The sequence below is a fragment of the Gymnodraco acuticeps genome, unplaced genomic scaffold (assembly GCF_902827175.1).
Source record: "Gymnodraco acuticeps unplaced genomic scaffold, fGymAcu1.1, whole genome shotgun sequence".
NCBI lineage: Eukaryota > Metazoa > Chordata > Actinopteri > Perciformes > Bathydraconidae > Gymnodraco > Gymnodraco acuticeps.
Genome location: NW_022991289.1, coordinates 256,253 through 327,896, shown reverse-complemented (window position 1 = coordinate 327,896; position 71,644 = coordinate 256,253). Strand labels below are relative to the sequence as shown.

Genomic DNA, 71,644 nt, shown 5'->3' with positions numbered 1-71,644 from the left:
GATACAGAGGCACTGACTGCCTGTCTAATTTGCATTATTTTGTCAGTGAAGAAGGAGGCAAATTCATTGCAGGACCTGGTGGATAGAAATTCTGAGGCTATCGACACTGGGGGGGTTGTTAGTCTGTTGACCGTAGCAAACAAGGCACGTGAGTTGTTTTTATTTTTGGTAATGATGTCAGAGAAGAAAGACTGTCGTGCCTTTTTTATTTCCTGATTATAGAAACCGAGTTTCTCTTTATATATTTCCAAGTGAACCTGGAGATTTGTTTTTCTGCACTCAGTTTTTGCTGTTCTCACAGTCATGGCTTTTCTCCATGGAGATATTTTCTTGCCACATACTTCCTTTATTTTAATGGGAGCAATGGTATCCATGATATTTGTTATTTTAGAATTCAAATAATCAACTAGCTCATTTAATGAGAAGTTAGGATGGGCAAGTGAGGGAGAAAAAATCTGAGCAAACATTTCCTGTGCATTTTCAGTGACGTCTAGTGGTTACCTCTTTCTTAACAATTGTATGGACGGGAATAGAGCTCTCAAAGAAAACACAGGAACGATCGGAGAGCGCTACATCAGTCAACACAAGCTTAGAGATGTTCAGACCCTTTGATACAATTAAGTCCAGAGTGTGCCCCTTATTGTGCGTCGGACCCTTGACATGCTGAGTCAGTCCAAAATGATCGATAACACAAAACAGTTCTTTAGCCCCTCTGTCCTGGGGATTGTCAACATGGATATTGAAATCACCAACGAAGTCAATACACACTATAGACAACAACTCGGTAAAATCATCAAAAAAGCTTGCACAGTATTTGGGTGGTCTATAGATGTTTAGGAAAAGAGCTCGAGAGGAGCATTTCAGCTGAAGGGCCACATATTAAAAAGAAGCAAAGTTTCCATACGTAGTCTGCTTGCATTGAAATAAATCATTGTACAAAATAGCTACTCCACCAAGGGGGTGGAGTAGCTACGTAGTAGCTGTTCTTATGTAGTCTTGCCTGACTCATAACACTAAAGTTGGGAGGGGTTGATTCGATAAGAACAGCTGTGCTGTTGTTTTGGTCTAACCAAGTTTCACTTAAAAACATAAAATCCAGATTGTGCTGGGCAGAGTTCCCGTTAGCCGGTAATTACCGGACTACGACCGGTAAAATATGCTGAAGACCGGCAAATCTAAATCTCTCCGGTCAAAGTGTCCGTTCAAAATAATTTCCCTTTTGCGCAATACCATATCAGTTGCACAACTTGCACCATTTATGTGACAGACAAGAAGAGTATGTGACAAGAATAGTCAATTCTAATGTCTAACACTTAATGTGGAGAAAGAGATGTCCTGTATGGGTTGATTGTGCGTTGATCTGTTGGTAATGCCTCGGGATTCCGGTGGGCATGTAAACAAATGCATAATGCTGCGCTATACTTTGTGGCCTCACCGGTTGCAGAGCGACGCTTATTGTTTAGGTGTCTTTTAATAAGCAGGTAGTCCTATCATTAGCTAGAACTAGCAAGATCTAATCGACATGGACATAAACGCGAGTAAAGTCTAATCTGGCGGGAGCATACTTGCCAACCCAACACACTCTCACTCCATAATCGTCCAGGAGCGACGTTTGGTCAGTGTCCGTGGCGTGCAGTTGTGACGCTCATAGGCTCCTTCAGCTTCATAAAGGGACGCAAATAGCTTTCAACTGATTGCAATGTATTCCCATCTGCGGCGGGATTTGACGCTCATGGAAGCACGGCATTTGTTTGTGTCGGCTGCCCTTAAAGGCAATGTGAGCGTCCATTCTCATTGGATAACAGAGAATTGTACACCCGGAAGTAAGTATTCCCCTTACTGTCGATTGATTTTACTGTGATATCTGCACTACTCATCGACTAAAAAACACCAGATTATCCTTGTTAATTACACAACATTGATTGGTTTAAATTGTGTGCAATGCTTTTGTATTTTTCCCCTTCGATTCGGAGAAACAAATATTTTTTCGGAGTAAAGGATGGCAGAAGACACTACACTACCCAGAATCCCCAGCTATCGTTTGGACTACACCATGTGCTCTGTTTGACAAACCCCGTTTTTTTTAACCATTCCAATGGCTGGCGTCTATGTCACGTGATCTTCAAATGTCCCACATATGCTCCATCAAGGATGGTGCTACATGCCGCAAGGCAGTGCACTTATACAACTACAATAAGCATGTTAATGTTAATCTAATACAGCTCCGGCGATCCCCCACCCGCGGTGGTTTTGAAATGATCCCGATTTCTGAGGTCTCAAGGTTGGCCAGTATGGACGGGAGAGAGAGATCAGCTGCTGCTGACGAGTCGACACGCAGCTCTGCATAATCACATGCAGCGGTGAGCGGACAAAACACACACTTCAGGTTAGAATATCACACGTAGCTATTTTAATTACCTCTCAAACTACCGTAACTAGTTATAGATATGTTTAGTTTCACTGTCGGGTCACTCATTACTGGATCCGTGAGCTGCATGATACTGACGGGCTGTCAGGAGAGGGAAAGCGCTCCGTTTATTATTCCCGTGTTATTGTAAGTTACTGAAAACGTTTGAATAATGTAGTTAATCTACTATAATTAGTTTGTTTAATATCGAATCATATCAATTTGTTTTAAAGCACAATAAATAACAAACAATACCTTTGACCGGCACTTTTCTCATTTTGTCCGGAAGATTTGAACTTTAACGGACATTTTGACCGGCGAAAAAATATTCTACCGGGAACTCTGGTGTTGGGTGATAAAATCATTGATTAAAAATGATTAACCTGCTAAAGACCTGACATTTAAAGGTGGGGTAAGTTTCAGAAACCGGCTCGAGATACACTTTTTGTTATATTCCATGGAATGCTCTTAACATCTCGATAGCAATGAATATCTTAAGTGCTTTGACAAAAAATCCATTAAAAAAAATTAATCTCTGGAACCCGTAATACTGTAAAAAGTACAACCAATCCGTTTAGCCGCCCTGTCTGTCAGCCTTCCATCTCGTGCACGCACAAATGTATCTCGTGCCCTCATTGGGCGTGCATTGCGCGTTCATGTGTGTTGGAGGAGGTGCTCTGTAAGGAAGTCTGAAGGAAGGGGCGGATTCTTTTCGGCTGTGTACTTTCAAATGTTAGTGCACTCGAGCCGGTTTCTGAAATGTACCTACCCCACCTTTAATAGAGCCAGTTTAAATGTGTTAACTCTGACCGCCCGTGATAGACCGTGGAGCACGCAGAACTTCTGTTAAATTCGACAAACTCAAACAGATCTTTTTGGACTTTCTTTTTCCAACCTGAGTCACCAACCTTCTGTGTATGTTGATTATAACAGAAATGGGTCGCTGCACTGGCATAGAAGCCTCTGGTCGTTGGGTGGCGCCAGAGAGCGAGATGGCAGGCGTCAGCCAATCAAATCCCGCGGCGTGCGTTACCGCTTGGCGGTGGGCGTGTCTGAAGCTTGGGGATTTTTTACGAACAACGCGACCAACAACCAATCACATGAATGTCCCGCCCCGGACATACAAAGCAAAGCATTCATGCTACATCCATGCTGGCTAAATATACTGTCTATGCTTGCTAGCTGTCCATTCAAACGAAGTTCACTGGATATAAACTCCCCAAAAAGGCGAAAACCTACCAGTGTCACCCACTGTCTCTGCCACCTCCCCCCATGCCTGGCTCCTCCGGTTTGTATCCCTGTATGTAAAGAGGGACTGGTCATATAGTACCGCCACGATCTTTTTCTCCTCCATTTTTTTACATATGGGAAATAACTGCGGCCTGGCTCTGCCAACATACACGCGGTTTGATTGGCTAGCGCTTGTAATGTCAGATTTGCATACGCGGGATTTGATTGGCTGACGCCTCCGTCGAGGCGGCAAAAGTAGAACATTGCTCTACTTTTGCAGCGAGCACCGCGAGAGAAGCTACGCTTTGCTCCCACAATGCAGTTCGGCGAATCGTGATGTCACCCCATTCAAAGTGAATGGGCAGAAGCGTTGAAGCGGCAACGCACGCCGCCGTGTGTAGGCTCCGTTACTCCGAGCACTACTTCTGGTCCTCCGTCGCTTCACACTTGCAGAGGGCGATTTCTCAACTGGCCGAACTGGTGTCCTGGTCGGTGATGACACCAGAAAGACCGATGGTATTGCATCTCCATTAAGTAATGGTTGTTCAATAAATCCCATGTTATGTTTTATCATACTCTCAGAGTAGTCGTCCGGAAACTTGAAATGTTCGCTGCATACATGCGCCTGTGGATCTTTCGGTTCGGGCCGAGCACATTTCGCTAGCCACTGCCTCCGAACGTACTTCCTACGCTTACCTTTTGGCAACAGATGGAACCGAGCATTCCGTGGATTGTTCCTATCAAAATTGTGGCAATGTTTCGCGATACAATGAGGCATATTTGAAGAGAGTAACTACAGTAAATAACATGAACATCAACGTGTCCTCGAAACCAAACGCATGGTTTACGTCACGTCCGGTAAAATGGCGCCGCCCACAGTGTTGATGTTATTTCGGTAATTAATCAGTTTAAAATCACTGATAATGTCATCGGATTAAAAAAAAAAAAAAAAAGACTGGCAGAGACTGGTCTGTTTTATCGGATGATAATTATTTAAAAATGAGTGTCATGAGCATACCATTCCTTTAAGGATGGCAGCTTCCTCATCGCTGCACTCGGAGAGAAATAGAGACGGAGACGATGAGCTGTTTAGCCCGCCTTGGGCATGGTTTATTTTCCTATGCACTGCACTCGGACATGCTGTGGAGTGAACCGTGGTCACCTCTGAGAGGGAGTTGGTTGACAGCTAAAAAAGCTATAATATCAACAACAGCTGACACGTAATAACGGCTCTGTGCCAGCTGATCTGAACCAAAGTACTTATTTCCTTATTTGTTTCCTTGCGTATCTGTCTCTCTCTCTCCGCAAACTCTCACATGAAATGTGTTCTTTTGATGCGGCATGTCTTAGCAGTCCTTTATCAGTCTGTAATGCGTGTTTCCAGTCGCAAAAACATTTGACAGTAAAAGCCACATCAGATGAAGACGTATTTACTTTAAACTGTCTACAGGGGAAACAAAAGGCTGCGTCTGCTTAACGAATATTCAAGCCATGGTCTGTTGTTGTACCATGCAGCGGCAAAAGTGCGCTTCTTTCCTGAAAACAATCTCCCTGATAACGATCCAGTTTCACCTGGTTGGGTTTATTAACCCCAAGATCATCTGGGGCTGTTGATCTTTGAGCGGTTGCTGGCCCAATAGTACCTGTTGATGTGCTGCAAGGTAGCGTCTGTAGTGGAGGCACCGGCACAGAGGAGGAGGATGCTGGCGGGTGTGGTGCAGGGTGTGGCAACGCAGGTGGTGATGGTAGGGGCACAATGAGCTGTGCCTCAGAGGACAGCGTTGGTGGCGGCCGCCTTGATGAGTCAAGGCTTGGGCTCGCTAACTCAGCCCCGGGGTTTGCCGAGGCAAGGCGTGCTGCTGCAACGGCAGGTGCAGGGTCGCCAGCAGCACCATCGGCTGAAGTTCTTTCATCGCTATTTCGTTTTAATAAATCCTTAGACCTTTTGAGCCAATTTCTGATGTCCATTTTGTAATTACCAAGCTAGTACCACTACATGTTTTTAAAGCTCGGTTGGATGCTACAAAATCAGATGCTGTTGGTACCTGTACTTGTGGTTAAATATGTAAATTGTAATCCCTGTACATTTTGCTGTATGATGTCCTTTTGTTGTTATGTTGTTTATGTCTTCTTGTGGAATCTACTGCTGCAGGTCTCCCTTGAAAAAGAGATCATTGATCTCAATGGGATTTTACCTGGATAAATAAAGGTTTTGAGTTGAATTGAATTGTAATTCAAACAGAAATGGGAGTCTACAGAATGCACAATAAACAAATCCAGAATAGGCGGCAGAGTGTGACGCTGTGATTGCTCTAAATGTGGACGAATCACAAATCACAACAGACACATGCCTTTATTTGACGTAGCCTGCGATTTTTTGTTTTAGTAGCCTACTATCTGACATCACATACATCGTAGCATAAAAGTTCACAGTTTATTTATTAATTTGTATAAATAATAAAATCGTGTTTATTGGGGGAGGGCAGGAATGTCAAATGGGAGGGCCTGGCCCTCCCAAGGCGCCGGGCATGCAAAATCCCCAGGGTGTTTTGATGGCATTCTTGAGTGTAAAAGGTTAGGGCAATTTCTGTTCCATGCACCAATGCCAAACTGCGTCAAGATGTATACATATAAGCAAGGTAGTTAAATGTTTGTAAGCAGGAGAGCTAGATGCTAACAGGTAGTGGGAGCCTGTAAAAAATGTGACTGACTGCGAAAATAAGACTTTTTTTTAGGGTAATTCCCACCTGATTCAGCCTTCCCACCTGTTTCAGCTGTTTCATCAACACATATTTCAATTATTTCAGACTTCCTTTCTGCCTCGGTTGACAGTTGATCACCATTGCCAGAAACACTAAGAATGTAGTCTTGTCCTTACACTATAATCCTCATGACTCCTACCTATTTTCTCGACCTTTTATTTGGCTCCTCTTCGTCATGCATTGTTTTCTTGGATCTATTGTTGATATTTTAAATCTCACGTTTTCTCTTTGGACAATCAGATCTCCATGCTTCGTAATTCCCCCCAAACTAACAACACTTTGGTTCATTCTCACAGTTTCTACCGCTGCACAACTCATCACATTTTCCACAAATCCCCAAGGCATTTCTACAGACCAAAGAACTGTGACCAAACTTCCAACATCGTCTGTATTGGCTTGGCTACAAACATCCTCACTGGGTAATTGATGTGATCCAGGAGTACTTTGTCCAGCAGGAACTCAGTATTAACCATAGACTGTATATATAAATGGACGTAGGGTCCGTGACGTCACCCATAGGATTCTGCAGAGTTGCCGTGAAGCCCTTAGTAGCGGAGTCGGCCACTAACGGCTCGACAGTGACGCCAGAGTTCAACTCCCGCCTTCTCCAGCCTGCTCCAAATAAGGGCAAAGAGGCGGAGCCGAGGCGGGACCTGCTGCCACCGAGCTGGAAGTTCCAGAGCTAGCTGAAGCTACCAAGCTAAACTGACATGCTCCCCATCTGCACGCTGCCGTCGCATATTACGTTTCTAAGGTAAGCGGACATGAAACTATTCAGCAAAACTATAAATAATAATCTAAGTTATTGAGCTTTTAGCATAATACTTCAGAATCTTAAAACCCCTTAACGTTTGTATGCAATTGTGCTAAATTCAACACTGGAATCAAGCAAATATTAATATGTTTGCATGACATTAGTTATTTATATTTTGATATCACTTAACTATACGTTTAATACATTTAAGTCAAGCTAAGGTACATGTGATGGTAGCTAGTTAGCGCTCTTACCTGCGAGGCCTCCTCCAAACAGCATAATAACCAGACTGTATCATTCAAACTAAGTACCAGTTCTAGATCTTTAGACAAACAATTCAAAAGACAAAATGTATTTAAAGACCAATCTTTATTTGAATGTGCCTCTTAACCTGAGATATTAGTTATACAGTAATAGTATTGACAATCTAAAAAAACTGAGCAACTCAACAGTCAACTTTATGTTTCTTATTGTCTAAAGCATTTATTATTTTCATTTTCCCCCTCTCATATTCAGTGTGGACGGATTGAGACAGCGTGGTGTCCAGAGAGCTGCAGAGACTTCAGGGAGAAACCTCCGTGTGATGGACGTCCTGTCTGTTGGTTTGGAGAGGACTGAGGGTCTTTCCTCTGCGAGGAGGACCAGGGCTGATGAAGGAGCCCATGCTGGGCAAAGCTGATACCAACTGCACAGGCCTAGTCGGTCACTTTATTTGACTAAATGTGTTTAATACATTTAATAGGTTTACACCTTCTGTCCATATGTGCTTTATATTTAAAACATTTGATTAACTTTTGGTTCACATTTCAATAAATTGTATTTGTATTTGCACTCCTTTTGTCCATTATTCTTACTGAAAATGTTAGATTACACATTCACATCTGACTGAAGATTGGCCCCATTTATTTGTGACGTTGCAAAACAAGGTACATGTTGTGAAGCTCAAAGTGAGGCAAATAGAAATAATCAGCTGATGGAGTGTAGATGTGGAAATAGCTGCATTCGATCAGCTGACTGTTTTTACAATAAAAGTAGTTTCATCTCATAACATTAAAAATCATCATTAAAATCTCATAACATCAGCTTTTAATGTTCCTCTTGGATGTTCTTCTTGACCCTCAGAGAAGGAGAACATGTTGTGTCTTTCAGGCATGTCCTTTCCTAACAAAAATGACAGGAAACATAAAACATATTATTGCAGAACAAGTGTGTTTTTTATGAAAGCGGTGTGTTTGTGTGTTTAGGGGCTGTCGATATAATTATTTTGTAATTGTAATGTTTTTTTTTTATTTCAACAATGAGCTACAAAGACAATTAGATTATGAATGAACAGTATGAAGTTCATCAACATTGAAATATATGTTATTATCAAAATAATATTTAACTGTTATCAAAACGTAGTGCAACTGTAGAAGCTTGCTCTGTTGTCTCACTGAAAGAATAACTTTTACCACGTTTTTTACAGACACTATTGAGAGATAAATAGTAGCAGTTCTCACTATGTGTTAAATATCTTTGCCTTTAATACATTAAATTAGAAAGCTGACAAAGTCATATTGCTTGTTATCATCTAAATGTAACTTTTTGCATGGAAAAAACCCTCAACTTCACTGATGTGTAGGTGATCTAGTATTTAGTATTGTTTAATGGAATGTATATCAGTGTATTCAAGTCAATACTTCATTCATTTAAACCAATATCTTTCTTGATTATTTGTACAGTATGAAAAAAGAGTCTTTGTACCTGTGCTGAAGTTCACTGCTGTGAGGAGTCCAGTTCTGTCTCTCACTCTCTGGTCCAGCCTGTCTGCATCACCTGGACACCTTAAACAAACAGATAGATATATATATATATATATATATAGTGGGATTCTGTTTATTTTACCTTACTTTAATGACCATCCGTTCGCCGTTATTGACCATTGTGAAGAGGCAGATGTTTTCCTGTTGTTTTGTATTATTGCAGCTATCGGATGGAATCAATGGGCTACATGTGGCCATCACAAGTAAAATCATAACGAAAACTACGCCGGTAAAATTTGCCGGCTTATGCCACAATATGATAACAAGTAGTCAATATAGTCTGATTAGCTTCGGTTGCTATGCTAACATCACCTGTAGAATGCCAGAGAAACTTTCATAACAGCGTTGTGATGCCAAACAGCGTCAATTCAGACTGACACACATTCACTGATGGGGAATATTTATCAGCTGCTTGTGTGACAGTCAGACAGTGAACACTTTCCAGCGGCCGCTGCTGGGAGTTAACGGGAGAATAATCTCCGGTGGACGAGCCGCGCTCCAGCGGGCGGTAATGCCACTGAAACACATTAATAAACAATGCACCACGGCACTCTGGAGAAAGGTATACGGCTGGAGAAGTAGTTATTTAATTTAATCTGGCTTCGTAGGATTAAAAACAACCCAACGCAGTCCTCTATTGATGTTATGAGCGGTGTTGCGGAGAAAATCAACCACGTAAAATGCAGTGTGGGTCTTAAGAACTTCGAAGGCACGTTATGTCATGACGCAAACGATGACGCAATAATTCACCTTTGAACCTAATTCACATTTGAACCTGCATTTAACAATGAGTGGACCAAAGAAAAGAAAAGTCGATAATGAGTGCCGAGTGTTTAAAGAGGAGTGGACAGCGAAATATTTTTTCACCGAAGTTCGATCAAAGGCTGTATGTCTTATTTGCCAAGAAACCGTTGCGGTATTCAAAGAATACAACATCAGCCGCCACTTTTCCACCAAGCATGCTAACTATGCTAGCAAACAGTCAACGCAAGAACGGGCGGCTACTGCTCAGAGGTTGGCAGCCAATTTAAAGACTCAGCAAAATATTTTTCTCCAACAAACTTCTATTCAAGAGTCAAGCACCAAGGCAAGTTATTTGCTAGCATTCAAATTAGCAAAGGCCAGCAAACCTTTCTCCGAAGGGGAGTTTTTGAAAGAATGCATGGTAGAGACAGCAGGTCTCTTGTGTCCAGAGAGCAAAAACTAATTTGAAAAAATGACTTTATCACGCAGGACAGTGACTCGCCGTGTAGAACTAATTGACGAAGATTTGGCCAGCGAGTTAAACAAAACAGCTGAGTCATTTAAGTTATATTCGTTAGCACTGGACGAAAGTACCGACGTAAAAGACACCGCTCAGCTCTTAATTTTTATCAGAGGGATTAATGACAATTTTGAGATAACGGAGGAGTTTTTGACCATGGAATCTCTAAAGGGGACAACACGAGGAGAGGACTTGTATGGCAGTGTGTGTGGTGTCATCGAGAGGCTGAAGCTACCTTGGTGTAAACTTGCCAATGTCACCACAGATGGATCGCCAAACTTAACAGGTAAAAAAGTCGGGCTGCTGAAAAGAATCCAGGATAAGGTGAAAGAGGAAAACCCTGAGCTGGATGTCATTTTCCTGCACTGCATAATCCATCAGGAAGCCCTGTGTAAATCTGTATTGCAACTTGATCATGTTGTGGAGCCAGTCATAAAACTCGTTAACTGTATACGAGCGAGGGGACTTCAGCATCGTCAATTTATTAAGTTCCTTGAGGAAATGGATGCTGATCACCAGGACTTGCTTTATCACTCTCATGTCCGCTGGTTAAGTTTGGGGAAAGTATGTCGACGAGTGTGGGAGCTCAAAGGGGAGATTAGCTCATTTTTGGAGTTAATCGGGAAAGCTGACGATTTTCCAGAGCTGAGCGACGCAGATTGGCTTTGTGATTTTGCTTTTGCTGTGGACATACTGACACACATGAATGAGCTGAACACGAAGCTACAAGGGAAAGATCAATTTGTGCACGAAATGTACACAAATGTGAGAGCCTTCAAAGCCAAGTTGACTTTATTCTCAAGACAAATGTCAAACAAATCATTCGCTCATTTCCCCACACTAGCAACACTGAAAGAGGCCCCTCGACGTGTGAAGAAATACAGCAAATCGCTGGACGACCTGCACGGAGAATTCTGCCGTCGCTTTTCTGATTTTGAAAAAATCGAAAAGTCACTTCAGCTGGTGTCATGTCCCCTGTCACAAGACTGTGAAACAGCGCCGCAGGAGTTGCAATTGGAACTGATTAATCTTCAATGTGACTCCGTCTTAAAGGAGAAGTTCAACTCCCTCAAACTGGAGGAGTTTTATGCATCACTAAGCGAAGCCAAGTTTCCAAACATTAGGAGGATGGCACAGAGGATGCTGGTGTTGTTTGGCTCTACCTACGTGTGTGAGCAGACGTTCAGCGTGATGAACATCAACAAATCACGCCACAGATCCCAGTTAACTGATGAACACCTCAGATCTGTCCTGAGAATTGCCACAACCAAACTGACACCAAACTTTGATGCACTGGCAAAAAAGGGTGACCAACAACACTGTTCCCACTGAAATGAAATGTAAGTTTTCTTAACTTTTTCAGGTAATGGCTTTTACTTGTAATTTGTATTTGTTCACACAAACACTCTCCATCCATCTGCTACTTGCCCGGCCCGTCTGTCAATTTGAAAACTCATAGTGGCCCCCGAGCCTAAAAGTTTGCCCACCCCTGGTGTAGAATGACCGACCTTGTTTGTGACCTTTGTCCATCACTCATCCGGTACATTCTGTGGCTGTCTACTCTGTCACACATTTTGAATCTACTGGCATCAAGTGAGTATAGTACTCTGTCGACAACACCTCGGAGGTCTTTTAGATAGTTTGATGCTCAACACTTGGTATTCCTACAATGTTGTTAATCTCAACGCTTTCTTGATCTGTGATTGTGACAAACTCTCCACACCCATGGCCGTATCCACCATTGAGGTCACCGAGGTCCGGTATTTTTCGAGCTGTGTATATAACAAAACTTGTGAAATAATTGCACTAAACGGGGTTCTTTGTAGTACTTCCATTTACTGACGATGGGGGCGCTGCATAACTACGTAGCCTCGATTAAAGCAAACAGAAGAAGACGACATGTTTCAACAAACCACCGCAGCCCGGACTTGAACCGGAGCAGCGGAGGAGTGATGAGGTATCTAGAGATCTGAGTCCAACGGGCTGCTTGTGTTTCTGTTCATCAGGACATCATATGACCAGCAGATCCTGTGTGAACGCTCTACGTTAGTCAGTGGACGTCCGACAACATGCACACTAACTTTTATTGCAGCTATAGGCTATACTTTGGTTTAAATAGCGTGAATAAACTAGTTAGAGAGCTAAAGTTAATTACATCCATCCAATGTCAGAAGGATTACGTTTTAACAAACGTTGTAATGCCTTTCTTTCATTTCAATTTGAGTAAAACATTGAAGATATAACATTGTATTGTTTTCTTTTTACACTGACTCAGATATAATGAAAAGACTACGTCAGTCGAAGCTCAGCTTTGGTAATGAAGAGACAGGACAGGCAGAGAGAAAGAGAGAGAGAGAAAGTGATGGAAGTCAGGGAGGAACTGCAGGTACAGTCACACAAAAGAATTAAGGCTTAATAAGCCCATCTATGTATCTATCTATGTATCTATCTATAACAATAATCTTCATTTACAATAGGCATATTTTTTAAACAACATACATCTATTGCAGTTATGATGTCATAATAACATACAATTGTATAAAACACCATTTGCTTACATCTTTGTTCTCTTTTGAGAATCAAACAAAACAGATTTAAATAAAAAAAGAATGCAAACAAACGAGTTAAATGAACTAAATTGCTGAATTTCTTTTAATTCACTGGCTGGAGCGACAAGTGAGGAGGAGCAACAAGTGAACAACGAGGGAGAGGTTGAACAAAGAGAAAGGGTAGAGGACAGAGAGAGTAATGAACAGGAAGAAGACAGAGAGACTCAAGAAGATGGAAGAGAGGCTGCAGGTTATGGAAAGGAGAGAGACATGGAAAATGAATGTTGACAATGTTGAGTGATCATATTAGCCTCTTCTGCATGTCCAGATCATTAATAGTAACAATCAACTGATTCTTATGTATTACACTTTCAAAAATAATTGATGCTGCAGCCCACTGACATGGTTTGAAATCAATATATTATCCAATTTGTGACCCCCCACAGGACTTGAAAAGCACCTAACTAGATCATAAAAATCCCAAAAATTGGGCAGGGCGGCAGATCGGGTAGTGACAGTGACAACACGGCCTACCCATGGATGTATAACAGTGGCGAGCCGTGACTTTTCTACCTAGGCCCTCTGACCCCCCTTCCCTCGAGAAAAAAAGAAGAATTATTACGTCTCAGCGTATACTTCAGCGGAATATCAAAAAAGCCCACCCATTTAGAGGGAAGATATGATAGGTCAATTGTACTGTCATTTGACATTACTCTCTCGTTCAGTTACTACAGCGGGCCCTCTGTGAATGTACAGATGGACCAACAAGCTCTCCCGTCTTCAGAGACGGCATTTAACCCTTCACATTCCAACAGAAACTGAACAGGCAGATTCGAAGGATTTATTTCTTTGGAAATATTATTTTAAATACAATTACATTTGAATTTTTTTTTTTTAATGTTTTCAAATATTATTTTTTAGAATATCTTAGGCCCTCACAGAGGGCCTAGAGGGCCCTGACGGCTCGCCACTGATGTATAATAAGAACTGGATACAGCGTGGGAGGCGGGGCCTCATTAATTCCTATGAGAGTTGCTCATTAGCGCATGATGACAAAATGGCCCAACTTTTGAGAGAGCGAAACGTCACAGATTACCTGGCATGCCTGAGAAGTACCCGTATGTGCACTCATAGAGCATGCGCACCTTTAACCACGCCGCCCAAAAGGCTCGTTCACATTAAGCACGTGAATTTGCGTACACGTAACAGCACCGCGCGTTCATGACAGCATGGTACTGGATTTATATTAACGAGGCGGCAGCTAGCGGCTAGCTAGTAAATTATGCTAAATTACACATCAATCGTTATGTACTTTTATATTACGCTGACATCAGGATCTAGTGATATCCAAGCAACAGAGCTTCATTTAGCATGATACTTGTGTGGGTTGTACATGAAACCACTTGGTAATAAATGTATATGTTGAAGCCTGTTATGATCAATTGTGAGTTAAAACTTTATCTAAAAAGTAAAGCTGATGATGGATTACTGTGGTGGAGTTAAAATAACAATAGCCTATTTCTTTTTGAAATGTGATGGAGTAAAAGGATAGTAACTGATTATTCATGTTAAGTAGCCCACAAGTAACTAAAAACAATTGCAAGTGCAATCTACGTCGGTAATATTAACTTTATTTAATACAACATTTACGGTACAAGATTTACATCATACAGCCCATGTAGTATAATATTTTACAAATGATGAATTACAGCAAACATGTGCAATATATCCATTATTACAGCTCCGTGGGCTGACAGTAAGGCGATATGGTCCGTTGTTATTGTGCATCCATGGGTAAAGAGAAACTCATGTAGTGCTGAACACGTAACATGAACGTGCCAGGCAGCGCGGTCCCGTGGGTTAGATGCGCGTTCATAATGCCGAGGGAAATAACTCTTGTTTTTAATAAGGGCTATACAAGTGTTCATACTGGGTTGTTTATTTAGTTTAAAAAAAATGATCCAACGAGTTACAGACCACTCTTTCCCCATGTAAGTCAATGGGAAAAAGTGTTTCCGGGCCCAGCAACCTAAAGGAAGTGTAGTACCGCCGTTTGGCCACAACGAATATTCTCATCAGACTCCGGCGCACTTCCTGGGGGCTTGGGCCCATAGATATATATATCTATGCTTGGGCCTGTCACTACCCGATCCGTCCCCCTGCCCGATCGGTACTGCGCATGTGCGAGATGATCCGCCATATTGGACAAGTCCGGACGGCAACCCAAGATGGACACTTGACACAGTGGCTTTTAGCAAAGCTCAAAAAGAAAACTCGAGAGAGATGAGTTATTTTTATTACAACGTGACTTCACGATTATTTAACAACTCTTTTTATTGGGTTCTTTTATTTGGGGTTAAGTACATTGTCAGAATAAGTGTGGAATGAATTTAACTTCTTTTAGACAGCCATATGCCATACATTTTTGCACAAATTCACAGTAAATATTTATTCAGTATGATGGCTGTCTAACAGAAGTTAAATTCATTTCTCACTTATTCTGACAATGTACTTAACCCCAAATAAAAGAACCCAATAAAAAGAGTTGTTAAATAATAGTGAAGTCACGTTGTAATAAAAATAACTCATCTCTCTCGAGTTTTCTTTTTGAGCTTTGCTAAAAGCCACTGTGTCAAGTGTCCATCTTGGGTTGCCGTCCGGACTTGTCCAATATGGCGGACCATCTCGCACATGCGCAGTACCGATCGGGCAGGGGGACGGATCGGGTAGTGACAGGGCCTACCAGATCAGCACGGGGTTCGTTACGCTTACTAATGACGTCACGCATTGGCTGTACGGCAACCCAAGAGGACATTTTACACGGCCAAATTCGGCAAAGAATATTAAAAAATAACAATCGACAGTGAATATATGTTAGTGGAACTGTGTCAGGAAAGTGAAGTGTTAATTAAGTAATTTTATTGAAGAACTGAAATGCATAAAATTGAAAGTTAATATGTAGCATATCCCCCCGAAATATGGTCGTAGACTTTACTGATGATTTAGAATTTATAAACACTAAAGCAAACAGATATTGTTCTAAACTGTATTAAAGTAAACAGGTATTATCTTGAACTGTATTGAAGTGAACATGTATTATTTGGGACTGTTTTAAAGTAATCCTATATATATAAACCTTCTTACTTACACTCCATGACCCAGAGACCCTGACACACACACATACACTTCCTCCCATCAGCAAACCAACACACATACACTTCCTGACCCAGATATCAGCACACACACACACACACACACACACACACACACACACCTCCTCACACACACACACACACACACACACACACACACACACACACACACACACACACACACACACACACACATGTTCTTTTCAAGGTTCTTTCTGGGGGCCAATATAATCTCAAGCACCAATATATCTGTGTACAATGTTTGATACCGATATATCTGTGTACAATGTTTGATTGTTTGGGAAGGAATAGTTTGTGTGAAACCTTCCCTGGGAAAGTAAAGGAGTTAACCCAGGTGTAAGATAAAAAGTGATTCTGACCTTGTCTAGTTCCGAGGCTCTCACGCTCTGTTCAGAAGAAAATACTTTTTCCCAGAACTCTGATTCGCTGTATTGGGCCCGACCCAAAGTGAATCCAACCAGTAAGAACACCTAGGGGAGTGAGCAACCGACCCAAACTCCTCCCCACGGACTCTCTGATTCGCTTAGGAGTAAAATGGGACGGAAAAGCCGACACACATCTCTGCCCCAAATATGTCCATATATACTGTTGTTTCTTCATGCAAAAATGCTCCCTGTTTCTGACTGGCTGGTCCCGATATCTGTATCGCACGGCAGTAGAGCGGGGAGCCCGGAGTGCTCTGTTTCAGGGCACTCTGTATTTCGTATTGTGTTTTTTACTGTATTAAAATCAGATTATTGTTATAACTTTTATGCCGGTGTTTTGAACTCGTTCTTTTATTAAATCTGACCAGGCTCATCTAAAGGACGGCGCGGAGCAGAGGTGGGCTTTAAGCCACCTACAACACTCAACGTAATATGTGTCTTGGCTGTTTTCGTTGTGATCGCTAAATTCACCTTATAATATTATCACTATAACACTGACCCAGATCGCTGGATCGCTAGAAACACCTGCCATCAGACTGGCAAGGGCTGTTCCATGCTCTGCTCAACCTCCCGCCATCAGTTCAGCCATCCGCAAGGGTTTTTGAAATTGGTCCATGCGCAAAGCATTGTGGGGATTTTAAGGATGCGAAGTCTACCCATGTGCAGCCTCGAAATTTCCCCCAAACCAAGGACGCGGCCTCGGTGGAATTCCAAGTATGCTGGACATTGGAACAGTACTTCGGCGGCACTCGATGACGTAGCATCCTTGAAATATTGTCTTGGAAGCCAGTATCCTCGAGATTGAGAAACGGCCAGTGTGTTTGAGCACAACCACGGCGAAATATTACGCCGTGAGAAGAAAAAGTTTTGTACTTGTAAAAAAAAGTGTTGTACTTGTAAAAAAAAGTGTTGTACTTGTAAAAAAAAGTTGTGTACTTGTAAAACCTATGCTGAATTTGTCTCTGAAACATGATTTATTAGAAAAAATGTATGTGTTTGTTTGATAGATACGTTTTTTCTTTGCAAAACTAAATGCATTAGTTTGTAGATGGTGTTTTGTATTTGTAAACCACATTGTGTTTGTTAGTGAATCATGAGGCATTTGTAAAACTTGTTTAGTTTGTTTGTGGAGTTATGGCAGTAAATTAGCTCCATAGTAAGGTATCTACTTCATATTTTATTTAAAGGTAGACATTTATAATATGTTATAAATGTCTATTTTGTTATATAATACAACATTTGTATATATAATATTTGACATTAATACAGTGGCGGTTCTAGAACATTTTACATGGGGGGGCAAAGGGGGGGCAAGAGGTCATGCCAGGGTGGCATGGGAGGGCGGACAGTACGTGGTATTTTATACTGTATATAACCTATTTATTGTTAATTCATGCCCTAACACAAGTGTTCTTAATGCACAAGAGAAACAAGGTGTTTAGACAAACAATCGTGTGCCCTTTGAGTCCCCCAAGCTTACTTCAATAATTTTAAATGAAAGGAAACTACAAAATGTATTTTAAAGCAATGAATTAATGGAACAGGTTTTTTTGCATTACAATGTAAAACTAAATATATATTTTGTTTTTAAAAAATTGGTTTTCTTAGTATTAGACAGACATATTTGCATGTGCTCACTAAGCATTATTACATATTAATTTAATATCAAACCAATCAAAATGGCCAATTATCCCAAAATGTTGCTGCTAATATAATCATATGCTTGTCAACTTTAACTGATCAAAAATAAATTCTGAAAAAATACTTGAATTATCTATGAAATTACAATATTGTCCCTCAGTTTGTTTCAACCCCGTCACGCCATACCATTTACCCTCCTATTAAAATAATGGATCAGTCCATGTGTGATCTGCAATGAGGGAATTACATCACAAAAGTGTCAGTTTCTTCTCTTACCTATATTTCAGTTTTTGTATTTTCAGATTAAGATTGACAAGCTCAACATTTCAACTTATAATGAAGTACACAAATGACATCACCCATCTCTTCAGAGAGCTACAGGTGACCTGTGCAGCAACACATTTCAATCAATATTTGTCAATACTAAGAGCTGCTAGATTGTGCTGCTGTGATGGAATATGTAAGGAGAATAAGAACATACCATGTGGTCCAGCTGGAGTTTCATCTGCCTCCTGATCCCTGCCTCTGTCCCTCTTTCTGACACTTCATCTTTATTCCTCACATACATTTATTCTTCTTCACTAATGTCTTCATCTCCTCCTCCTGCTCTGACCCTCCTGGTCTCTTCATCTCCTCCTCTTCCTCCTGCTCTGACCCTTCTGGTCTCTTCATCTCCTCCTCTTCCTCCTGCTCTGACCCTCCTGGTCTCTTCAGTGAACTCTCTTTTCCTTTTCCTCTTTCTGTTCGTCCTGATCACTTCTCATATGTCTTTGTGTTGTTGTTGAATCACTCCTATACTCTGGCCTGCAAGAGTCTACTTGTGAAAAGCACAGGTACAAATGTTTGTATAACTTTACGCGTTAGGGCCATGTAGCCTAGCTAATATGTAGCATATCATATAACATCAGAAAGTATTGATCAAGCACACACAGGCAGCTGTGTTTGGATCCAGTTTTTACAGTAAAGGATGTATCCTGGTTTCATTGATCTGGCCTCATTGCTGTGATGTGTAGTTTACGTGGATTTAATAGTAGGCTACCGCGTAGTTTAGCAAAGTGATCGATCTCCCAGCTAACGCTGTCTGCGTAGTATTTTGTAACGTAACGCCCCAAATAGCGCCTGTCTGTTAAACGCTATCGATTCAAACGGCAGCGTTTTATTAATATTTAGTTTCAAGCTCTCGTCCTTAGTAAAAACAAAACTAGTGGAAAGGGAAATGCTCCCAGGGGAAGCTGATCCATAGGTGCTGGGACAGCTCGCTCCCTCTCTGCAGCGGTGTGAGCCGCGGTCTGTGTGAACGCCGCTCCGCAGTTTAATGCAGGGCCGTAGCTGCGTTTTTAACGGGCCTAAAATGATATTTAAAATGATTCACTTTTAACTCATGTAATGCTTGTTTTGTTGCTTGAGAAGCTTGTGGAAATAGTGTAGGTTTGTTTTAGTACAGTTTTAGGGAAACAAAGTTAGGGGGGCAGCTGGGGGGGCAAGGCTCTACAGTGGGGGGGGGGGGGGAAGCTACCCCCCCTTGCCCCCCCGTAGATCCGCCCCTGCATTAATAACATATTAACGTTTTGAGACCATGTAAAAATGTATTCCTTGACATAAAAGTGCTTTCCAGAGGTGTAAGAAGTGATACGATCTTGTACTTGAGTAAAAGTACAAGTACCAGAGTGTAGAAATACTCAAGTATAAGTACTAAAGTATTAGCATCAGAATAGTACCTGAATAACTATAAGCTGTTTTTTTTGCTTTCATTTCAGACCTCGTGTTTGTGTGTGCTCTGGAGGCACACAGAACAATATAGAGGAGTACCCGCAGTTGAAGGTATCTGATAAGACCTATCTCTCAATACTATGATGAGCATCACATTACATTGGATGTGTTTGCTCATATCAATGCCTCACCTACACATCATCATCATCATCTAAACTATACCACTTAATAACAGACTTATTGTCCAGATAAAAGACAAGGCATTACAAAGAATAACATACATGAAGTACATTTAAAGAGAATATAAACATTTTAGCATAACTATACCAATGTTTTAGGATTTTGAGGGTTGGATTTTTATTTTTCAGACTTTTTAAGCCTGCAAGTATAATGTGTATTCTACTCTAGTTCTAAGTAAAGTCAGTACATTTTAAACCTCATGGTCCTCTTTAGTTCTTCAGATCATGGCAAAACTCTTACTGGTATTTGACATCCTGTTCCACACCATAAAAAGTAGATTTGCCAAAGTATCCCCATTAGGGTTTATTTTCCCTAATATTGTCATAGTCATTCTTTAGTAAAGTGATTGTGTTGTTATGGTAGTTGTAGTGTTGCAGTATCATTTTTGTAGAACATTATATATCTAGCATACAAGTATTATATTCTGAGCTGACACAGTATTATGTGTGTGGATTTTAATTAATAGTTGTCTGTTTCCTTGTAGGGTTGGCTACCAGGTGAGTTCAGATACCACGTGTGCCAGTATGAAGAGGCGGTTTCACTGGGGGACCACACTGGTTTTGAGGCCACTTTGAGGCTAGATGTCCACACTTTGGAACAGGTCAAGGAGTGGGTACAAAAGCTGAATCGGGGGTGACATGGAGGGTGGATGTTACCCGACCCAGGTTGGGGAAGCGGGTGCTTTTCAAATTAAGTGTTGTCTTGTTGATATTTCTTGAAGTTACCTTTTAATGATCCTTTTTACTTTGACCTGTACTATAATAAATCTGCTTTATTTTGTTCAGGCAAGTTATAAGTGTCAGCATAGGGTGAACCCGAGAGCAGCCAAAAGCAGCAGAACACCTGCTGTCAAGCAAAAATGCACACGACACTCAAGAGTACTCGTGGTGAAATGAAGTGAGTTTACTGATCCACATACTTATTATTTCACGTTTTGTTTTTTTACTATTATACTAATATAATATTGATATATATATATATATATATATATATATATATATATTGATTTATGTTATAGGACCGAAGACCCACACATGCCTGACCTACCATTTAAGGTTATCCTAATAAACAGGCACAACCACAATCTTTTTGTTGCGGACGCCATCCGCCACCGAGATGTTGGGGAAAAGGCAATCAACATACTCATAGGGCCCTTTGAAATTGGCCACACTCTAACATCTGCACTGGCGGTCCTAAAACACGACCTCCAAATGGAGTATGGGCAGCGATATGTGTACGTGTCGGCCAACAGGGAGATTTGCCCCGACCTGCCTTATGTACAGAGGTGGGTATCACATCTGGAAACATGTTCAAGATACCTACTACCCACTATATAAATAACGATGCAATAAAAACTATGATGTATTCAGTGAATACAAATACGCTTTTCTACTGCATGTAAGTGACACGCATACCAACTAATTCATTTTCTACCCAGACTGTTCCACAAGGCGTGTAGGGAGGAGTATGGGCTCTCCTGGGAACAACTTCCCAGGGAGCTCCTCTTGTGGTTGTGTGTTCTCCACTCATGAAGAAAGTGCACCAACTGAAGCACAGTGGGGAGCTGTGCTTCATAGATTCCTCAGGGAATATGGACAGAGAGAACTGCAGGGTATTCCTCCTCCTGACCCACTGTGCAGGTGGCCTCCCTCTGGGCATTCTCCTCTGCCAGTCTGAGGATGAGCAGACTATTGCTCAAGGGCTGGAACAGCTAAAAGAAGTTGTTGGAGAGAAGGGCTTTGCTGGCAAAGGACACGAAGGGCCACAACTGGTCATCATAGATGACTGTAGGGCAGAGAGGGGAGCTCTGAGAAAAGCATTTCCTAAGGCCACACTTCTCCTGTGCTCCTTCCATCTGCTACAAGCAGTTTGGAGGTGGCTGTGGAGCAAGGAGAGTGGGGTCACTCACGGAGACAGACCGGCACTTTTTGCCATTGTAAAAGAGATGCTTTACTGTCAGGAGATAGGCAGTGTGGATAGGCTTTACAGCGAGGCAAGAGGGCATCCATTGCAGCCAGGTTAGTGTTTAATGCAGACAAGTTAGTGATGTTTTGTTTAGCCATATGAGAGAAATTGATTATATCAAATAACATCCAACACCCAATGTAATGAAGTGATTAAGCTTTACTGTTTGGATAATTTGTTATTATTTAAAGATTTTTTGTTTCTTTTTTCTAACCAATTGCAGGTATGAAAAGTTCCTCAGGTACTTGGACCGGCTGTACGCCAGAAGAGAGTGTTGGACCTTCAGTTATAGAGGCAGTTTCCTCACCAGAGGAAACAATACCAACAATTTTGCAGAAGCGGCAATGCGTGTCCTCAAGGACAAAATACTGCAGAGGACAAAGGCCTTCAACCTTCCTCAGCTGTTTGATCTGCTGACCTCGAGGCTGGAGACCTATTATGAGGCACATGCGTGCCTCATAATAGGTCTCCAGCCTCGTTGACGTTGCCCTTGGACGCTGGGAAGCATTCCAGTGAGCAAAATTCCTCCCCCAAGATGGCAACATTGCAGCATCGCATATTCAGCAGGTAATGGATATAACAGCCGAAAAAACATAACATGCTATTGGTTTATCACTACGGAATGAATACGCACATATGTCACTTGTGTAACAAATACATTTATCCTTGTTTGACTTGTGATTTTGCAGATTGAGGACAAGAAGTTTGTGGTGAAGGGATCTACCCAAACGTATTATGTAGACATGGACTTGGAGCTGTGTTCTTGCCCTGCAGGACAAACAGGAGCGCCTTGTAAACACCAGGCAGCAGTGATGAAACATTACAGCTGTTTGTCACACTCTTTTCTACCGATAAACCCAGAGATGAGAGCAGAGCTGATGAAACTGACATCGGCAGGTAAAGTCAATATTTTAACAATAACTGGTGTAATGAGACTGCCAACATTTCATGTTTTGATTACAAAATAAAGGATATACACTGTTTATTTTTTTATTTATTTTTTGATCCCTTAATGTTTTTTAGAAACCATCTCTTTGGATTTCCTCCAACCCCTCAGACTTGAAAGGCAATCATGTCAGTCGTTTAGAAGTAAGTAATAAACTAAACTTACATTAATAATGGTGTAATTATATAAAATAATTGAAACTTTAAATCAAAATAACAAAGTAGTTCTATATTATCCATGTCCATCACTAATACCATGTGAGACACACATAATTGATGTATCTCTTGGTATCTGTAGGCACTCATGAACCAAGCACTACGCCTCAGGAGCAACAAGATGAAGGTTTGTTATGAACATTTCAACTGAACACACACACACACACACACACACACACACACACACACACACACACACACACACACACACACACACACACACACACTATACCTAGACTTTTCTTTCCCCTTGGACCATAACATCAGAAAAGTATGGTATGACTAATAAAAACCTTGAACCTTGATACAAACTCCGGTCCAGTAGGTGGCGGGAAAGTACCTATTCTTCGGTTGACTACCGCTAATGACCCTCCAAGAAGGAGAAGAAGAAGAAAAGGAAGAGTGGACAGTGTTGCAGACGGTCTCAGAATGTTTGGAAACGTTTTGCTCTTGCTGTTTCTCTTCATTAATATCTACAATGACCCTGCTGATGCACAGAAGAAAAAAGAGGTGACATTTATTCTGTAACACACACCGGAAAAAGTTAAACTGATATTTCTGCGACGTTTCAAAAGTCCGTGTCAATCTGAGAAGCTAGGCTAAAAGCAACCAGGATATAGCTGGTTGTATGGAACTATGGACAAAACTAATAACTGCGCAACACATCACATGCATCTGCTATTGACTCATGCAGGGGCACAGTCAGCGTTAGCTCTCTGAACCATGGATGTGTAATAAGAACTCTGAACACGGCTTCAGGAACTACAGACTGCTTCAGGAAGTAGATTGCAACAGGAAGGACAAACTCCACTTCCTTTTACACGCCTAGAATGTGAATCAAGTTATCCTTTTCTCAAACAAATAACTTGATTAAACCTTTCGTTATTCAAACCATCTCTGTGTTGATTGCTTGTATCAAGCATAGTGATGCAATGTAGTATCCTAGTAGTAGGAATATAACAATGAATGTATACCCCCACCGTGATGTTTTGTAGAACAGATTATCAGGCCGTTTTATGTGCAGGTTGCCAGCCATAACTATGGGCATAGATATGTCTCATAATTATTTGTGTGAACATACAAATAATTTGTGTGTAAATATGTGATTTGTAAATGTAAAACAACATCCACAAATGCATTTAAAAGATTAGCAAACTCACAAATACATTTGCAAGTGTAAAACGGATCTGCAAATACGTTAAATATGTTCACAAATAAAAAAAAGATCTGTGAATATCTCTTTAACATTTACACCTTTCGATCAGGCATTTGTGAATCCATTTTGTATTTGTGGACCAAAAATGCGCTTGCGGATCTCAAATCTCTGTTCACGGATCTCAAATCTCTGTTCGCGGATCGTCTTTTTACACACACAGAATTTTGAGACATATTTTCCGCCGGTCTCGGCTAAAATCTACTCGTGTCACTCGGTTATTTTCGGAAACCACGTGATGGCCTGCTGATGACGACATTTCCGCATGATTTCAAAGTAAGAGCATGATGGTTTGTTTAATGCTCTGTTTTTGTATTATAATGAACAGCGGAACGTTGGATGTATTCTTCATCACCATAACCCTGACCTAAATACGGTGCTTTTCTACAGATTACTTTATTACTGCACTGGTAAGGTAAAATTAGGCCGATTAATAAGATGTGAAGTGCTTTGTAACTTTAACCTGCTTGACTGAATACACAACACACAATGAAGAAAGAGTTTTATCTGGGCTGTTTCACTGCCAGCTGCTCCCCCAGGACCCGAAAGTGGCGTAGGCTATAGCCTGCACTTCAACATCAACGAAAGTGCTCGATATATGCTATATTGAACCAATAACACAAACTAACTGTATCACTATAACATGATGATGATGGTGATGGTGATGAAGAATGCATCTAACGTTCCGCTGTTCATTATAATACAAAAACAGAGCATTAAACAAACCATCATGCTCTTACTTTGAAATCATGCGGAAATGTCGTCATCAGCAGGCCATCACGTGGTTTCCGAAAATAACCGAGTGACACGAGTAGATTTTAGCCGAGACCGACGGAAAATATGTCTCAAAATTCCGTGTGTAAAAAGACGATCCGCGAACAGAGATTTGAGATCCGTGAACAGAGATTTGAGATCCGTAAGCGCATTTTTGGTCCACAAATACAAAATGGATTCACAAATGCCTGATCGAAAGGTGTAAATGTTAAAGAGATATTCACAGATCTTTTTTTTATTTGTGAACATATTTAGCGTATTTGCAGATCCGTTTTACACTTGCACATTTATTTGTGAGTTTGCAAATCTTTTAAATGCATTTGTGGATGGTGTTTTACATTTACAAATCACATATTTACACACAAATTATTTTTATGTTCACACAAATAATTATGAGACATATCTATGCCCATACATAACTATCACTACATTTGTCCATAATATTACATTTCTGTTCAATCAGGACTATTCCTGCCTGAATGTAAAACAAAGAGATACATGTTTTTATGAACATCTGATCATATGTCAGTCACTGCTTAATTGTTTTTTATTAATGGATTGTTTGTTGTGAGTTTATGATTTTCATAACCAACATGCCTCCAAATGGTTCTAGTGCGAAGGAGTAACTGTTTGAATATAACCTAAGAGTTTATACATTTGTTATAACGTTCCCTATATCTTTATCCCAAATGCTGCATGGAGTTGTATCAGGATGGCTTTTCTCTTGTGTTCTCTTGTTTTAGTGTCTAACACTATGAGGTGTCTGTCCTGTGTAGACTCTGCTGTCAGAGAAGTTGACTCAGATGATGGAGTGGACCTCCAAGCGATCAGTTATCAGGATGAATGGGGATAAATTCCGTCGCTTTGTGAAGGCTCCTCCCAGGAACTATTCGGTGGTCATCATGTTCACTGCACTGCAGCCACAGAGGCAGTGTGGGGTCTGCAAGTAAGACATGGGGGGCCCTTGAGAGAGGCAATGCTTTTATTTGTATTCTTAACAGTGTATTTAAACAATGTTTTCATTTCAGACAAGCTGACGAGGAGTTCCAGATGCTGGCTAACTCTTGGCGTTATTCCTCTGCATTTACAAACAAAGTCTTCTTCGCATGTGTCGACTTTGATGAAGGATCCGACGTCTTTCAGATGGTGAGACAACGCTTTTTTGTAATGGTCTGTCATTCGTTCATTAACATAAAAAACGAAGCTCATTGAGTTAGAAGTTAGAAGTGTGTGATGTTGTTGCTGCCAAAGCAGGTTTATACAAGTTCTAAATCCAAGAGTTTGGTTAGCACTGCAAAGGTTTAAAGGTTGTGTGAGTGTTATTAGTTTAAGTACATGGAGATTAATAAAGTAATGCAACGTGTTTGTGTTGCAGCTCGGTATGAATTCTGCTCCGACCTTCCTCCACTTCCCATCCAAAGGGAAACCTCGCAAGTCTGATACCTATGAGCTGCAGGTCAGAGGCTTTGCAGCTGAGCAGCTGGCCAGATGGGTGGCAGACAGGACTGATGTGCAGGTAATGGCAAAACATTCATCATCATTTCCGTATGTTTACCATGACGATATAACCAAAACTTGAGTTTACCAATCACACGTTTATCTGTTTCTTAGATCCGCGTCATTCGCCCTCCCAACTACGCAGGGCCTCTCCTGCTGGGCTTCCTCCTGGCTGTGATTGGAGGACTGGCATATCTGCGAAGACACAATTTGGAGTTTCTCTTTAACAAGAATGTGTGGGCCTTCTCTGCACTGGTAACAGCCATGCACACACTGATGACCTATTGGTGATAATACTCTGTCAAGATGTGAAGAAAGTCAAATGGTCTCGTCCGAGCTGAATGTCAGAGAGTTAGAGAATCTATTCCTCAAGTTGAAAAAGGATATGTTAGACTTCAGGTTCTGCACATTCCCGAATGCTATTCTTTTCAGTTGCTATATTCTCCATGTTTTAATACTGTTTGTTATTTAGATTATTTTCAGATGTTGGTTATATTTGTTCATTCCCCAAACGTTGCAAACACCAACTAAAGACAGCGTCCAAATCCACATTGAATCTTACACAGTCCACTACCGACTTGATGATACAAAAACTATAACACTGTATTAAGTTATTTAAATACACGTTAACGCAGTCAAAAACATATACCCATCCACGTTTCCGGACTCCCCGGTCTTACTGGCGTAAAGCCATTTAGCTGTGCTCGACAGGCCCCTGTAACCTGCTTCACAGTATTCATCTCTGTCATAACCAATAACAAACATCTATATATACAAAACTATGGAAAGTCGGTGGTTTCAATTGAAATAAAATTCAAAGAATATACTTAATGTCTTGCCAACATTAGCATTTTACCCAGTGGCTGGGAGAACGGCTCTTACAGAGGGAGGTCCAACAGTAAATACAGGTGTGTACGGAATAGATCAACATTGTAATAAATAGATGGATTTAGATTCAACTTGAGGAACGTACAGCCAGCCCTCGCAGGACTATAAGTACCTGGTTTATTAGATGTATTGAAACACAAACTGAACCAACCAGAAGGATAATGGTAACAAGTGCAAGGCGTGTGAGTAATCAAAGCCACGCCGAGACATCGGTATCGTCCGATGTTAGCCGTTTACCACCTATAAGGTGACATGCGCTGATGGCAGTCGCCAATGTTTCTGTTTTGCTCGGTGACTTCTCCTCCTATCCCCTCTGTGAGGAGCTGCTGCTGCTGTTTCTGCACACAGGTGGATTATTTGTGTTGTGTTTTTGTGTATTTCAGTGCTTTGTCCTGATCATGACCTCGGGCCAGATGTGGAACCACATCAGAGGTCCGCCTTATGCACACAAGAACCCCAGCACAGGGCAAGTGGTAAGGAAAAAACACTTTGTTTATGATATGTGAACAAACCATCCAAACAGGATCTAACTGTGTTTATTTCCAGAGCTACATCCATGGCAGCAGTCAGGCCCAGTTTGTGGCTGAGACTCACATCATCCTCCTCTTCAGTATCCCTCTAACTGTGTCACACTCATCATACACTTAATACTGAGCCAGACCCCCCACAAACTAATCCTTAGTGATTCAAAATGACAGCCTTTGCATTTGTTCTCACCCCTTTAGCTTTGTTGTCTCTTTTGTTGTTTTTTAAAGCCTTTCATTATTTCCCAATAATATTATTATTGTTTCTATTTAATATGGTTATTAGGGTTGTTTGAGTAGACTAATGTTATGCCCAACATGCAGTTGTATTTTAAACCTTGACCAAACTGTCAGATGCTGCTGTTACCATGGGAATGGTGCTGCTGTGTGAGGCCGCCACCTCTGACATGGACATTGGAAAGAGGAAGAGTATGTGCACACAGACCCACAAAGATTATGATGTGTTTCTGTTCCCATTGTTTGTCTTTTTGTCACCAGTATTTCTGAATAAGTGATGGCCCCATCTTTCTAAACTGAGAGGAAGGGTATGGCATAGGCCAAGAGGAATCCAAACACCCTCCACATTTTGGACCGGATCAGAATCACAGGGCAGATACACATTTGGTTGTGTAATATTGCAAGAGAGGGCATTTGGCCTTGGCAGAGATCTGCCCTCTGAGATCCATTCAGATTCCACCAAGGGACCTTACAAGATGTTGTACACACTACACTAAATATTACAAATGTCCACTAGTTTAATTTCAAACGCACATGATGTCATTGCTGCTTCTCTGAAGAACTGAAGTCTGTGATTGTATTCAAACGTGTGTGTGTGTGTTCGGTGTGTGTGTCAGTCATGTGTGTAGCAGGTATTGGTCTGGTGATGCTGTTCTTCAGCTGGCTGTTGTCCATATTCAGAGCAAAGTACCATGGATATCCATACAGGTAAAGACAGACACTTTAACTGTTGGTCTTGTTTTAGCTGCAGCTATTGGCTGGCGTCCTACCATTTGTCCTGTTGGCTAACCTCATCTTGTTTTTTATGCAGCTTCCTGATGACTTAGAGCTCAACAATGCCTCCAACTTTAAAGCAAGTCTGAACAGGGAGTTCCCCAAAATGCTGTCAACAAGCAGAGTACTGTCCATGGAAATGCCCCTTTTCTGCTGGCTAAGCCATGGCTTGTCTCATATCTGTTGAGCCACAAGTGTGTGTGTCAACACACACATACACACTGTGCCTTCAAAGACTCACCAAGCAATTAACTTGCCAACAACAGAGCAACAACCAGTATGCATTCTACACTGTGCCAAAAGCTGGTGTCTTTCAGTCCAGGTCCTACTGGACACAAATCTGTCTGCTTCTTATATTTCTGAACTTCCCATGGGAGCCGTTATCAGAGGGTTCTTAGCATTCTGAAAATCTGTAATTTTGGTAACATCTTAGACGGCTCTAGTCCTAGGATGGTAATAAATGAAGGTTCAATTGTGACTATTTTCTGTGGTAATACACATACTTAGTATCCACTCATCAAAAAGCTTTTTATTTAGAAAGAATCAACACATTTAAAGTGTTCCATTATAAGTAGAAGCACTTGTTAATCACATGAACCCATTGAAACTCAGAAACAAAGGTATTTATTGCGGGCAAATTCACTCTCAATATTTATTTTTGTGCCTTAAGTGCCCCGTTACTGGGCTGTAGGATGACATGTCCTGAAGAAAGAACTAATAATAAAGTCATTATTTGTAAAGTGATTTGTATAACTCTTAAGGCAGTCTGTATTCATTACTAATCCCACTCAGTGGTGGTCAGTTTATAACAAGTTAAAGGATGCAATGACCTGAGCTAAAGGAATATCTGTTTGGGGGAAAAAAGACCATCTATCTATCTATCAAATAAACGACCACCACCTGGTGGATACACAATTACATGAAATTGCCCTTTCTATGTTTTTTTTAAATCAAACACTCAGGGTTTGCTATGAACCATTTTGTAATCCAGTAGTTGAAAGTAGAAGTAGGTTAAGGGATGAGAGTTTTATAAAGTGTACCCCCACCCCAATTCATCTTCAAATAGCCAACTATGAAATAGCAGTTTGGAGGAGAAAACAGTGGAGTGGAAAACTTCTCCTCTTTTCCAATGAAATCACATCTACTAAGAGTACACTATATAACTCATGTTTGGATTAATGAAGTAACTTGAGAATAAATCTTTCTTTTCAGCTGTAATAGGTATATAGTGAACTGTTCAAATGGAAAAAGGTACAGATGGCAACTTAACTACTTTCTCTTAATGTTGTCACTTAAGATGAAGCAAGAACAGCCTTCACTGGGAGTGGGATTGTAGACAAACTCATTCAAAAGGATACCCAGAAGTACAAACCATGTTGTGTAAAACAAAGTGCTTTGAATGTCTGTGGTTACTTGAGGTGATTTTTTCTAATATTAAAGTGCCTTAACTGACTCGGTGTTTGCCTGTTCTTCTTGCTTTTAATTTGTGTTAGCATTATACTGAGCATTTGACCAAAAGCACACAAAGGAACCATATCTCCTGGCAAGACATATTATTGTATTTATTATCAATGACATATAATTCAAAGGTTTTAATGTCATATGCACAAAAGCTACAGTGTAGAAATGGCAATGCAAATCTTATGACCGGAGCTAATAATCATATCTATGATTTAAATATTTCAACAACACTATGCTGACTTCTATGACCACCACTGATCTGATGGCTTCTTTGTAATGCATTATTTTAGTCTACTATGAATATTCTGCTGAAGTATATATGACATATTATATTGTTAAACAGAGGTGGGAGAAGTACTCAGATCTTGTACAGTAAAATTAGAAGTATGTGTAATAATCTGTTACAAACATTCCTGCATTCAAAAGGTCACTCAAGTAAAAGTACAAAAGTATTAGCATCAAATATAATTAAAGTACTGATTATGCAGATTGGTCCATTTCAGAATAATATGATACGTTTTATAATGATTGATCTTTAAAGTGTTCTCAAAGCTGGTAAAGGTGCAGCTAGTTTGAATGACTTTGTATACTGCAGGGTAGCTTGTGAATTTACTCCAGGTGGAACTAAAGTCTGATTTAATACTTGATTAGATTTCACATCATTCATCCAGATCTGTAAAGTAACTAAAGGTATTAAATACATGTAGTGGAGTCAAATTACACCATTTACCTCTGAATTGTAGTGGGGTACTTAATTACAGTACTTGAGTGATGTACTTTTACTTCCCACCTCTTGTTTGAGAGAAGATGTAGTTGGAGCTTCCAGGTTGTTCGAAGGTTTGGCCGGTGGTGGCAGTATTTGCTAAAACACTGAAGAAAATAATCGAAGAAGAGAGCTGGAGTAAGAGACAAGATGGCGGACTCTGAAAACAACAACGATGCTTCCACCGCAGAACCTTCTAAACTATGTGATCTGTTAGAGCGGGGCTGGAAGATATTTGATGATGTAGATAGTACAAATGAACCGCTTGCCTCTTCTAGTATCCAGGTTCGAGTTAAACGCGGTATCAGTATGTTGGAAGAGGCGTCTACAATGGTGGCTCAGCTCGACCTGTTCAGCTGCAATGAGGAGCTGGAGGAGGTGGCCACCGCCGACCTGAGGTACCTGCTGCTGCCCGCGCTGTGCGGGGCGCTCAGCCTGAAGCAGAGCGGCCGGGACCGACGGCTGGAGATAGTCCAAACAGCCCGCAACTACTTCATGGATTTCTTGAAGAGATGCCATGAGTATAATCTGTCACGGTTTGAACTTCCGACTGCGAATGAAAACTCGAGTCCTTGCGAAGCATCAGAAAACGAATCCCCTGCGGCTCCGGTAACGTTAAGTTGCTTATACGTACACTAGCATTAATGACAGTAAATGTGTGTGTGTGTGTGTGTGTGTGTGTGTGTGTGTGTGTGTGTGTGTGTGTGTGTGTGTGTGTGTGTGTGTGTGTGTGTGGTGTGTGTGTGTGTGTGTGTGTGTGTGTGTGTGTGTGTGTGTGTGTGTGTGTGTGTGTGTGTGTGTGTGTGTGTGTGTGTGTGTGTGTGTGTGTGTGTGTGTGTGTCAGTTTAAAGTGTAAGTATAAACTGAGGGGTTAGCAGCACTGTGCGTTATTCTAAATTAAGTTATAAAAAGTTTCGTATTTGCATAATATACGGATCGACTTGACTTGGTCCTTGTTGGTTTTCCATTGGCGAAAGTTGCGGCTTCTACTTGGTACTCATACATATTCTTTACTATCCTCTATGGAAAAGAGAAAGTACCTGGTACTTAAGGTCATTTCTAGTCGAGCTGAACAATGCAGTGGAAAGGAGTAATTGCACAGTTGGAAAATGAGTAAGTTCTGAATTGTAAAGTGTGGTTCTTGTTCCAGTCTGTCCCTTGCCAGCCAGACCTTGTTTCCATGGCAGTACGGAGACAAGCTAAGATCGAGCGCTACCGTCAGAGGAAGGATCTGGAAGCCAGACTGACGGATGTACGCAGAGCTGTGGACAGCGGACAGGCCGACGATGAAGTCACCAGAGATTTTTACCTTCTTAACGTTCAGAGATGGGTCACTGTGTGTCTGGAGGAAATAGAGAGCATTGACCAGGAGGTGGAGATACTCCAGAAGATGGATGGTCTGAAGCAGGGTGCTGCCAAGCAGCCAGCTCAGCCCGCCAGGCCCCCCATGAAGCCTTTCATAATCACCAAGGACATGGTGCAGGTGAGACTGTGTATGAGAGGCTGTTGTGTGGGTACTCAACTAGGTATTCACTGAAAAAACTAGAGAGTAAAGCTGCTGGGGAATGCAGAAGTAGCAAATAACAGACAGCTAGAACGATAGATTAGCTTGTCTGAAATCTGTCAACCAATATAGGCTTAATGCTAAATTATCAAAGTGCATGTCTGTCTGCAGGTAACAAGAATTAGCTGGACAGAAATGCTAGACTTGGTTTGAAGTCTTTTCAGAGATGTTAGCAACTGAACTGAAGTGATAAATGAAGGTGCCAACTTCGTGTTGTAGTTCCATTAACGTGCTCTTCAACATTGTGTGATTCCGTGTGTTTGTTCCATTCCCAGGCTAAGGTGTTCGGGGCAGGTTACCCCAGCCTCGCCACCATGTCGGTGGATGAGTGGTATGATCAGCACAAGAAACTAGGGGTTCTCCCCGACCAGGGGATACCCAGGGGGGTTGATACGGAGGAGGACACTGATGCGAAGGAGAGAGAAGAAGAAGATAAAGAGAAAAAGGCTGAAAATGATGATGAGGAGTCACGGCTGAAAACCAGAAACTGGGATGATTACAAAGAAAGTCACCGCAGAGGTTATGGAAACCGCCACAACATGGGCTGACCAATCGGGTTCCTCTTTTCTGCTCTATTCGGTCCAGGTAGTGAACATCCTTCACAGTTCGGATCCTTAAGACTGATTGAATGAGAAGGTGATCGCAGCATTGTAAATTATTTTCTAAATGCTACTGATGTTTATCATCTACATGTTGCCAGGCTTTTACAGGGCTGGATTAAAAGCCCCTCTGTGGTATGATGTGTTACAGTGAGTCTTAATTATAATCTACATTTTGGCTGGACTGAATCAAACCCAACTATGATGCCAATGTTTCTGCTTGTGGTGTATATATCCTAACTCTTTCTTTGTAGAATAAAGGCACTGAAGAAACTATGTACGTCTAAAATCAGTGTAGAGGATCTGTTGGAAATTAAAACACAGCTACCAAAAAAACCTAGGTCCATTTTTAGTAACAAATTATGACTAATCTGATTTTAACTTATTTTTCTCAATTTGCTTGAAATGTGTGCATTAAATAATTTCATTCCATCCATCGTTGAGTATTCACATCAGGTTTAAGATCTCAGAAACATTTATTTAAGTAAGGAACAACAGTTGTTGTAAAGCTAATCCATGTGTTTTTGAAGTTTGGCCTCACAGCTGCACCACCCTTATGCAGACATGGCATAGCTCATATACTGGAGCACATATGGTCTATGACAACATACTCTTCAACATCAGAGAAGGAGGTGTGCCCATTGGAAGAACAGATCACCGGCCACCCTGTCACACGCCAGGCCAAAACCATGGAGGGCGGGAGGAGAGGTCTGCTAACCCAGCTGGGACCTCAGGCCATTCCACTTTCCAGCATGCTCCTGGCTGATGAGAGTAAAACCCAGGCTAACCCTGAACAGGACCATGTGGCCAGAGGCTCCTGCTCTGTGGGGTGGAGCGCTGCAGGACTCTTTAGTATCATTATAGATGCTTGGGGCTCACATGCCCAGCCGTATCATCTGCCTAGAGTTTGGATTTGTTTTGTTTACATTCTTCCTGATGCACATTCAAAATTGCCAACCTGACATAACAGTGTAGCTGTGTGTCCTTTTTTTACTGTCAGTAATTTGTGTATTATTATTATTGTACGTTTCTGAACAAATGCAAGTGTTTGGGTCATTTTAGAACCGGTAGGCTAAGGGGAATTCTTTTGAGCTTACTTTACTTTTTTTGATAGCTAATGCAGCTATTTTCAGATCATTGTTAAGAAATGATGGTGGGGACATCTCCCTAGCACTCCCAATGTGAATGACACACATGCCTTTTTTTTTTAATCCATTGCCTAATTTGTCATATTCTTATCTCTCATGTCTATTGTATTTCTTTTTTGAGAATTTCCTATACACATTGTTTGATTTAATAATAGTTTTCATAACATTTATCTAGTCAAGTTCACAAGGTTGAAGCACACAGTTGTCTAAAATATTCTTGTGCATCTTTCAGTGTGAGAATGGCCCCAGCTGTCATACAGTATCTATGATTTCTGCTATGCAAGTAGCTGCGTCCCTTTATAATAGATGTTACTGAGACAAAGTGATAAGGTGAACATTATCTCTTCTGACCTAATCCACAGCAAAGTTAAATCACACAGCAGATAATTTAACCAATCTACTGCCCATAATTAGATTTAAAAACGATTTACATTAAGCTAATCCACATAAGTCTGCTATATGTTGGGGGGAAAGTCAGCACTGAGGCAGCAATGGACTAACGAGAGGTAACACTAACCCAATTTGTCTGGGCAATTAAGATGTGAATGTATATTATCAGAGCCATCGCCTGCTGTACTGCAGATGGATTGCATCTGTAATAATCCGCTACAGTCTGCTCTAAAAGGATAACATCTAGAAAAAAACATTAGCCTACTAGATTTTCATAAAATAAAAGCTAATTATTGTAGCTATGTTTCTATTAACATATATATTGCTAATATTTTGGAAATAATTACTTATGTTCCCACAACCACCAAACCTCGATTGACCGTGTATCACTAGTCTAGCAGGAAGGGCCCTCAGATTTAGAGATACCCCTACCCGAGGTAGAACAAATGACAACAATGATTTCTCCTATCTTTAGGGCCTCCTATTAATGAAATTGATTGTTGTCAAATTTTATTTTGGGGGAATACATTTTTTTTTGATTGTTCTTTAGAACTACCCAAATCCCTGAAAAAGAGCCAAATTAGACGAGCCGAATGTGGGAAAGGTGACATAACTTGAGAATTATCACTCTTTTCCTCTTCAGATTTGCTGAGGTATGAACCAGGTGGCTGTCCTACATCACCAAATAGTCAGACAATTATTTAACTAAATAAATACTGAATTATAGCCCTGTAAACTTAGCTTTAGTTTAGACGGAAATTGTACTTTTTGGTGATAGGAACATAGGACTCCATCACTTTTCTCTCATTTATCAGAAAAACTAATCCCTAAAAAATATACCATTACTGAATTGTCTAGGGTGCTATTGAACACTAACCAGTAGTTGTATGGAAATATCTGGTACAGTTCTATTGCAAATGAGATTTCTTTAGACATAGGCCTACCTCTTCTCTGAGACAGTCAAACTCCAAATGGGGGAGAAGTGGCACAATAGCCTATAAGTTAAGAATGCTCACTCTGATGGTCATTATATTTGAAGAGGGAAATACCAGGTGGCTGAACTACATCACCAAATAGTCAGAATATGAGTAACCCAATACAATAAAGTGTATTAGTTCTAAATGGCAAGCCTCTAAAACATAGGTGTAAATAGTACAGGTTTTATTGAAACCTGAACCTTAATTCAACGTACAGTATACAAATCATCAAATAATTCTGTGAGAGGTCAAGTATATAGATACTAGAATATAATGTTAAATGTCAGGTTCCTCAGAAACGTTAGGGGACACATTTTGACATTCTGCACAGCAGGTGCAGAACTCCGTACAGGGAAGGCCAACAGAGAGGCACTGGCACTTTCCACTCTCTCCACACTTTGCATCTTTGCAATACAAGTGAGTAATGTCTCTCACTTCTGTAGGTGCTGGGGTTTTGCAAATAGCACTGGTTGAATGGCCCCATCTCTGACAATCCACCCCTTGCCAACAGGACTCCATAACAAGGGTTTGGGTTCGGGCTGGGACACCATATCGCTGTCTGAAACATTGCTCTTTGCACATGTTGTTGAAATGTATCCTCTGTTGGCGGCAGATTTTCCGAGGCTGCATCTGTTGTTGATGCAATTATGAACCTCAGTTCATCCAAGTGTGTGCACATCAGTCCAATTTCCTTTTTTCCATATAGCAGAAGCGCAAATTCTCTTGCGACTGGCAAAGACTCTTCCAAGCTGGCAGAGAGTCCAAAATGGGCCAGATCTTTGAGCTCGCTGAGATGGGTCTTGAGTTTGGTGAATGCTGTTGTCTTCCCTATTCTGTACAAACTACTTGTTGTGCCACAGCCAGTGAGTGCATGACATGCTGGTAGACATCATTGTAGTTGCCGCCCAGCTTCAGGACCATCTCCAACTAAACAGCCTTTTTGAGAAATTCCAGTCCAGTTTCCGTTCCGCCCACAGCACTGAAACAACTCTGGTCAGGGTCACAAACGACCTGCTGATGTAAGCTGAACCTGGTTCCCCATCTCTCCTCATTCTCCTGGATCTGACTGCAGCATTCGACACTGTCGGCCATAACATCCTCCTTCAGCGCCTCCAATACACCATCGGACTCTGACTCCGCCCTGAGCTGGTTCCAGTCCTACCTGTCTGGAAGAACAGGGTACGACTCCTTGGGAGGTGCGAGGTCCCAGACACACCCTGTCACCTATGGTGTCCCTCAAGGATCGGTCCTCGGGCCCACTCTGTTCACCCTGTACACTCTGCCCCTTGACCGTGTCATCAGCCAGCATGGAATATCATTCCATTGCTACGTTGATGACACACAGCTATATATAAAGACAGACCCTATCCCACATGCATCCTCACTGTCACCATCATCGTCACCTTTCCCATCAACATCCTTTAACACCTGCATCGAGGAGATAAAGGCTTGGACGCAACAAAACTTCCTGCAGCTTAATAGCTCCAAAACAGAAGCTATTTTAGTTGGCACCCCAAACCAGGTCCAGTCATCCCCCATAACCCACATCACCTTTTCTGGCCAAAACATACCCCTCTCCACATCAGTTACCAACCTGGGTGTAAGATTGGACCGACATCTGACCTTTGACACCCACATCAAACACCTGTGCAAAACCTCCTACTACCACCTCAGGAACATTGCAAAACTCCTGTCAGATGCTGAACAACTGGTCCATGCCTTCGTTTCCTCAAGGCTTGACTATTGTAACGCTCTCCTCATCGGGACTCCTAGCGGGACTCCTAGTGGGACTCCTAGCGGGACTCCTAGCAGGAACCTTCAGAAGCTCCAATATTTACAGAACAGTGCCGGTAGGATCCTGATGAGGGTGAGAAAGTACAACCACATCACACCCGTCCTTCATTCCCTCCACTGGCTTCCTGTCTCATTCAGGATTGAATACAAGATCTCACTACTCGCCCATCAGTGCATCCACGGGAATGCTCCTTCATACCTAAAAGAACTACTCGCATCACAAATCTCCACACGCAACCTCCATTCCACAACCAACCATCGGCTTCGCCCCCCGAGGACCAAACTCCGCACAATGGGGGATCGAGCTTTCTGTGCAGCTGCTCCTCGCCTGTGGAATTCCCTCCCAGACCACCTGAGGACTCCACAGACCACTGACGCATTTAAGAAAGGCCTAAAAACCTTTCTTTAAAAAAGCCTTTGATTAAACTTTTGTTTATTTTTGTTTGTTTCTTACGCCTCCTGTAGCACTTTGGGATTGCTTTTAGCAATGCTTTACAAATACAATTTATTATTATTATGTATTTTCCAATGTTCTCACATACTGTATGGTGTTGATGGGGACATATCTCTCTCTCATTCCATGGCCTGCATGCATGTACACTAGAGATGAACCAAACATGTATTTGCTTGCATAATATATGAACAGTACTTCCACACCTGTGCCATCAGACCTCACAATGATGCGGGAATATGACTCTGCAAGATGTATGGCATGGAGCTCCATCCTTGTGTCTCCTGATCACTGTACAGTGATGTCAAACTGCTGACTCCTGCTGTGCAGATGCTCTTCACCTCCTCCCCTTCGTCAAATCCTGAGTGTAGTCTCTGTGGGGCAGCAGTGACAATGTAGTTGCTCACAAACATGCACAGTGTAGTCTTGTTTCCACTACTCCTCAAGTACTTCCTGTAGTTTGGGACATTTGTTTTGCTTTAGGTTATAACACTTTGTGTTATTCTTCAGAGCTGGGTCCTCATTACAGATCTTCACTTTTTGAAATGCACCTGCATTGACCCGTGTGTTTGGCACATATTATATATATATATAGAAAACAAGAAATTAAATGTGTGGTCATGTTATTTGACAGGTATGACGGCCCACAGTCAAATACCTGTAGAGGCAAAGGAGAGGTGCAAGTGATGGAAGGCCTGTTATCACTGTTATTACATGTTATCACTGGCAAAACAAATGTCCCAAACTATATATATATATATATGTATATATATATATATACATATATATATATATATATATACATATACATACATATACATATATATACATACATATACATATATTTATACATACATCAATATATATACAGTGCAATAAGCTTCTTAGTACAATACGAAGCTACAGGGACGTTAATCTACGTCGGTAATATTAACTTTATTTAATACAACATTTACGGTACACGATTTACATCATACAGCCCAGCCCATGTAGTAGGCTATAATATTTTACAAATGATGAATTACAGCAAACATGTGCAATATATCCATTATTACAGCTCCGTGGGCTAGCAGTAAGGCGATATGGATCCGTTCTTATTGGGTATCCATGGGTAAAGGTAAAACGCATGTAGTACTCATAGTACTGTCTGAACACCTAACATGAACGTCCCGGGCGGTGCGGTCCCGTGGGTTAGATGCGCGTTCATAATGCCGAGGGAAATAACTCTCAGAATAATGTTATTAGCACATTTTACAACTTGAGGACCGAATGTTTTTAATAAGGGCTATACAAACGTTCATACTGGGTAGTTTATTTAGTTTAAAAAAAAGTATCCAACGATTTACAGACCACTCTTTCCCAATGTAAGTCAATGGGAAAAAGTGTTTCTGGACCCAGCAACCTAACGGAAGTGTAGTACCGCCGTTTGGCCACAACGAATATTCTCATCAGAGTCCGGCGCACTTCCGGGGGGCTTGGTCTGGTCCAGTCATTCGCCCTCTGGACGGTAGCTGTTAGCTAGGAGTGCGAGCAAATCCACAAGGATAACACACAGACGCGTATAGCCTGAGGTAGTGTAACATTACTATTTCTGTCAACTATCTGTGTGTGTGTCCGGGTGTTATTCTGTTAGCTGGTCTAAAACAAACAATCACCAAGGCTACGTTAGCTCCCTACTTTAGCTCAGTTCATCCACGGACAGTTTTTAGCCTTACTCAGAGCGGAATTGTGCTATGTGGTGTCATATTACAGAGATGTTACATTGCATAACAAAGGTCACAAATATAATTGTTACGCGTTATCATTTTGAGTACTCTGATAACTGTCTGCTTTGTAACGTTGCCTTACTACATCCATATAAATGGCGTATCTGTACGTCCCGCTACTCCTCATCAGTGCAGGGTTAACGGGACAGTTCCATCGTATCTGAATGCTACCACAAAATTCTAAGCTAAGTGTGACCGCACACAGTAGACGTGCACGTGGCCAACCAGTGTCCAGGTGACTGCCAAGAAGCACGAGTCAATATCTGAGTCATGACAGGGCACGTGCTTTATACATTATACAGTTCCCACTGAAAGAGTCGCTTACTGTAGCCAAAGCAATGGCAAATTATTTTACCATAGTTGAAAACAATCAAGGACGCATCACCTCCAATGTCAATATATATAATACTTTAATGTTGCCCTTTTTGTAATGTTTTTAATATGTCATCATGTGTTCTGATTTTAATTATGTACTATCGTAGCACACATTCTTATTGTGTTACCACATCATAAATCCTTTATATCTAACTGACCAGCTTCAAGTACATTTAGTACTTTACATACTAAATGTTTAATTTGTTTTTAATTAAGTCTTAACTTGAGTACAATTTTGAGGTACTTTTACTTGAATAGATTCAGAAGTTTCTTTATTTTTCGAACAGCGGGGAAATGTACATTGTTACAGGAAAGGGGACAGTGCAGATTAAGAGGCAGAATCTATCTGAGTAGATTAACATAGAAACTGTTAAAAGTTCTACTTAAAACAACTGTTTTAAAGTTTCTCGACAACACTTCATTTTACAAGACAGGGACTGATCCTAATGAGCTTTCAACTATGCTATTCAAAATCAAAAGCAGAATGAGCTATTCTCCCAGTATTTTCTTTTCTACGTGTCTGACAAAACCTGCAGCCTACCACGAGCGAGCAGCTTAAGAACACCACAGCTTGGTTTTCCTGTGAGATATTACGGTTAAGCAATGAACTGCTAAATAACTGCTGTCCAGGATCTGACAGCTTCTGGCCCAAGGACGCTTTGACGTGTTGATTGCCGAGCCTGGGGATCGCCAAAGCCCCTGCTAGACAAAGTCTACTCTATACAGTCTATCTATGGTCTTCTCCCCCCCTCTTCACACAGAAGATACACACTTAATTTTCAGTGACTAATAATCAGTAAACTCACTATCCATAGCACGCACCTTGATTGGATTTCCCTGATAATAGATTGGAATCGTGATGTAAAAGGGTTTACGATATGCATGCTCTCTAAATAAATGTGTGTCTCTGTGCAGATGCAAGGGGCTGGTCCATGGGTGTAAGCCGACTGGATGTCTTTTACAGGAGACTGCTCCTCTCCAAACTCTTCATTGGGGGATGGGGGAAGCCTGAAGACCTCAAGAGGTAACATCAGAGAACTGCATTTTTTCAAGGCCTTGTTTACCTTGCATTATATTTCAGATGTTTCAGTGACAATGGATTTCATTTCAGTATTTACTTAATTATTCAGCGGGGAACTGTGAAAAGAACATATCTCCAGTTATTTTTTTGTTTCTGCTTTTGTTGGAGGTGTGTCGGAGTTTTGCCATAAATAAATCGTCTTTCAGATGCTGTCTAGTATTTAAGCTTTGGGTGGGTAATTGAATATTTAGAGGACACACATTTATAGTCAGCCCCTCTCTATGCCTGGTTTATGAGCCACAGTAGCTCCTGTATCTTAAAGTTGTGACTAGGCTTAAATATAAGCTGCTTATTATAAGATAAAGAGAATGTTGTCAAAGACTGTGTAGTGTCATTTGTGCCTAAATAAAACCCAGTCTATCAGACTATTCTTTTCTTTAAAGAGGCCCTTTTATTCTTTTTGGGGTTTCCCCTTTGCAGTTGTGTTTTATAGGTAGTTGTGGTCTGCAAAGCTGGTTTCAGACAGAGGGTGAAAAGAGGTGCTGCAGCACAGGCAGTATGAGAAAAATAAAGAGCTTTCTGAACATTAAAGCATGGAGACATGTCCCAGTAGAGACACCACATACTGATATACACCTGAACATCAGCAGGAGAGGACTCTTTAAAGTAGAGACACCACATACTGATATACACCTGAACATCAGCAGGAGAGGACTCTTTAAAGTAGAGACACTACATACTGATATACACCTGAACATCAGCAGGAGAGGACTCTTTAAAGTAGAGACACCACATACTGATATACACCTGAACATCAGCAGGAGAGGACTCTTTAAAGTAGAGACACTACATACTGATATACACCTGAACATCAGCAGGAGAGGACTCTTTAAAGTAGAGGCACTACATACTGATATACACCTGAACATCAGCAGGAGAGGACTCTTTAAAGTAGAGACACTACATAATGATATACACCTGAACATCAGCAGGAGAGGACTCTTTAAAGTAGAGACACTACATACTGATATACACCTGAACATCAGCAGGAGAGGACTCTTTAAAGTAGAGGCACTACATACTGATATACACCTGAACATCAGCAGGAGAGGACTCTTTAAAGTAGAGACACTACATACTGATATACACCTGAACATCAGCAGGATAGGACTCTTTAAAGTAGAGACACTACATACTGATATACACCTGAACATCAGCAGGAGAGGACTCTTAAAGTAGAAACACTACATACTGATATACACCTGAACATCAGCAGGAGAGGACTCTTTAAAGTAGAGACACTACATACTGATATACACCTGAACATCAGCAGGAGAGGACTCTTTAAAGTAGAGACACTACATACTGATATACACCTGAACATCAGCAGGAGAGGACTCTTTAAAGTAGAGACACTACATACTGATATACACCTGAACATCAGCAGGAGAGGACTCTTTAAAGTAGAGACACTACATACTGATATACACCTGAACATCAGCAGGAGAGGACTCTTTAAAGTAGAGACACTACATACTGATATACACCTGAACATCAGCAGGAGAGGACTCTTTAAAGTAGAGACACTACATACTGATATACACCTGAACATCAGCAGGAGAGGACTCTTTAAAGTAGAGACACTACATACTGATATACACCTGAACATCAGCAGGAGAGGACTCTTTAAAGTAGAGACACTACATACTGATATACACCTGAACATCAGCAGGAGAGGACTCTTTAAAGTAGAGGCACTACATACTGATATACACCTGAACATCAGCAGGAGAGGACTCTTTAAAGTAGAGACACTACATAATGATATACACCTGAACATCAGCAGGAGAGGACTCTTTAAAGTAGAGACACTACATACTGATATACACCTGAACATCAGCAGGAGAGGACTCTTTAAAGTAGAGGCACTACATACTGATATACACCTGAACATCAGCAGGAGAGGACTCTTTAAAGTAGAGACACTACATACTGATATACACCTGAACATCAGCAGGAGAGGACTCTTTAAAGTAGAGACACTACATACTGATATACACCTGAACATCAGCAGGAGAGGACTCTTTAAAGTAGAGACACTACATACTGATATACACCTGAACATCAGCAGGATAGGACTCTTAAAGTAGAGACACTACATACTGATATACACCTGAACATCAGCAGGAGAGGACTCTTTAAAGTAGAGACACTACATACTGATATACACCTGAACATCAGCAGGAGAGGACTCTTTAAAGTAGAGACACTACATACTGATATACACCTGAACATCAGCAGGAGAGGACTCTTTAAAGTAGAGACACTACATACTGATATACACCTGAACATCAGCAGGAGAGGACTCTTTAAAGTAGAGACACTACATACTGATATACACCTGAACATCAGCAGGAGAGGACTCTTTAAAGTAGAGACACTACATACTGATATACACCTGAACATCAGCAGGAGAGGACTCTTTAAAGTAGAGACACTACATACTGATATACACCTGAACATCAGCAGGAGAGGACTCTTTAAAGTAGAGACACTACATACTGATATACACCTGAACATCAGCAGGAGAGGACTCTTTAAAGTAGAGACACTACATACTGATATACACCTGAACATCAGCAGGAGAGGACTCTTTAAAGTAGAGGCACTACATACTGATATACACCTGAACATCAGCAGGAGAGGACTCTTTAAAGTAGAGACACTACATAATGATATACACCTGAACATCAGCAGGAGAGGACTCTTTAAAGTAGAGACACTACATACTGATATACACCTGAACATCAGCAGGAGAGGACTCTTTAAAGTAGAGGCACTACATACTGATATACACCTGAACATCAGCAGGAGAGGACTCTTTAAAGTAGAGACACTACATACTGATATACACCTGAACATCAGCAGGAGAGGACTCTTTAAAGTAGAGACACTACATACTGATATACACCTGAACATCAGCAGGAGAGGACTCTTTAAAGTAGAGACACTACATACTGATATACACCTGAACATCAGCAGGATAGGACTCTTTAAAGTAGAGACACTACATACTGATATACACCTGAACATCAGCAGGAGAGGACTCTTTAAAGTAGAGACACTACATACTGATATACACCTGAACATCAGCAGGAGAGGACTCTTTAAAGTAGAGACACTACATACTGATATACACCTGAACATCAGCAGGAGAGGACTCTTTAAAGTAGAGACACTACATACTGATATACACCTGAACATCAGCAGGAGAGGACTCTTTAAAGTAGAGACACTACATACTGATATACACCTGAACATCAGCAGGAGAGGACTCTTTAAAGTAGAGACACTACATACTGATATACACCTGAACATCAACAGGAGAGGACTCTTTAAAGTAGGGACACTACATACTGATATACACCTGAACATCAGCAGGAGAGGGCTCTTTAAAGTAGAGGCACTACATACTGATATACACCTGAACATCAGCAGGAGAGGACTCTTTAAAGTAGAGGCACTACATACTGATATACACCTGAACATCAGCAGGAGAGGACTCTTTAAAGTAGAGACACTACATACTGATATACACCTGAACATCAGCAGGAGAGGACTCTTTAAAGTAGAGACACTACATACTGATATACACCTGAACATCAGCAGGAGAGGACTCTTTAAAGTAGAGACACTACATACTGATATACACCTGAACATCAGCAGGAGAGGACTCTTTAAAGTAGAGACACTACATACTGATATACACCTGAACATCAGCAGGAGAGGACTCTTTAAAGTAGAGACACTACATACTGATATACACCTGAACATCAGCAGGAGAGGACTCTTTAAAGTAGAGACACTACATACTGATATACACCTGAACATCAGCAGGAGAGGACTCTTTAAAGTAGAGACACTACATACTGATATACACCTGAACATCAGCAGGAGAGGACTCTTTAAAGTAGAGACACTGAATACTGATATACACCTGAACATTAGCAGGAGAGGACTCTTTAAAGTAGAGACACTACATACTGATATACACCTGAACATCAGCAGGAGAGGACTCTTTAAAGTAGAGACACTACATACTGATATACACCTGAACATCAGCAGGAGAGGACTCTTTAAAGTAGAGACACTACACTGATATACACCTGAACATCAGCAGGAGAGGACTCTTTAAAGTAGAGACACTACATACTGATATACACCTGAACATCAGCAGGAGAGGACTCTTTAAAGTAGAGACACTAAATACTGATATACACCTGAACATCAGCAGGAGAGGACTCTTTAAAGTAGAGACACTACATACTTATATACACCTGAACATCAGCAGGAGAGGACTCTTTAAAGTAGAGACACTACATACTGATATACACCTGAACATCAGCAGGAGAGGACTCTTTAAAGTAGAGACACTACATACTGATATACACCTGAACATCAGCAGGAGAGGACTCTTTAAAGTAGAGACACTACATACTGATATGAACCTGTAAATGAACATATTAGATCCCCTTTAACATTTAATATTTTATCAAATCGCCGCCAAGATGCACTTTAGAAGAGTTGTTGGCATTGTAAGTTGATATGCATCCATACAATCAGTTTCCTCTGAGTATATATTCTACTGTATTAAACAGATCAGTGCTCCTGGGGAACCAGTGATGAATCAGATGGTTCTGTACTGATGCTGTGCTCTTCTCTCTTCTGTTTGTGTTTTATAGAATCTTTGAGTTCCGTAAGTACATTGGTGACAGAGAGCGGTGCGGGTCTCTGGTGCCTGAGGACTATCCCGTTCACATCAATAAGGTACTCCATCTGTTCTCTCTTCAGTGCGCACTAGAATAACAGTTTTTGGATGCTAATAGATAGGTGTGTTTGTTCCTTCGTGTCCAGACAGAGGAGCACACTGGCTATCAGATCCATGAAGGGTTCTTCATTTCTCCTCTGGAGCACCTGGTTCCTGGAATCCTGCCTCCAGAGGCTGTCAAAGCCAGGTACAGACATGATGACTTCCTCTACTTCTATGGATGGGCTTCTAATGTACAGAATATGCACAAATCCTGACATTAAATGTAACACATTTTTAGACCATTTAAATATCACATCAGTGACACACTTAAATGTACATTTGCTACATATTGATTATAAGACCACAACCTCAGTCTGATGCTTCAGAGGTGGTGAGTGGGTGTCTGCTTCTCATAGTAGGCTTGTTTGAGACGAGCTGCGGCTCGCCTCGAAAGTAGACGAGAATAGCCGATCGCAGCCGGGGGAGGTCTCAAAAAGCTCGCCTGAAGTCGGACAGCTCGGAGTCGCTTTCTTCTTCTTCTTCTTCGGCGGAGGAGGCGGAGGAGGAGGAGGAGGAGGAACGATGGAGAGGAGGAGGAGAGTGAGGAGGAGGAGGAGGAGGAGGATGAGGAGGAGGAGGAGAGGAGGAGGAGGAGTAGGCGGAGTGATGAGGAGGCAGGAGGAGGAGGAGGAGGAGGGAGGAGGAGGCGTAGGAGGAGGAGAGGAGGAGGAGGAGGAGGAGGAGGAGGAGGAGGAGGAGGAGGAGGAGGAGGAGGAGGGAGTAGTATTGATTAGTATTATTATTATTATGATGTAGGTATTATTATTATTCTTATCTTATTATTCTTATTATCTTATTTTATTTATTTTCTTCTTATTATTTCTTTATTCTTTTTTTTTCTCTTCTTCTTCTTCTATTCTCTTCTTTTCTTCTTTCTTCTTCTTATTCTTCTTCTTCTTCTTCTTCTTCTTCTTCTTCTTCTTCTTCTTCTTCTTCTTCTTCTTCTTCTCTCGGTTTTTTGGCGGATTGCAAACAACTTTAAGGTGCATTCCGCCACCTCCGGAGTCGGCTTGACTTGGTTTGCATTTATAAAGAATGCACACATGTGTTTAATCGTTAATGTCAGATATGTACTGAGTAAATACATTTGTTCCTGCTCAAGATTAGATTCAACTTTATTGTTATTGCACATATTACAGGTACTGAGACAACGAAATGCACTTTAGCTTCTAACCAGGAGTGCAAAAAGTAATGTACACAATCTACAGAATAAAATATAGAATGAATTGAATGATGAATAAACAGTGAGGGGTATGAATACACTAGATATACACAGCAGCCTGTGAGCAGTATGAACAGTGTGTATGAATATGCTAAGATATATAAAGTATGAAAACGGTAAGCAGTGCAAGTATAGTATAAAATATATGGATATTAATTTCATGATGATAAACATTGTGGAACAATGATGAAAAATGGGAATGGATGTGGCGACGTAAAACTGACACAAAACAACAACAAACTTTTGCCGAGCCGATTGGAGAGTTTCATCACCAGCACGTGGTAAAAACCACCAATGAGCGCTCAGCTCGAGATACCAGCGAGTCGTTTCCCATCAAGCATTTCGCTTCCGCAGCCCGGAGAGGAACTGCGCCGCCTCGCCGCACCTCGCTCTCAAGGCTGCGGGCGTCTTGTCCCGCGAGATTTCAACGTCTCATGTAGGCGAGCCTCCAGAGCAAGTCGGACAAAATGACTAACCATCATGCAACGCACTAGCAAGACGTTCATCGCAACTGCGCAGGTCTGCGTCGGTCTCGCTTGTCTCAAACAAGCCTAGAGTCTCTGTGACCTGTAGGGTTGGGCTAGTGTAAACATTTTCAAACCTGCCTTTTAGCCAAATACCAGATCGGACTGGTATACCTAATTCTACCCACCAAGTGTCGCACTAGAGTCAGCAGCCGCCCATGTCTTTTTAAAAATGTATTATTCATCTATTCAAGATTATACACGAACGATGATCATACACTCTGCAGACATGCAAAGCAACACAAAATCACTTAAAGTAAATAAAAAAATATATATATTTGTATCATTTTTTATAGTGCTAATATATTGTTTTAGTTCTTAGTTGAAATCTTAAAAATGTGGTTCGGAGTCAGCCCTTCTCCTTTTTTTGGATAGGAAATGTCCCTAGAAATAAAATGAACTGCACAAAATGCTTCTATACCATCAGCTTTGACGGACATAATAATGTCTCTGTCCTGGAGTTGTACTTTTTGTCCCGTTTTCTTTTAATAAAATATTGCTAATACCAAAACATTCTACAATACATACATTCATAAAATAAATGGCAAATACTTTTTTCTTATAGATTAAAAAATGTACAGGAATATTCAATATCAAGTCCATATCGTTGCAGTGTCTTTTTAGCAGGATATACTGTGTGGAAAATAATTTAAAAAGAAACCTCATTACCTTTATTATTTAGCAAAAATGTGTTTCCAATTGATGTCTTCATAAAGTGAAGCCCAGGCGAATCCCTTTCTATGCAATTCCTAATGTATTTGTTTATATGTTAGTAATTGTCCTTCGCCGCCCATGTCTTTGTGTCCTGTTGCTTGGGCTGCAGTCGAATAGTCCGTTTAGCTTAGGAACCTTCCTAACCGAGTGAAATGACCCGGAAGTCTCTCAGTGGCAGCCATGATAAGTGCCGTTCGAATTCTCTACATGATAGGAAAGGACGTTTCAAACTTCCTTTATAACCTCCTTTAGCTTAGGAACCACTGGACCTCCCTCACCTAAAGGAGAGGAGAAAATGCTGCCCCACAATGCCTTGCACCCGCAGCATTTGCCGTCACACAACAGTCGGCCGTTCACGGAAACAACCGAGAAATGATATCATGAAAGTTATTAAGCATTTTAAAACGTATGTGGTAAGTTGCCAAAGTGCTTTGTTTTGAACGTTCATCAGTATTATAATCAAAAAGAGAAATATGAACGTTAGTTTTTACTGAAATGATCAAATAAAGTCAACATCTCACAGTCTTTACTGAGCTGTGTGGGGTTTGTTCAACTTTTAAAAGATGTTTGAATGGTGATATACACAGTGATAGATGTTAAGGACTAACGTTTATAATAAATACATTTGTATTGATTTTAAGATATTTTCATCAATCATACGTATTGGGATCATTTGTATTAATGTGGACCGGAGGGAGAGGGTGACGAGCATAAGTTTCACTTTCATTTTTATTTCAATTCCAACTTTGGTCATGAAGAATATGTTTCTCTGTTGTCCCCGTTCATAAAGCATAAAGCAACAGCATCAGAGCACGGTGCAGAGTCTCTAGATGAGTTTACAGTAGTCCCTCGTTCTTATTAAAACATCCATGTTGTAGTCCGCTGTATAGAAAACTGTAGTTTCCATAGTTTCCCCACAGCAGCAGACGCACCTTCATGACGTCCGCTGGCGCATCATAAACACGTCAGATAATGAAAGTGCAGTCGGATTCTCTAAAGTACCGCGGTCTCTTCTCCTAAGTCCTTTTGAATTCTCCTATCCACTATCCCTTAACCCCGTGGCGTTTCACTCAGAGGTCAAGGAATAGACGATAGGGTTAGAACTTAGGAGTTGATTTTTGGACTATTCGACTGCAGCCCGGGTCTGTCTGGTGTGATGACCCAAGATGGCGATCTGCACCAATGGTTTCACTTTTTCTTCCATTTCTCATCTCTTATAACCGCCAAAAAAAACACAAAGAAATGTATTGTAAACAAATGCGACATGAGCCTCCATGCGCTTCTTTCCACCCTAATGGAAGTGATCTTCTTAATGTTGTCTACCTCAGCTCGGCGAAGACAGCCTGTCTCACACGGTATTATTCCGACCACAAAATATATAAGCAGAGCCAGTTGAATCCAAAACAGGATTACAACCGGTCCAACACTAATGACGTTATTAGACATACAAAAAAGGGCAATTCAAATGAGAGAACTTCAATGGAGGAATTGGCACGCTCCAAGAAGTGCATGGAAATGGGATGATGTCATCATTCCCTGTCCATGATGTCATCATTCCCTGTCCATGATGTCATCATTCCCTGTCCAAGATGTCATCATTCCCTGTCCATGATGTCATCATTCCCTGTCCAAGATGTCATCATTCCCTGTCCATGATGTCATCATTCCCTGTCCATGATGTCATCATTCCCTGTCCAAGATGTCATCATTCCCTGTCCATGATGTCATCATTCCCTGTCCAAGATGTCATCATTCCCTGTCCATGATGTCATCATTCCCTGTCCATGATGTCATCATTCCCTGTCCATGATGTCATCATTCCCTGTCCATGATGTCATCATTCCCTGTCCAAGATGTCATCATTCCCTGTCCATGATGTCATCATTCCCTGTCCATGATGTCATCATTCCCTGTCCATGATGTCATCATTCCCTGTCCAAGGTGCAGACTGGAGGAAGTGTTAAAGTTGACATCAGTCTGGACAGCAAGCGAGATCAGTATGGACAACCAATGATTAACATTTGAATAAATAAATAATTATAACAGAACAATGCATCCCTTCCTCACTCGTTCCCATTGGGCAGCAACAATGTGCCCCCCCTTCTTCTGTCTTTAACCCAAATCTCTGCAGAGTTTTTTTTTACTGTTGTCCTATGCCATATTATTCCGTCTCCAAATGTGTTTTTCCCTGACAATTACCACAATAACAACGTTTCTCGCGGGTAATTGTAATGACAAATAGTTAAGGTTGTTTAAATGACAGCAGTTTTTGTTTACTAGTGCTATTTTTTCTCAATTTTTCTAAACAAATAATGTTGACTATCTGAATATTTTAAATATATTTCAGGTCATTTTATCACAGTGTTGGTCTGTCATTAACCAGGGCAGAACCATTAATATGGCCTTTAACAAGACAGAGTGATTGAATCATTCTGTCTTTCAGCCACAGAGTGGATTCTGTGTCTTTACAGTGTTTGTGTTGTTTCAGGTTCCAGTTTATAGTCCCTAAGAAGTGGCAGAAGAACAGACCAGTATGTATCCACTTGGCAGGGACGGGAGACCATGTAAGGCTTTACACATTTCACTCTCTACCTACGACGTAACCTGAACCTTGTGTGTATGAAGTGTACACATCTCCCCAAGCAGGCACTGATAGATTCAGTACGGCCAATAGTAATGCACCTGAGGTCCTGATTTATTTCTCTTATCGATGTGCTTTTTAGCATGTGTCTTACTGTGGATTTTGAGTTTAATATGGCAATATTAAACAAAGAAAGTTAAAGACTTGCCTGGTCTTAGTATTATTTATTCGCCAAGTTACCATCTTCTTGTTTGCAACACTTCAAAGCCCGGCTGGGATCATTACACAGCTTTCTCTGTTCCTTTGACTCTCTAAGTATTAATGACTGTGTGTGTCTCTGTGTGTAGTTCTTCTGGCGTCGGCGGACTCTGATGGCCAGGCCGATGGTTAAAGAGGCAGGAATGGCTTCGCTGCTTCTGGAGAGCCCTTATTATATCCTTCTATTTTCTGATCGCATCTGCTTCCCACTTTTTATTTTTCCTTTTAAAACTGTTTTGTGAGACAAATCACTCAGTAGCCAAAGCAGCAGTGGTCAAGATATCCGAGTGCTAGGTGGTAATTCTTGTAGCAAAGGCTGCTTGATCACTACAGCGCTTTGAGCTAAAATGAGGTGGAATATATATTATAATAATATATATATAGAAGTATAGTTAGAAGTGAACTGTTGTTAACATGTTTTAATCCTTGACTGATCTTTCACATGGCTACCGTAAACCCAAAGACCAACTGTAAGTACATTTCTATTCACACACATGACCTGAATGATTGATTACCAATTTGGCATTTTTACATTTAAGGCGGAAGTAGATAAAAGTAAGCTTTCCGTTTAGGAAAAGAAAAGCTTAAATCAAAAAAGTTGGAATCATTTCACAGAGATAAAAAACCCTGACAAAGCAAATCTGATATCTACATACACAACATCATGCTTACATTGGAGTGCTCTTCTTCTTTATGGAAGGCATAAGGGAAATCTGAGAGGTAGAAATATGAACAGTGTTTGTAAGGTCCGGGGGGGGGGGTTGCTGATTGGTATACCATGTAGCAAACATCAGACACACAACAGGCTGTAGTGTGTTTGTATTGATACAGTACAGCCTTCAGGATACTGGAGTTTCAAAGTGAAGAAAGATATTGATAATTAAGATCTTTAAAAATGAAATCAAAAAACAATATATCCGTAGATATTTAAGTTCTTACAGGTGCAGCATTATAATTACAACATTCAGTCGTTGTGTAGCCTTATTTAAAAAAAGAATGGAATTTCCAACATCAGTGTTTTTTAAACACATTCAATTCTATGATTCGTCTATTTTGGCAGGCAGGACTATTATGCACTATAGAGCTGTCTGTACCACAAACATATTGAGGTTCACTTCCTTTCCTTAATGGCAGTTATTTTCAAGGTGTGGAAAATCCTGGAGAAAACAAGTGATATTAATGCTACACTCCAGCGCATCTCTACAGCTCCTACATTCAGATGGCAGTGGATGATATAGTCAGTGTAGCCCAACTGTAGTATACAGAGATGAGCAACCTTTGTCTATACAGAATAGACTCATGTTGCAATCAGGATGACACAATTATTAAAAAAATGATTTAGCCAGTTATTCGGCAAAGCAACAGTTGTATGAAACACAATGAACATGTGGACTGTGATCAGGTTTGGGGGGTAACAGATTACATGGAATGGGATTACGTAATTAGGATTAAAAAAAAGTAAACTGTATTCCCCTAATGTTTTAATTAAGGATTATATATTATAGTTGGACTATAGTCTGAATTTTATTTTTTGCTTTTCATTTAGGCTACTTTCATTTTTCTTTTTCGATTTTGATCCTAAATATCTTGTTTTCTTCTTTTATAAGGTCACATTTTTCTTACATAATACACTTAAAGGTGGGGTATGTCATTTTGGAGAAACCAGTTCGAGTGCGCTAGAGTTTGAAAATACACAGCCGGAACAAATCTGCCACTTCCTTACAGAGCCCCTCCTCCAACACACACGAACGCGCACATGACCAATGAGGGCACGAGATAAGTTTGTGCACAGATGGAAGGCTGACAGGCAGGTAGGCCATCCAGTTATTTAGCCAGGGCCGGCTCAGATGATTGGTCGTGCTTTTTACAGTATTACGGCTTCCACAGATGACATTTCTTTATGGATTTTTTGTCAAAGCACTTAAAGGTATTCATTGCTATCGGGATGTTAAGAGCATTCCATGGAATATAACAAAAAGTGTATCTCGAGCCGGTTTCTCAAACTTACCTACCCCACCTTTAAGTGAAAAAAGAAAAGAAAAGTCTGTTGGATTTATTTGCATTGCATTTGAGGTCATCCAAAAGTAACAGAAATGAATCAGGTTACATTACTTTTATATTGTGATACTCAGACGACATTACTGATTACTACGAGTAGCTAGTAATTGTAATGGAATACATTTGTAAAGTGTTACCCTCCCAACCCTGATTGTGATACAGGAGTCATTGCAGACATCTATGGTGTGGTCTGAGGCTTTGTTTCTCATGAGTGTTGGAATCTGTCCCCTGCTCACAGCCAAGGCTGCGCTCGTGGTGGTTAAATACTGATATATATTTTCAATGGACTCATTTCAGTGTTAAGTAAACAGGGACATTATTTGTGAGTACTTAGGCGGTCCAGTCTAAAGAATGTGTCAGACCTACTTGTGATGGGAGGGGCTTTGATCCTGGAGTCAACAGTGCTTCTCCGTTGGCTGGAGAGAGAAGGGTACTGGCCACTAGGAATGACTGGCATCTCCATGGGAGGATATGTGAGTCATCATAACAGCACACATTCTGTCTTATGATTTGTTATTGCACATGTGCCACCCTGGACAGCCATTATCACCAGCAACCTTCTTTATATGTGAAAGTATATGTTTTGCTTGCAAGCTTGCATACAAATACCAGTGGGTCCATTGTAATACCTCATCTCACCAAAAAATCCTATTTTTCATATCTTTGTGTGTAGATGGCGTCCCTGGCGGTGACAAACTGGCCAAAGCCCATTCCTCTGATTCCCTGTTTGTCCTGGTCCACTGCCTCAAGTGTCTTCACCACGGTAACACTCTTTCTATCTCAAATAGACCAAATCAGTTATTAGAGCAGCATTACAATTGACATCATAACCAAACATTATAGTTGGTGTTATTATTATTTTTTATTACATTTAATTAGCTGACCTACAATAAGTGCAATTTACAATAAAGTTACAAACTCAGAACAACAAGAAAAATATATATACACTTCAAAATAAGCCAGACCATTGTGAGAGCTAGTGTGTAACTTGCAAATGGGCGATCGCGGAAATGTTGAGTACCTTTTCATTTTAGAAATGTAGAGTACGAGTCCCCAGCACATAGACTGTTTTGGTCTTCAATGCTAATCTTTAGCTAAATGATTCACATTCACATTTACACCTTGTAACCAACATCTATGATACATCTTTTCAGACCTGGATACATTTGCTTTGACAGAACATGGTTTATTGTGAAAAAAACACATTTACCACTTTACCATGTGCTTCCCTCCATCACAGAAACATAGAAATGATGGGTGCTTCCTGAAGTTATGGTCACATGACATCAAATGTGCACAGTTTGTTAGATACAGGGGGTGGGTCAATGTAGCCACTGGCTGATCTCCCCCACCCTCCCTGTGTTTGCAGGGCGTGCTGAGTAAAGCAGTGAACTGGAAGGAGCTGGAGAAGCAGTATGCCATAAACTCAGTGTATGAAGAAGAGATCATAAAGCTGTTGGAGTACTGTGGGGTAGGTTATGCTTGAACTCTTTTGAAGGATCGCTTACTATACAAGGAAGGATTAGAAATGTCTACATTCTGTTTTTGATGTCTGGATTTCTCACCAAGGATTCTGCTAGAGAAATAATTCCTAATTCAGAACACTTACATGAACACTCATTAGCAATAATAAGTACATTGTATCTTTTGCTCTGTGTGTCCGCTTTTATCAGGTTGATTCCTTAAAGATGGCTCCAGAATTTGCGAAGAATGACGACTCTTTGAGCCCGTCTGGGGATGTCCGAGTGTCTGTGGGTCAGAGCACCAGAGCTGGAGGGGAGGCCGAGGCTGAACTCGTGGACCAAGTGTTATCATCAGGGACCAGCGGGGGTGGCCTCGGATATCTGCCAAGGTCATTGATTTACATACAGAGTTTTACTCTTTGCCTTTTCTAAGGACATGGCATACAATGTTACGTTATATCCACTATCGTTTCCCTCCTCACCTTTCCTTCTTCTTGTTCTGCTTTCATATGTTGCATGCTTCAACCAGCACCCACTTTCAAAACATAACCCCCCCCCCCCCCCTCTGGTTTCATGGCAGGGTGTGTCCAGATTCCTCTGTAAACATGCCCATTCACACAATTGCAGATTTCCACCATGAGAAGAGCCATTTTTAAGGTTCCGCCCATTGAGTTATATGTTAAAGAAATAGGTTAATATAAATATAAATATTTTAAAAGTTATGAAAAGAAAATAGTTTCCCATCATGTCCTGAAAAGGCTGCATATTTATATTTGAATGGTTTCTGTAGCTGAAAGTATGCTAAAGGAGTGTGATACCCCAAATGGTATGAATAAATAGACAATCTGTCAAATTCCAAATGATCCAGAGTCCCCTAAATCTTCCAAATCAACCCAAAATGTATCAAAATCAGCCCACAGAGAGTAGAAATATATTTGCAATTTTTGTATCCTGAAAATGTCAGAAATGGACTCGGCATCCTCAATAACCCGCAAATCCACTCCCCCCGAAACTGTCCAGATCGGCCAAGCCATTTCTTAACTATTGTCCACATTCCAACCGTAGTCGCAGAAGTTGCACTGTTTTGTGTCCTTTAACCTTTCTTTGTAAAGCTGATGTTCTTCTCTTCTTGTATAGAAGCCCAGGTGCAAACAACCCACTGCAGGGGACGAAGACGGAGTCGACAAAATGCTCTCGACCCTCATTACATCGAGAGTCTATAAGCTTCATGAAGGGAGTGATGGATGAATGCACACACATGGCCAACTTCTCTGGTGAGTTTTAAGGTGCAGATCCGCAGGCTATTTTTCAGTTTAGTACCTAACATAAAAAGGACAGAGGAACCACTATGATAATACTATCACAGGTCCTTTATCATTAAGGGACATTGAAATGGCTCCTAACCAATTTACAAAACAAAGGCAACTGTGGTTTCGCTTGGCAACATCCAACAGCAACATTGCAGCAAATGAGCTAAACCGTGAAGTGAGGTTAACAGTGAAATATTATCAATTTCTATAACTTACTTGCAAAAACTGGGTAGATGTGATCATTTCTTCTACTATCTGTTAAAAGATGAGCAGCTGCATTTGTGACCAGTTGTTGCACTTTCCCAGTTGGGAAAGTCTTTGGCTTAAAGGTCCCCTATTATACTCTTTTTCAACAATATATCACAGGTCTCAGATATATACAGAACAGGTCTCTGAAGTGATTGGTTTAAACACCAAACAGATCATTGCAGCTTCCCATAATCCCCTCTGTTTCAGCCCTGTTCCAAAAGTGCTGATTCTGGGTCTGTAGCTTTAAATGCTAATGAGCTGCTGCTGGCCACGCCCCCTTGAAAAGTGATTGGTTTAAAAAAACAAAAAACATAATGGTGCTCTAGGAGGTGATTCAGGTGATAAGGTGGGGGGGGGGGGGGTTACCTTGGGTGGTTATTGGCTAATAGTTACACAACCCATAAAAACATTGTGACATCACAAAGTGGCCAAAATCTGATCAGCTGATTTTCAGAGAGGTTTTTATAGAAATGGATCAGGACAAGAAGAGAGGCGGTCATTGTTCCTGAGACTCTCTGAATCTCTTAACACAGAGGAAACAGATATGAATGTATAAAAGACTTGAGAAAGTGGATTTTGAATAATAGGTGACCTTTAACACTGAAAACAATGAATCACAATAATATAACCCTCATTAAATACAAGCATGTATGACCTTCTTAAGATTAGGTTGATAGAGGAAATACATTTTAGAAGATCCTAAGTTAATGAAAAGGTGATTGAACCACATGTAAGTTGGTTTTCAAAAGAAAGGTTTCTGTTGAATATTAGACCCAGGTTTTTGCTGCAGGTTTGACATATGTAGACAGTCGAGCTGTCATCTGTAAAACGTGATGTCCTGTATATTTGTCCGTGTCAACATGCATCTGAATTAGATCTGTCCTTCCCACTGTCCCAGTCCCTGTAGACCCCAGCCTCATTATCGTGGTCCAGGCCAAAGAGGACGCCTACATCCCCCGAACAGGAGTGCTCAGTCTGCAGGAGATCTGGCCCGGGTGTGAAGTCAGATATCTGAATGGAGGACACATCAGTGCATATCTGTTTAAACAGAGTGTCTTTAGGTAAACTCCTACTCAGGATATGTGTTGTCTCGTATCACGTGGTGTGTTCCTGTGTTTGGTTGTACCTAGATAAACTCGTGCTCACCAGAAAACAAACAGTTTGACTTGTGACACTCCCCCCTTTCTGAGCCTCCTAGTATGACCTGATGTGTTGACGTTATGTTGTTGGAGTTAATGGTCAGTAATAAGTGATATTGGTGAAGACCTGCCACATTTGACTCTTTTCTTTCTCTGCCCAGTGGGAACAAGTCATGCTGGGATTAGAGCCTTTTAGTTTAGTTGCCAGGTTACTGAACCCGGAAATGTTGAGTACCCCAAAGTCTTACGAGAAAAATGTATAAGAAGATAAGAAGTACTTTATTGATCCTAATTTGGTAAATGTTTGTGTTGCAGCAGCATAAAAAGACATTGCATTGTACAATACAATTGAAAAGACTAGAAAGTAGAAAATATACATGTTGAATTACAAATGGAATTACAAATAGTAATAGTACGGGTCCCTCGCGCATAGAAACTGCCGGATGCTAACTTGCATATGTTGGGCAATTTGAACAATTACCATTACCTGTAGATAATTGACAAAGATACCTAATACATCTTGTTAAAGGCCAACACGATGTCTGTCCACACACCACCAGTAACACAGTATATCATGAGTGGACAGAGTGATGAGTCTCTAACAGAGAAACAGTGTGCTCGCGTCAAGTCCATTTATTCTCGAGATCATATCAATATTCTAACCTTATCAATTGAATAGTTGAAGACCTCCTGTTGTAGAGCTTGTGAAAAACAACACGTGCACACTAAGGATGCTACAGCTGTTATTCAATCACACATTAACCATGTGCTGTCCAGTGTTCATTTTGGCAGCTATTTTTGATTTAGTCTTTAGACGGAAATGGTTATTAGTTTTAGTCACATTTTAGTCCTTTTTATCCTTCATAGTTTTAGTCTAGTTTTAGTCGATGAACAATCTTTACATTTTAGTCAAAATGTTTTCTCTCTTTAAACTAATTCAGTCGTATTTATATAAGTTATAAATAAAATATATATAATTATGTTATTATATTGTACTGTAGCCTACTTGAGTAAAATGTTGAGGTCCTTGTACTTAACTGGAGTATTTAAGTATTTTGCTACTGTGTACTTCTACTCCTCTACAGTTCAGAGGTACATGGTGTACTTTTACTCCACTACATGTATTAATACCTTTAGTTACTTCACAGATGTGGATGACTGATGTGAAATATAATCAAGTGTTGAATCAGACTTTAGTTCCACCTGGAGTAAATCCACCAGCTACCCTGCAGTATACAAAGTCATTCAAACTAGCTGCACCTTTACCAGCTTTGAGAACACTTTCATGATCAATCATTAACAGGGTTCTTACGGTCATTAAAAACCTGGAAAAGTCATGGAAATTCAAAAAGCTAATTCCAGGCCCTGGGAAAGTTTTGGAAAACAATATTTTTCCCAAAGTTTTGGAAAAGTCATGGAAATGTAACTAAACTTGCATCAAATATAATTTATATTTTATCTAATCGCCAAAATAGTAATCCTATAATGATAATAAATACTGTATCGTATAGTAATGAAACGTAAAATGGCATTTAACTGACGAGGTGTTTTGCTGGTGAGATTTGAGTTGCTTTAGCGCGTAGAAGCTAGTAAGCCTATTTGATTTGTTTTAGATAGGCACAACATGTTTCAGATGCAGACCTTATCTTCCTGTTCCATGTTCAAATAAACCATTTCCAGTGGTACGCTGAGAGAGTCATTTTTTTGGTCATGGAAAATTAGGTAAAGGTCATGGAGAAGTCCTGGAAAAGTCATTGAAAATCATTGGTGAAAAAGTGTATGAACCCTGCATTATAAAACATATCATATATATTATTCTGAAATGGACCAATCTGCACAACGACTACTTTTACTGTCGCTACTTTCACTATATTTTGATGAGAATACTTTTCTACTTTTACTTGAGGAACATTTTGAATGCAGTACTTTTACTGTAACAGAGTATTCCTACACTCTGATCTCGTCAACGAAAACAAAATATACATTTCGTCTTAGTTTTTATTATCAATAATCTATTTTTAGCTCATCATCGTCTCGTCTTTAGTCATGTAAAAAAAGGTCGTTGACGAACATTTTTCGTCATAGTTTTCTTTGACGGAAATAACACTGGTGCTGTCAAACTTGGGGTGCAATTTCTGTTGAACGGTAAAAAACGAATTCAAATGTAAACCCAGACTGTGTATCGTGCTACATTTTGTGTTGTTGTTCTTAGAATTGATTGCATATCTGTTTGTTTTTCAGACAGGCCATATACGATACATTCGACAGATTCTGCCTGAAGTATCCCAACATGCACTAGCCAAGGCAGGCTGAAGCCTTTCCTCCCTGAAACTGCATCAGGATCCCTGGCTGGAAAATGAATGCCTGTCTATAGACCAGCTGTCTAATGTATCACGTTTCCTAATTCTTGTAAGAGATGACAACTGTTGAGTATCAAATGTGTTGTTTTCCAGTCCTGCCAGTCTGTAGTTGTCAAACATCACTCAGGCCTCTAGCTTGATTTGTTAAACTGGTGTTAACAGACTGGTGAAACACCTTTAACAGTGTGACGCTGTGGATGGAAACACACCCTGTACATTCTAATGGAAAAAACAATCAAGTAATGTTAAGTCAATTCAGCTCACTGTACAGACACTTTTCTAACTGAGAATTGATTAAGGAACACTTTTAGCAGATGTTATTGTCATGCAAATAGAAATGTTATTGGTTATATTTATAATCAATACGATTTTCATAAATTCAACTCGTTTTTTATACCATTACCAAGGTAACAGAAAATGTAGTAGTGGGCAATCAGTCCGAGTTGAGTCGATTGCTGTGCTTTCTAGAAGATTATGAAAACCAGGGTTTAGCATCATGTGAAAAATGAAATTGGCATAGAAAGATTCATGTGGACTATCAATCTATATATTTCATCTTATTAATACCCATCCGACCACGAAGAAAAAGGTTATAAAAACAATATTATCAACTGGCACATTTCAAAAAAATGTTGGGATGAAAAATCTAAAATAAAAAACTGTACTATAAATGAATTTAGTAATAATGAATAATACTGCATCAAATGTTTCCAACAACAACAAGCAAGAGACAAGACAACGTGGACATCCCCTCCTTCAATATTTGTGTATATAACTCATCCTCAGCTACAAGGCCAGCACGTGTGTCCACATCCTCAGGGAGGGTCTCTCCACTGTAGCACGCTGAGAGAGGTGAGGGGACGGGGCAGTGGGCAGGTCTTCAGCAGGATTGGCCATTTTGGGTTACAGAAGTCAATATTGTTGTATTTTCCTGTTTAGCCTCTTGATGGTGCTGTTCCTATGAATAAATACAGATAGTGATGTGTCTGTGTTTAGGGTTAGCTTGTGTTTTGTAAAAGTAACATGACTTTGTGTGGGGTATGTACACATAACCCGTACATTATAAGGCAGGGGTGTCCAAACTCTTTCCACTGAGGGCCACATACAGAAAAACATACTGAGGGCTGGGCCCCTCACTAGAGGTGATGTATACTGCCTCATAAGTGAAGTTATAAGTTAGCAAAATCAATCAAATGTAGGTAAATGATGCTTTATACTAGAATATGCTTTAAGAAAACAGTCTCCTTCACAGCTCTCCATAGGGTTTACTTTATTGTGTAACAAAGTGTTGCAGCTCATTCCTTACAGCCTCAGATTGCTTATAAAAAGGGGAAATATGGAGGGTCTATTTCAAGTTATGGAAATAAGTTATTGGGCTTTTTTGATCAACTAAGATTTGTTAGAAAAATGTTTTCAACCTTAATTGACTGGATTTAGTAATGGTAATACATTTGATTTTGAACGCTTTTTCAGGTGCTCAAAGACACTTTACAGTGGTATCTGCACTGAATTTATTTGACAAATTAGGCCTATTGACACATTAATTCTGAGTTTCATGTGTGGGCCATATTCCATTAGCCTATACTTTTTCATTTAGCTGGGGGCCAATTCAAAAGGGTCCACGGGCCACAGTTGGCCCCGCAGCCTTAGTTTGGACCCCCCTGACGTAAGGTAGTTATTATTAGGTCATCTGACTGATCTCAGGACAGCTGTGATAGGGTTGTTGCCTAATATGAAGAGCTGAAATGGAAGACAGGCAGCTCATTATTTTTAATCAGCTATTAATAATATTTCAGTCTTGTTACTCAGCTCTCTCTGTTCCCCCTCCGTCTATGTGCCAGATATTGTACTTTTTCCACCACTACATTTAATTACTAGCTTTAGTTACTAGTTCCTTTATAGGCCGACATGTTTAAGAATCACTGCAACCCACTGCATTAACATAAGTTAAGCTACAGCTGTATTTCAAGTATTTAAAATGGGCTCCCCCATTCCAGCAGCAACGTTAGATGCTGAACACATGAATGCACCAATAGATGTAGTCCGGTGATGTAATAGGGCAGGCTATATCATTCTCAGTCAAATCTGAGCAGTATTGCTCCATTGGAGTTGAACATATAGAGCACGTGCTGAGGTTAACGCTGTTATCACATTCGACTGAACACGTGTGTGGTGACTTTGAAGTGGAACCCAGATTTAGAACCGCATTGCTGACATTTAATTAATGTCGATGTTGTTGCTTGTTTATGGTTTATAGCTGTATAGCTGTGGAACCGGATGTGACGTAGCTGCTATATGCACCAGCTGATCGCAGCAGTAAACAGTTCGGTCATTACTGTCACTTTCTGAACCTAAATCCGCAAGCACAGCAGCAACGGGTCACGCGCTACTGACAGGCCGCGGGAAAGTGCCGCGTGTGCAGCGGACACTGTTTGTTTTGTTTGACAGACTGCTCAGTGTCGAGGCCTACCTACGATGCTAAGCTAACCAGCTAGCTGTCACCATTCATGTAAACAAGTGGTGAAGGCAGTGGACGGTCAGGGTTAGCCCCTCTCAGCCGGACGGTGAGGACAGTGCGACCGGCCTACACTCCTCCATGTTGAGCTAATGTCTGTTCTGGTTGTCGGAAGCCTATGACAGTGACTTTCAGCAGCGCTCCCGGACAGCTACAAGATGTGGATAAAGCTGTTCTTCTTGCTCTTGTATTTTATGGTGTTGTTTATGCTAGCGAGGCTCTTTGAGGCAGTGGTCTGGTATGAGACTGGGATGTTCTCCACCCACCTGGTGGACCCCGTGAGCCTCAGCTACAAGAAGCTGAAGACCATCCTGGAGAGCAGGGGACTGCCTTACTCCGGCCTGGCCGAGAAGAAGGATGTCAGCGAGCTGGTAGAGAAATCAGGTAATCATACAGTTATAATGATCCTACAGTGTATACTGGCCCAACCTACACACAAAATATTTTATGTTGAGATATTTTGGAAAATGCTTTAGTAAATGATTTTACTGTAAAAATAACCTCTAAATGCAGCACTTCTTAACAAAAACCATTCTTCTGTACTGAATGTACACATATGAGACTAAAACAGTCAGAAACATGTTTCACTTTAGGATCTGGGTGTATAAGTCTAACTCTTTGTAACTCTGGTCCCACAGGAGAGCTGACACATGGAGAGCTGTACTCAGCCATGAAGAAGGAGAAGGAGCAGACGGAGGCAGGAGACGGCAGCACCATCTTCAGTGGAGAGATGCACTTCTATGAGTTAGTGGAGGACACTAAAGATGGGATATGGCTGGTGCAGGTAATAACACTCAATAGTAGGAGATATGAATGTATTGTACGCATCTAGGTACACATATTATTATATTACTAGATGAGTGGAGATTAAATAGTCTTCAATAATGATTATGAAATAGTATTTTTGCTTTAAATTGCCATCCCTGGTTTGAAGATGGGTCGGGTGTTTGCAATATCTCCACAGAGCCTTGATGCACTGTGGACATTTCACATTGTGCAGAGAGGGCAAAGTGCTGCAAAGCTCTAGCCACTAGCCACCTTCCTCCGGGACATCCCGGCAGCTTGTGGCGCCCCCCCCCCCAGAGAGAATGCGCTCTGTATAATTCTGTGTTGTTACTGCTACAGGGCAAGTAGCTTAATGCGGTCACAGAGCAGCCTAAACGTCTCTTTTACTCTGTTTATTGCAGTGATATGATCAGCATTAAAGTCATATCTTTCTCTCTCCCAGACGATGTATGCTGATGTGAATCACATGGTAGTATCAGGAGCTCATATCCAAGAAAGTGAACACCCTTGATTAGTGGTACTTTATTTCATATTTTAGGCATTTCACTAACTGTTGTATACTCTATCAGACAACAGTTAAGGCAGTAATGTAATCATTTCATTCCGTGGCAAAGAATGTATGACGAACTTCAGATCCATTCATGAGTCGGGCAGAACATTTAACTGCTACATGTGTCTACCGTCTATTTTCTGCAATCACCTCGTGGTGTTAAACCACTTCTGTCATTCATGGTTGTAGGAAGTAGAACATTGTTTGGTATTAGCTGTGTGACCCTGTCCTGTCCCGTGACCCTGCAGGTCATTGCCAAGGACCGGGAGGCCCTGCTCAGTCAGTCTAACTGGGGGAAGATGGTGCAGAAAGTGTCTCAGTTTGGGATCAGAACTGGAACCTTCAACTGCTCTAATGACTACAGGTGGGATGCAGGGCCTACTTCAAATTCACATAATGACACATAATGCTCATCTGGCAGAAGCATGTGGAGCAATTGTGTTAGTAAGACAATTACATTTCTTCTTATTTGTTTGTGATGTTTTAATGTTCATCTTTCTCTACCTCTGAAGGTTCTCTTTTTGTAGAAAAACTAGCTAATGAGATATTTGAGCTATAGACAAAATTCAAATGCCACAAGTTCAGTATTAAGTAGAAGATACTATCGCCATTACTGAACAAATAAGGCACATTTTAGTCCGACCATAAATCCTGTATGTAATTCCATTGTGGGTTGATACCATTTGATTTTGTATTGACTATAGGTCTGCCAAACTTAGGAACTTTTCAGCTATAGGGGATGCTACGGCATCATCATGAATTCGTCGTGGACAGCTACTCAAATATTTAAGGGCTCAGAATCAGAACCAAGTTTATTGCCAGGTACGTTTACACATGCAAGGAATTTGCTTTGGTATCTGGTATCATACAACTAAGATGGCTGCTTAACTAGAATTTTGAGAAATCGACCTACCTAACTTAGTTTTTGTTTTTTTTACTGTAATTGGAACGTAAATATTGTATTTATTTACTCCACTCCATTTATCTGATTGCTGATTGACTCCTCCCCATATGTGTAATATAAAAAGTAGCTGACCAAAAATAGGCCAGTTTGTAATGAATGAAGACTTTCAGTTTGCCTTCATTCACACACTCTGTCTTTTCCTCATTCACATACAGCAATCTCCCGTATATCTATTTCAGTGTCACAGTATCACCTCATACTGTAAGAGTTGTTGCATTAGAAAGACCATCCACAGAAATAATAAATAAAAAGCCCGACATTTCTTCTTTTGTTTTGGGTCGGCAACCTGCCATGTTGTAAACCAAGTGATGAACAGGACCATTGATGTGGGGGGGGGGGAACCATCCAGCAGTTGTCAGCTTCCACACGTTATGTCTTCCTGTCTGTAGGAGAGTAGGTGTATGATTGTATACTGACATGGTGCCTCTCTGCTCCGTCACCAGGTCCTGTATCAAGCGTGGCTGGCAGCGCTCCACTCTCATCATGTCCGTTCCTCAGACTTCAGCATCAAAGGGCAAAGTCATGCTTAAAGAATACAATGGCCGTCGCATTGAACCTGAACACATCTTCCGCTGGATGACCTCACATGTGGCTCATCGAATCAAAACACTGCATCAGTCTGAGCAGCTGGTGGAGGAGTGGCGCTCTGACCCCGCCCACCCGGTGAAGATGTTCCTGTTCGCCTGCCTGCCCCAGCCCCCCGCCTTCTTCTCTGCGCTGTCCGTCAAGTTTACTGGAAGGATCGAGTTTGTTTTCGTGGACGTACATCACTGGGAAAACCACAGCAGCCTATCAGAGATAGATGTGACACAGAGCCCCGCCTACATTCTCAAGATGCCTGAGGGCATCTATCGCTATGGCAGCAGGTGCAGATTAAACATTTTAAATCATAATAAGTTATTGTACATAAAAAGACATACAATTGTTCCACTCCTCTCCATTTCTCCTTCACTCTTCCTCTTTTTGTCTCCTCCTCTCCTTCACTTCTCCCCTCCTCCTCTCCTTCACTTCTCCACTTCTCCCCTCCTTCACTCCTCCTCTCCTTCACTTCTCCACTTCTCCTCTCCTTCACTTCTCCACTTCTCCCCTCCTTCACTCCTCCCCTCCTTCACTCCTCCTCTCCTTCACTTCTCCCCTCCTTCACTCCTCCTCCCCTTCACTTCTCCACTTCTCCCCTCCTTCACTCCTCCTCTCCTTCACTTCTCCCCTCCTTCACTCCTCCTCTCCTTCACTTCTCCACTTCTCCCCTCCTTCACTCCTCCTCTCCTTCACTTCTCCACTTCTCCCCTCCTTCACTTCTCCCCTCACTCACTCCTCCTCTCCTTCACTCCTCCTCCCCTTCACTCCTCCTCTCCTTCATTCCTCTCCTTAACGTCTCCTCTACGGAGTGTGGACTGGTAGCTAGAGAGGTTCCAGTTCACCTCCTGGGCCTTGCCGAGGTGCCCTTGAGCAATGCCCCCCACCTGCTTCCGGCGAGCTAGCTGCCCTTTCACTCTGCCACCTCCCCTATCCTGCATGTGTGTAAACAACAGAATTTAAAAAAGTAATTTCCCTGTTGGAGATTAATAAAGTATGTTTTTGTCTTCTTCACCCCTCTTCCTTCCTTTTCTGCTCTTTGTCTCCACCTCTTCTTTACTCTTCTTCACTCTTCTTCATCTTTTCTTCAATTGTCTGGTAATGATTTTTGGAGCCAAGGCAGAACGTATAAAAGTTAGCGCTGAGCTTCAGTCTGCAATATTCAAAACAACAGAAAATAAATCTAGGTGTAGTCATGGACTCTGACCTGAGTTTCAACAGTCACATTAAAACAATTACTAAATCAGCCTACTATCACCTAAAGAACATATCTAGGATTAAAAGACTAATGTCACAGCAGGATTTGGAAAAACTTGTCCATGCTTTTATCTTCAGTAGACTTGACTACTGCAATGGTGTCTTCACAGGTCTCACTAAAAAATCTATTAGAAAGCTGCAGCTGATTCAGAACGCCGCTGCTCGAGTCCTCACTAACACTAAGAAAGTGGATCACATCACTCCTGTTCTGAAGTCTTTACACTGGTTCCTCACTAACACTAAGAAAGTGGATCAGTCCAGTTCTGAAGTCTTTACACTGGTTCCTCACTAACACTAAGAAAGTGGATCAGTCCAGTTCTGAAGTCTTTACACTGGTTCCTCACTAACACTAAGAAAGTGGATCAGTCCAGTTCTGAAGTCTTTACACTGGTTCCTCACTGACACTAAGAAAGTGGATCAGTCCAGTTCTGAAGTCTTTACACTGGTTCCTGACTGACACTAAGAAAGTGGATCAGTCCAGTTCTGAAGTCTTTACACTGGTTCCTCACTGACACTAAGAAAGTGGATCAGTCCAGTTCTGAAGTCTTTACACTGGTTCCTCACTGACACTAAGAAAGTGGATCAGTCCAGTTCTGGAGTCTTTACACTGGTTCCTCACTAACACTAAGAAAGTGGATCAGTCTAATTCTGAAGTCTTTACACTGGTTCCTGACTGACACTAAGAAAGTGGATCAGTCCAGTTCTGAAGTCTTTACACTGGTTCCTCACTGACACTAAGAAAGTGGATCAGTCCAGTTCTGAAGTCTTTACACTGGTTCCTCACTGACACTAAGAAAGTGGATCAGTCCAGTTCTGGAGTCTTTACACTGGTTCCTCACTGACACTAAGAAAGTGGATCAGTCCAGTTCTGAAGTCTTTACACTGGTTCCTCACTGACACTAAGAAAGTGGATCAGTCCAGTTCTGAAGTCTTTACACTGGTTCCTCACTGACACTAAGAAAGTGGATCAGTCCAGTTCTGAAGTCTTTACACTGGTTCCTCACTAACACTAAGAAAGTGGATCAGTCCAGTTCTGAAGTCTGTACACTGGTTCCTCACTGACACTAAGAAAGTGGATCAGTCCAGTTCTGAAGTCTTTACACTGGTTCCTCACTGACACTAAGAAAGTGGATCAGTCCTGTTCTGAAGTCTTCACACTGGTTCCTCACTAACACTAAGAAAGTGGATCAGTCCAGTTCTGAAGTCTTTACACTGGTTCCTCACTAACACTAAGAAAGTGGATCAGTCCAGTTCTGAAGTCTGTACACTGGTTCCTCACTGACACTAAGAAAGTGGATCAGTCCAGTTCTGAAGTCTTTACACTGGTTCCTCACTGACACTAAGAAAGTGGATCAGTCCTGTTCTGAAGTCTTCACACTGGTTCCTCACTATCACTAAGAAAGTGGATCAGTCCAGTTCTGAAGTCTTTACACTGGCTTCCTGTCTCTCAAAGAACTGATTTCAAAATACTGCTGCTGGTTTATAAAGCACTGAATGGTTTAGGCCCAAAATACATTTCTGACCTCCTGCTAAATTATGAACCATCCAGATCTCTCAGGTCTTCAGGGACTGGTCAGCTTTCTGTCCCCAGAGTCAGAACTAAACATGGTAAAGCAGCGTTCAGTTATTATGCTCCAAATATCTGGAACAAACTCCCAGAAACCTGCAGGTCCGCTGCAACTCTTACTACTTTTAAATCCAGGCTGAAGACTTTTCTTTTTGTCGCTGCTTTTAATTGAACTATTCATATCTTGGATAAAAGTTACAGTGCAGTCTATGTACTTTTTTCTTTTAATGTTTATTTTATTATCTTTGCTTTTTAAAGACTGTTTTTAAATGCCGTTTTCGTAATGTCTTTCATTTTTGTAACGCACTTTGAATTGCCTTGTGTTGAAAGGTGCTATATAAATCAACTTGCCTTGCCTTTGCTTCTCTTCCTTCTCTCCTCCCCTCCTCTCTTCAGTATCGGGGAGTTCCTGTCCCTGGCTGCTATGGATACGTTCCTGCGCGGGGTCCAGCCGGAGGTCAACGATCTGTTTGTCCTCAGTCTGGTCCTGATTAACCTGCTGGCCTGGATGGACCTCTTCATTACACAGGTCACTTGTTTTTTTACTCAAGCAACGTACTTAAGTACAATTTAGACAAATGGCTCATTGGTCTGTGGGAACCTTACCTCTTAATTTTTCCATCTCTTTCCAAAAGACACAGATTACTAGCGTATTTATGAATACCAAAATAACTTAACGGCGAGTGAAAAAAGCACATGTGCTGTACAGTTGCAACTTACAGGCAGAACAAAAGCTGTCACATTTGGCCTTTTCTGCGTCATTGTTCTGCATTTGCCTTCCCATGCTGTAGACCAGTCCCCCACTCCGGCTGGAGAGATCAGGTGCAGAGCTACATGAGCCACTTGACCTACTTTCTATTTGACATGATCAGCTTTGAAAATATGGTGCACTTTTGCAAATGAAACTACCTAACACTAGTCAACATGTATATAGTTTATGCAGTTTTACTACACTGTGTTACTGCTTTGTATTTCAATCTTCTGGATAGTTATTTCACAATGTATGAGACACCTTATACAGAGTGTTAGACAGAGAGAGGAAAGGTCCAGTTAGTTCTGTATTTTTTGTCCAGTTCACTTTTAACATGTTTTCATTTTCATGGACAGGGAGCAACCGTGAAAAGATTTGTAGTTCTGATCCGAACACTTGGAACATACAACTCTATACTGCTGGGGTCCTGGCTTCCTGTTCTGGTAGGAAATCATTCATACCCAACAACAACTAACTTCAGTTGATACATTCTGTTGCTCTGGAGATAGAGAGGCTTTAATGTGTCCATGGGCAAGATCCTTTTGTGAATGAGCATATACAGTGGCAAGAGAAAGTATGAGAGCCCTTTGGAATGTCCTGGTTTTATGCATTAATTGGTCAATAAATGATCTGATCTTCATCTTAGTCACAATTATAGACACAATCCATTTAAACTAATGGCACACAATTGATTGTTTTGTTCTTGTCCTTATTGAATAGTTTATTCAAACATTCAGTGTAGTTTGGGAAAAGTATGTGAACCCCTCGCTTCCAACAAAAGCCAATTGAGTCAAGGGTATCAGTAAAAAAAGATTGGAGGTGTTGTTCGAGCTACTTTTGACTTTTAAAAATCACTCAAAAAGCATTTGACTTTGCTATTCACAAGGTGTGTCTGCTGATATGAACCATGGCTTAGTGGATTGTCCTGATTTCAGTGGGTTCTATCTTTTCCTTTGGTCAGGGGATTATACCAGCCTCACTATTGACTGAACTTGAGTTGAATTGATCACAGCATTGATCACTAATCAGTGATTGGTCCCTCCTTCAGGCTCTCCTCCAGCTGCCCTACCTGGACTCTCTGTATGGTTACAGTCTGAAGCTGCTCCGGTATGCTGACACCACCACCCTGGCCAGCCTGGTGAGAGCTGACTGGACCTTCTACTCCTCCCACCCAGCTCTCTTCCTGTCCACCTACCTGGCTCACGGCCTGCTCGTCAACTACTTTGAAAAGAAACGCCGCTGTGGCGTGAGGAGCCAAGAGGACAGCACCACAAACCTGGAGTGGCTGTCCAATCTGTGGGACTGGTACACTTCCTATCTGCTCCACCCAATCGCAGCGCTGCAGCAGGTCCCATCTGACTACTCAGACTGGGAGGTCGACCCCAACTTTTTATTAGAGCGTTTGGCTTTCCCTGATCTCTGGCTGCGCCCATTAGTAAACATGGAGTATATTGACACCCTGCCAACCTGGAGGTTCAGAGCTGCTGGTCCGGACAGAGGAGAGGGGGGGGGTGTAAAGCTGGATGAAGAGACAGATAGTTCACATTCAGACACAGAGAGCATGAAGCAGTTGGATGCAGTTCCCGTCAGATCTCCAAATAGCAGCAAGAAACACGAGAGCTCATTGAGCAGTGAGGACAGCGGTAAACATTTGTGTGTGCACACAAACACAGGCCCCAGCAGTAGCTGTGAGTGTGTGTGTGCTGCTGCATCACCACTCTGCTGTCGTCATGGGAACAGAAGCTCACCATTAGCTGACAGGACGGTGGAGGACGGCAGCCTGACATCCGAAGACATCTCCAACTCTCAGCACTGTGATTGGTCGGTGTGGCCCCGGGACGTCCTGCAGTGTCTGGAGTGTGTGGTGTGTCTGGAGAACTTTGTGAGTGAGGAGCTGCTGATGGCCCTGCCCTGCGGCCACGTGTTCCACCAGCAGTGCATCGTGGTGTGGCTGGCCTCCGGCAGACACTGCTGCCCGGTGTGTCGCTGGCCCAGCTACAAGAAGAAGCTGCAGGGGGCTGCAATCAGAAGCTCCACGGGAAACACCCTGCAGGACTGATGCATACGTCTTACTTCGTTAGGGCTGCGTATCGATGTTAAATTGATCAGCCTAGATATTGTCTTACATTTTGGCTATGGTAATATCTTATATCGTAATATATAAGTGTGTTTTCCTAGTTTGAAGGCTCTATTGCAGGGGAAGGATGTCATTCTCTGAACTAAAAAGAGATTTCAGCTGTTTACTTTACCCACTTAATCATTATAACCTCATTATTTATCAAAAATGTCATTGTGTAAATCATTTGTGAAGCCCCCAATAGTCAACAGTAAAATTGATCGATTTTGAAATATTTGGTGAAAAATAAGGTGATATTTGTTTTTCTTCATATGGCTCTGCTTCATGTGTCCTCTCTACTCTCATTGTTCATTGGCTTAGAGCTCACTGAGACTGTGTCTGATATTATAACAGGTTGCTTTTGGTAAAGTTGGGACTGGGAAGGCTTACTTAGATATTTTTAAACTGGACCTTTTTTTCACATGTCATAATGACTAATATTTCTGAACTCGGTTCAGTATCGAGAGGGAGTGCTGCAGTCGCTAAACGAACTCCAATGAATCGCTTAGGGCTTT

General features: G+C 41.2%; 4 protein-coding genes and 1 long non-coding RNA gene across 6 annotated transcripts; all 5 read left to right on the top strand.

The window, feature by feature from the left end:
- Positions 1-22,405: 22,405 nt before the first annotated feature.
- On the top strand, positions 22,406-23,011 carry LOC117562204. The gene is made up of 3 exons (XR_004571511.1): positions 22,406-22,489; positions 22,612-22,819; positions 22,946-23,011. It is a non-coding gene; the product is annotated as an uncharacterized LOC117562204 (long non-coding RNA).
- A 411-nt stretch (positions 23,012-23,422) lies between these two features.
- On the top strand, positions 23,423-30,443 carry LOC117562209 (magnesium transporter protein 1-like). Its single transcript, XM_034240059.1, has 10 exons — positions 23,423-23,593; positions 25,847-26,016; positions 26,099-26,216; positions 26,446-26,586; positions 26,682-26,822; positions 27,839-27,928; positions 28,002-28,065; positions 28,334-28,408; positions 28,834-28,924; positions 29,028-30,443. The coding sequence occupies exons 1-10, from the start codon at positions 23,513-23,515 to the stop codon at positions 29,041-29,043; spliced, it is 987 nt and encodes a 328-aa protein (XP_034095950.1). The 5' UTR covers positions 23,423-23,512; the 3' UTR covers positions 29,044-30,443.
- An 885-nt stretch (positions 30,444-31,328) lies between these two features.
- On the top strand, positions 31,329-33,809 carry igbp1 (immunoglobulin (CD79A) binding protein 1). Its single transcript, XM_034240029.1, has 3 exons — positions 31,329-31,823; positions 32,365-32,697; positions 33,054-33,809. The coding sequence occupies exons 1-3, from the start codon at positions 31,365-31,367 to the stop codon at positions 33,324-33,326; spliced, it is 1,065 nt and encodes a 354-aa protein (XP_034095920.1). The 5' UTR covers positions 31,329-31,364; the 3' UTR covers positions 33,327-33,809.
- Positions 33,810-39,581: 5,772 nt separating this feature from the next.
- On the top strand, positions 39,582-61,048 carry abhd18 (abhydrolase domain containing 18). Of its 2 annotated transcripts, XM_034240057.1 has the most exons (14): positions 39,582-39,708; positions 41,194-41,302; positions 46,042-46,126; positions 46,214-46,314; positions 51,118-51,193; positions 51,558-51,642; positions 51,911-51,938; positions 53,861-53,999; positions 54,200-54,289; positions 54,896-54,997; positions 55,200-55,378; positions 56,127-56,263; positions 57,447-57,609; positions 59,929-61,032. In XM_034240057.1, the coding sequence occupies exons 2-14, from the start codon at positions 41,211-41,213 to the stop codon at positions 59,984-59,986; spliced, it is 1,335 nt and encodes a 444-aa protein (XP_034095948.1). In that variant the 5' UTR covers positions 39,582-39,708; positions 41,194-41,210; the 3' UTR covers positions 59,987-61,032. The 2 variants fall into 2 exon arrangements, with proteins under 2 accessions (XP_034095948.1, XP_034095949.1); XM_034240058.1 differs by lacking the exon at positions 57,447-57,609 and having other exon boundaries at positions 59,929-61,048.
- A 1,286-nt stretch (positions 61,049-62,334) lies between these two features.
- On the top strand, positions 62,335-71,400 carry rnf103 (ring finger protein 103). The gene is made up of 7 exons (XM_034240061.1): positions 62,335-62,946; positions 63,201-63,346; positions 64,147-64,262; positions 65,306-65,728; positions 68,659-68,791; positions 69,370-69,456; positions 70,062-71,400. The coding sequence occupies exons 1-7, from the start codon at positions 62,721-62,723 to the stop codon at positions 71,070-71,072; spliced, it is 2,142 nt and encodes a 713-aa protein (XP_034095952.1). The 5' UTR covers positions 62,335-62,720; the 3' UTR covers positions 71,073-71,400.
- Positions 71,401-71,644: the final 244 nt, after the last annotated feature.

Excerpts from the sequence above, each read along its gene's own strand:
- rnf103 (XM_034240061.1), top strand. The coding sequence starts at position 62,721 with ATGTGGATAAAGCTGTTCTTCTTGCTCTTGTATTTTATGGTGTTGTTT. Across the intron at positions 64,263-65,305 it reads AACTGCTCTAATGACTACAG|GTCCTGTATCAAGCGTGGCT; the intron begins GTGGGATGCAGG and ends CTCCGTCACCAG. Across the intron at positions 68,792-69,369 it reads TGGACCTCTTCATTACACAG|GGAGCAACCGTGAAAAGATT; the intron begins GTCACTTGTTTT and ends TTTCATGGACAG.
- igbp1 (XM_034240029.1), top strand. The coding sequence starts at position 31,365 with ATGGCGGACTCTGAAAACAACAACGATGCTTCCACCGCAGAACCTTCT. Across the intron at positions 31,824-32,364 it reads ACGAATCCCCTGCGGCTCCG|TCTGTCCCTTGCCAGCCAGA; the intron begins GTAACGTTAAGT and ends TTCTTGTTCCAG. Across the intron at positions 32,698-33,053 it reads TCACCAAGGACATGGTGCAG|GCTAAGGTGTTCGGGGCAGG; the intron begins GTGAGACTGTGT and ends TTCCATTCCCAG.
- LOC117562209 (XM_034240059.1), top strand. The coding sequence starts at position 23,513 with ATGTTTGGAAACGTTTTGCTCTTGCTGTTTCTCTTCATTAATATCTAC. Across the intron at positions 26,017-26,098 it reads AGGCAGTGTGGGGTCTGCAA|ACAAGCTGACGAGGAGTTCC; the intron begins GTAAGACATGGG and ends TTTTCATTTCAG. Across the intron at positions 26,217-26,445 it reads GATCCGACGTCTTTCAGATG|CTCGGTATGAATTCTGCTCC; the intron begins GTGAGACAACGC and ends TTTGTGTTGCAG.
- abhd18 (XM_034240057.1), top strand. The coding sequence starts at position 41,211 with ATGGGTGTAAGCCGACTGGATGTCTTTTACAGGAGACTGCTCCTCTCC. Across the intron at positions 55,379-56,126 it reads GGCCTCGGATATCTGCCAAG|AAGCCCAGGTGCAAACAACC; the intron begins GTCATTGATTTA and ends CTTCTTGTATAG. Across the intron at positions 57,610-59,928 it reads TTTAAACAGAGTGTCTTTAG|ACAGGCCATATACGATACAT; the intron begins GTAAACTCCTAC and ends TTTGTTTTTCAG.